The 72,089-nt window shown below is 35.3% G+C and overlaps 1 protein-coding gene across 2 annotated transcripts; it reads right to left on the reverse strand.

The window, feature by feature from the left end:
* Positions 1-23,199: 23,199 nt before the first annotated feature.
* On the reverse strand, positions 23,200-51,023 carry LOC103501732 (sister chromatid cohesion protein PDS5 homolog A). 2 transcript variants are annotated; one of them, XM_017047563.2, is made up of 33 exons: positions 50,632-51,023; positions 49,330-49,533; positions 49,053-49,234; positions 46,371-46,497; positions 46,065-46,283; positions 43,746-43,962; positions 42,452-42,597; positions 42,200-42,345; positions 40,944-41,093; positions 39,771-39,819; positions 39,498-39,689; positions 38,516-38,698; positions 37,090-37,244; positions 36,888-37,014; positions 36,632-36,781; positions 36,486-36,545; positions 36,179-36,315; positions 35,950-36,067; positions 35,637-35,771; positions 35,319-35,515; positions 34,010-34,166; positions 33,753-33,899; positions 32,126-32,221; positions 31,397-32,035; positions 31,126-31,233; positions 28,648-28,727; positions 26,129-26,180; positions 25,911-25,997; positions 25,765-25,802; positions 24,923-24,985; positions 24,690-24,844; positions 23,786-24,249; positions 23,200-23,699 (listed from the first exon to the last, which is right to left on the reverse strand). In XM_017047563.2, exons 1-33 carry the CDS (start codon positions 50,722-50,724, stop codon positions 23,658-23,660), a joined length of 5,115 nt encoding a protein of 1,704 aa, XP_016903052.2. In that variant the 5' UTR covers positions 50,725-51,023; the 3' UTR covers positions 23,200-23,657. The 2 variants fall into 2 exon arrangements, with proteins under 2 accessions (XP_016903052.2, XP_050936290.1); XM_051080333.1 differs by having other exon boundaries at positions 32,132-32,221; positions 50,632-51,022.
* Positions 51,024-72,089: the final 21,066 nt, after the last annotated feature.

Here is a 72,089-nt window from a genome sequence, read left to right on the forward strand (position 1 = left end):
TATGAAAAAAAAAATACAATACTGTTTAAATTGAATGAAAGGTGACTAAGAAAGGACACAACATTTTATCTATATTCTTTAAATTCAGTCCCAACCTTTGAAGTTCATACATGAACCTTCGATAAATGCAAATACAGAAATTAAATCGGTAGCAAGGGCAATAAATATGTAGATGAATTTGGATTTGCAATTCTTCCTCATAGGTTGGAAATTAATTACTTGGGTTGGAAGCAAGAATTTAATCCGTGTTTAATTCTCTTAGCTCTAGCTAGTCATTTACCCTTAGCTTGTGGCAAATTAATTGCCTCATGATTGGGATGATTACGAGTGACCTCTAATTTATGTGACCTAGATGTTGGTATACTTTTAACTTAATGTAGTTCGTTTACATATTTTACTCAACCATCCATGATAGCTAGTCGGACAATGATTTGGCTATTAACTAAGACCTTACGAGCAGCTTCTTGTTTGATCTAGTTTTCATTATGCCACTTAAGTCGAGTATATATATTTGGGAGTTAAGGACTATACCATTGCCATTTAGGTTGCACTTGAAGCTTATACTACAGAGATGTGTTCACACAACACAATAAGATGACTTTGAAATAACCTATAATAGTGTTCATTGAATGACGACTTTAAACTTATATGATTGAAGGACGTTGAGACATCATGTTGTTTTGTAGATTTCTAAAGTTGTGTAGTTGTTGGTTTGTATTGTTACTACAAACTTTATATTTATATAAGTGATTTGGTATTTTGTTTTTGGTGTATAAAATACAGGTTGGGTATCGTGAATGTAAATTTTAGCTTCAAATCTTAGGGTCAATTATTACTAGCTGCATATATATGAGAGATCATTGTGACCTATATATAAATATATACATATTATTTCTATCAAGTTGGTATAATTGATGGGTAAAAATCATCAACACAAGTGTATAACTGACCAAAAACCGTAACAACATATGTTCTTATTGACATGACTTTCTTAAAAATTTCTTAAAAATGGTTGATGGACAAAATAGATAAATATCACTTTACTTTGATATTTGAAATGGTTTTTGGGGACATTTTTTAATCTTGTTTTCCTGGTGACCAATTTGTTTTTTATATTGACTTACTTGACGTTTTTGGCCAACAATCTAGACTTTATTATTATTTTTTTTTTACATTTTCTGTCCATCATCAAAAGCTAAACTTTTTAGTAGTGATAGTTCGAGCTTGTCGAGCTTCATTCTATCCTCATTTGTCTCATTAGTTAGTTAGCTAGAAGCTTTTATCTTTCTCATTTACTTTCCTTAGTATTCTATCCTTCCTCGACAAGATTCATCATCAACTCTTAAGATCTCTTTGTAAAGCAACTCTAGAATCAATTTTGGAGCTCTAAAATTACTCACTTCAAATATTGAAACAAAAACATTTGACATTAAAGAAAACTGAATTTGAAGATCTAGAGGCGTTAGAACGGGAAATTAGTAATTAGTCCTAGGTTATTATAATTAACTAGATTACAATAGTTTGTTAGAACGGGAGTAATTAGTCTTATGTTATTATAATTAATTAGATTGCAATAGTTTATGTATGAGGTGTAGATTATTTTAGTTTATATTATAATATTATATGTTTGAGGTGTAAACTATTTTTGTTTGAGAAGAAATAGAAAACACTAACAAAGAATAAAAAAATAGTAAAAATAGTAGTAAATAGTAAATAGTAAATAGTAAATATTATAACAAATTGGAGTTTTGAATAGTATTGATCGTAGCTAATTAGAAAATTTTAAATTGTATTTAGTATAGCAAGAAACGATTATTATAGTCATGTTATAAACACTCTTTTCAAGATTTGAAAGATTGTGATCCATGGTTGGAAGATCACCAAACCAATTTAAAGTGTGAAAATCACCCGCAAGTCAAAAACTTGATAACACTTAATAACTTTGAACAATTATTACTTTTGATGCCCTGTAAAGAGAAGTTTCCGCTATCTCAAACATCATGACAAAGGAAATTAAAATTAAAAGAAAGAACACAACATCAAAGGAAGCAAAAGCAATATAAACTCATATTACAATACAATTTAGAGAAAAGTACTTATGACCCGTAGATTGTAAGTTTAGTTTATATTCGAATCTTTTGGTACAAAATCTAACCTGTTGACATAATGGTCCCACCTAATTTATTTCAATTTATTCATTTATTTAAGAATTTGTTAAGGGATTGGTTAAGATCCTCCCATAAAAGATGCACTCACAAGTGGTTAAGATTTTGATAACTTCCTAAGGAAGGATGGTGTGTGGGTGAGAACAAAGGATATAAAGACCGGTTACAATAAGTTCTTTTAGTGCACCGCTTCAAAGTTAAAGGGAGTAAAATTAATAGAAGAAATTTCCAATTAAAGTTGAAGTTGAATACATCATTGAGTAGTGCAACAGTTAAGGGGGAGATTCGTTCTACCCTTGAAACAGTTATGATTATTATGATATTTCATGATTAAGTTCTGTTGATACAATTCTAGGACAGTACAGTAACAATAGTATAGAAGTGCTAGTTCTCCAGTCATAACTATGTATTCAACATTTATTGTATTCCTGATTAATATAATTTTCTATTCCAGGCTGACAGCACCCTAGATGTAGATGCACATTCATCGAACTGGGTTAACAGATTTTGATGTGTTGTTTGTCTCTCTTCATGTAACTATAGCATTGCATGCACTTCGTACACAACTGTGGTTACAATTGTTATATATCACTAAACCATTTGTATTTCAATTGGTATCAAAACGAGTTAACAATCAATCATCATGGACGGAATTCATGAAGGAAACTCAACCACTAGGCCACCCCTTATAGATGGAGGAAACTATGGTTACTGGAAGTCTCGCATGGAGGTGTTTCTTATGTCGCTGGACATAAGGAGTTGGAGAGCCATTATCTCAGGATGGGAGAACCCCACTGAAAAGGATGAAACTGGTAAAGTTACATGAAAGTCTGAATTAAAATGGACAAGCGAAGAAGATGATGTAGCAGTGGGCAACTCACGAGCACTGAATGCATTGTTTAATGCTGTTGATCAAAACATATTCAAATTAATCAACACCTGCAAGTTGGCCAAGGTCGCATGGGAGATCCTGAAGGTGGCTTTTGAAGGAACATCGAAGGTGAAAATCTCACGCTTGCAGATCCTGACATCACGTTTCGAAGCGCTTCAAATGACTGAAGAAGAGATTATAGCTGAGTTCAATGTTTGAGTACTTCACATTGCCAACGAATCAAATGCTCTAGGAGAGAAGATGTCTGACTTAAAACTTATTTGAAAAGTTCTTAGGTCTCTTCCATCCAAGTTCAATATGAAAGTCATTGCAATTGAGGAGGCTAATGATCTATAAAAAATGACGCTGGTTGAACTATTCGGGTCACTACGAACCTTTGAATTGCATTTAGGAGATGTCACAAGCAGAAGGAAAACAGGTATGGCTCTAACCTTGGTAAAGGTAAAACTGGCAGAAGAGCACAAAGTATCTCAAAATAAAGACTCTCTAGCAGAATCCATGGTGTTACTGAAAAAGCAAGTTGCAAAACTCAAAAGTCAGTTTCACAAACATATTAGTAGTCAACGCAATAGCTGTGAAGCCAGCTCAGCAGTTCAGCCTAGAACATCTAGTTCTTTCTGATCAGAACTGTATAGAAGGAAAGATTACGAACGAGGAGAAAATGACTATAGTACGTCAAAATTTAAGAAGAATGGTAAAGGAATAAGATATCATGAGTGTGAAGGGATTGGGCACATTTAAACCGAATGTGCGACCTATCTCAAATGTAAAAAGAAGAGTCTTATAGCTACGCTCTCAGATGAAGAAGACTATTCAGAAAGTGATGATGAAGAAGTTGGAATGGCATTAATCAGTATCACCACAATAAACAAAGAAAGAGTGGAAAATGTGATCTCTCAAGAATCTAACCAGCAAGCAACAATGTCAAATGAATCTCTCAACGAAAGCACATTGAAAAGAGAGTGGTAAGAAGATCAAGCTACAATCGTACATTAACAGGAAAGGATACAATACCTGATGGAAGAAAATCAAAGTTTTTTATCCTCAATAGTCACTTTGAAAGCTGATTTAAAGGAAGCCAGAAATCAGTTCGAGGAACTAACCAAATCTGTGAAAATCTGACTAATGGGACACAGAAATTAGATGATCTGATTAGCCAAGCGAAAAGAGGTGATGACAAAAGAGGCCTTGGATTTTTTGGTAGAAAGTCTTCCGACAATGAGATCAAAATTGTGTTTGTACGAGAGTCTGATGAGTAGAACAGTAAGACAGAAACGGAAAAAAAAAGGTATACAGAGGATGCAGCTTCACCAGTAAATATCGATCACCTATTTGAATAGACGAAAATAGTGGGTTTGCTATTTCAGTGGAAAAAATGGCCACATTCGACCATATTGTTATCAACTGCTAAGTTTTCTTCATCATCAACATGCCATTGATCATAGCAAGCGCTCAAACAGACGCAGGACATAATGGACACCTAAAACTAATCTAGAAGATTGCAAGGTCGCTCTTACTTCGGTTGATAATCCTAAATCCACTGACTGGTATTTTAATAATGGTTGCTCTAGGCATATGACAGGAAATGCAGCTTTTTTTCTCAGAACTTAGCGAATACAATACATGATCCGTGGTGTTTGGTGATTGAGGTAAAGGAGAATTGTTGGTACATGAACTATCGATCACCTAAGTTTACCTTATCTGCGTGATGTCCAATTAGTACAAGGGTTGTCAGCAAACTTAATCAACATCAGTCAATTATGCGATCAAGGATATCATGTCAGCTTTAGTAAAGATAGATGAAATGTGGTAGATAGTCAAAACAAAGTCTCTCTTAATGGAACAAGGCTGTCAGACAACTGCTATCACTGGGACTCAGAGGTAAATACATGAAACTTGTCAAAATCAGAGGAAGCAAGTCTGTGGCACAAACGATTGGGACACATCAGTGGAACGTCCATTGCCAAAGATGCTAGAGTTAAAGCCATAGTAGGATTGCCATCCTCTCCTTTAATTCTCAAGAATGCTGCCCGAACTATCCTGCTGGGAAGCACATCAAATCTTCACATAAGTCCACAAATCGGCCCTCTACTACATGCATTTTGGAACTTCTTCACATAGATCTCATGAGACCAATGTAGATAGAAAGCCTGGTGGGAAAAAGGTATGCAATGGTATGTGTAGATGACTTCTCTTGATATACTTGGGTAATATTTATTCATGATAAAACTAAAACCTTCAGAGTATGTCGAACCCTGTGGTTACAACTTCAAAGAGAAAAAATACAGGTATCATTTACATCTGAAGTGATCATGGCCGGGAGTTTGGAAATAAAAGCGTTACCAAATTCTGTGAGCATGAAGGAATCTTTCATGAGTTTTCAGCTCCATTGACCCCACAACAGAATGGCGTTGTTGAACGAAAGAATCAGACTCTATAGAAAATGGCTCGTGATATGATTCACGCTAAAGATTTACCTATTCACTTCTGGGCAGAAGCTCTAAACACCGCCTATCATATACATAACAGGGTAACTCTTCGACCAGGGACAACCTTCATGCCATATGAATTATGGAAAGGGAGGAAGCCAAATGTAAATTACTTCTACATTTTTTGCAGCACCTTCTTTATCTTAAGTAACAGGGACCATCACTAAAAGTGGGACTCAAAGTCAGATAGAGGAATATTTCTTGGCTACTCAACTAACAGTCGAGCCTAAAAAGTCTACAATCAGCGCACCAAGACAGTTATGGAATCTATCAATGTTATTTTAGATGATCATGGAAAAACAACTAAAAGAAGTTGTAATGAAGAAGATGGACTTCTCTGGCTTTCTAATTCTCAGAAAATCCATACTGTAGGATCTGATCAGTCGTCCCTAACTTAAGACAACTCGTGCTCTTACTCAAATGCAGATAGTGTGACCGCTCTTATAGAAATCACAACAGTTGATAATTTTGAAGTTAGTGGATTCTCAGTTCTTGACTGTTAGCAGACGAACGAGCCATCTACTAAACTGTCTGATACTACTAACACTGCTAGATCTTCATTACAGAAGTTGATGTCTCCCATACATATAGCCAAAAACCATCCCACAAGCTCTATAATTGGAGATGTCCACAGTGGTATTACCCCAAAATGGTTTCAAATGTGTGCTACAAATCTACCATGGGACCCATAACAGTTACTACTACTCTTACTGTTGAACACTCAAAGTTTGGAATGGAAAAGGCCAAACCCTTCTTTCTGGGATTTCAAATCCATCAAGAAGCCACAGGTATCTTCTTTTCTCAAGAGAAGTATGCAAAAAATCTCATCTCAAAGTTTGGAATGGAAAAGGCCAAACCCAAACGAACACCAACAACTACTCATCTGAAAATGACCACGGATATCTCTAGAGAAAAGGTTGATTCAAGCCTGTATCGTAGTATCACTGGGAGTTTACTGTATCTCACAGCCAGCAGACCAAACATTGCCTTTGCAATGGGCGTTTGTGTCCGCTACCAGGCTGATCCTCGCACGTCTCATCTTCACAGAGCTAAATGCATACTGAAATACATAACAGGTACATTTAATTATTGCATCTGGTATACGTTTGAGACTACTGGAGTTGTTGTAAGGTATTGTGATGCAGATTGGGTTCGATGTTCCGATAGTCGAAAGAGCACATCTGAAGGTTGTTTTTTCTGCGAAACAACATAGCTGCCTGGTTCAGCAAGAAACAGAACAGTGTGTCCCTATCAATTGCTTAAGCAAAATACATTATAGTTGGAAGTAGTTGCTCGTAACTCCTTTGGATGACACAAATGTTGGAAGAATATGGTATCGCACAATCGACCATGGCCTTCTACTGTGATAACATGAGTGCGATAAGCATCTCCATAAATCCAGTTCAACATAGTCGCAGTAAGCACATTGACATCCACCATCACTTTATCAGAGAACTAGTTAAAGACAAGATTATTTGTTTAGAACATATTCAGAGCTCCCTGTAACTTGTTGATATCTTTACCAAATCGTTAGATGTGTCTACATTTAAAGGGTTATGGGCCGATGTTGGAGTCTGTCAACGTCCAGCATGGCAATCCATAAGGGACAAACCTGTTGGATCTCAAGGCTCAAAGTATAGGGTTTAGGCCATTAGTTTTAGTCCAAGCCCGTTTTAGGTTACCTATCCCTTACGTCTTCAATTTAAATTCTTCAATTTAAATTTACTCTAGGGGGTTGGATTCCACACTGATAGTTATATACCTTTTCATATTCCAGGATCTTCTCTGGTTCGTTGGGATTTACCACTGAAGTATTCGTTCTTGTTCAGCTATATTTATGTCAAATTACGCATGATGGTCACCATGAGGTTTAAGTCATATCAATCAAGCACTTTGACTTCCACTCGTTATACCTCAACTAAGGGTATTCCAACGAGACATCCGTTCAAGAAGATCGTCGGTCAGTGGCAGTCACTGATGCCGGTCAACACAGTCCACATGTAGGTCGTTCCTTTGACCCCGTGTCTTTTGTTACTGTAAAAAGAGAGGTCCCTGAGGTCTCTCCACCACGCACCTCTCATCGGTCTGTGTCTTCCTCTATGTCGGTATCTAGGGTGTTTGTTGAGACAGTGATTTTAGATTCTGATTCCTCCAATGGTACTGATAATGTTGTTCAGTCAACACTCTTTCATCGAAAAATTGGGCTTCAAATTGATCCGCCATCTACTTCTCCTCACTCGACTCAGGTTCGACACTCTCCCTCTCGATCGGCATCACCTCCTAAGGATGTTTCCTCTTAACCTACAGACCATGGTAAGTCTCCTGCTGCTTCAACGCTTCCAGCTTCTCCACAAACTTCTCTTCCAACTGATGAGGAGGATGCGAGTGATGACACTGACGAAGATTACGTTCTTGTACCTAAGGACCCTCTTGCACTAGAGGAAACCACGACTTCTACGGAGGATCCTGTGTCCTTCCCTAAAATTCAAACATCCGAACCTCAATCGACTGAAGGACCTGGTGATTCCTCCATTTCAATGTTGCTGTCCGGGCATGTTGGTTCCTTTAACCCCATCGTCCACCTGTCAAGGGTCAACGCATAATCTTCACCAAGGTTGGTCATCGGAAGATACCTCTCAATGTACCCTCTATAGCGATAAATTGTGTGTCGTTTCATTCTGAGGAAGGAGCACACAAATGGAAATATGTTTAACGACGCATTGCAAATGAAGTAAACCTGTCTGATCAGTTTAATTCTTGTCTTGCCATTCTTGATTTAATTCGCAATGTTGGTCTCCTTCGTACTGTATCTGAGGTTGGTCCCTTCTATCCTCGACTTGTGCATGAACTGATTGTTAATCTGTCCTCTGAGTTTAATGATCCGAGTTTTGAGGAATTTCACAAGGTGCATATTCGAGGTGTCTGTTTTAATGTCTCACTTGAATTACTTAATCAATTCCTGGGCATTATACTGCCAACTGCCTATGCTATCTCGTGCCCAACACCCAAGCGTCTAGCTGAAGAACTTACTAGAAGAACAATGTCTGAATGGCCGGTTGATGGACAAATTCCTCTTGCGTCTTTAACAGTCAAATAAGTGATTCTCCATCGGATTGGCATCTCCAACTGGATTCCCTCTACTCATGCATCGACCATCTCTACTGCTTTGGGTCACTTTGTTTATCTTATGGACACTAAGGTCAAGGTGAATGTTGGCGAATTTATCTTTAATCACTTATTGCGTCATGTTGATACGTTTGCGATCCATATTTCCATCTACTTTCCAAGGATTTTGAGTGGCCTTATTGTGTCTCAACATCCGACTATTTTGACTCCACTTGATACTGTTGGCACTACTCCATGAATTATTCCACTAAGTATGCATTTGTTTCAAGGCTCCCATATTCCAAATGTTGCTGCTGAATTTGAATGTGCTTGGAGGGACCAAGGCTACTGCTACTAGGCACCCTGACCTTTGTCAGCCTCGATCCTTTCTGTCCCGTTAGCCAATCGATTGTTGCAAGCATTGATGGCAGAATCTCACTCCTCACTCGCCAAATCAATGAAGTTTCTGATTGGGGAACTGTGTTGGATGCTGTTCTACGTGACTTTCGGCGTGTGGCTTTAGGGTCTACTGCTTCTCCGCTAGATCATCAGGGCTGATTTTATTTTTGCATCCAAGTAGGGGGAGTTAGGTGTTTATTTTGTTTTTAAGAATTTTCTTGATCTAAATTTGTTCTGCTAGGGTAGTTCTACTAGGATTCTGGTTTTCTCTCATCGTTTCTAGGTTCAGTGGGGATAAGTAGTTGTTTTGTTTTGTCTTCTCAGCTTAATGAAATGAAGTTTCGTTTTTCTACATATTCTGTGTACAGTATGTTGCTTCTGCCTCTATTCAGAAATTATGTTGCTTGGTAATATGGCTGTGTGAGAATATGTGTTTGTCTGCAGAAATAAAAGTAGGTGGGCTCAAGGGGGAGCTTGTTAACAGAATGGTCCCACCTAATTTATTTTAACTTATTCATTTATATAAGAATTTGTTAAGGGATTAGTTAAGATCCTCTCTTAAAAGATGCACTCACAAGTGGTTAAGATTTTGATAACTTCCTAAGGAAGATGGTGTGTAGGTGAGAACAAAGGATATAAAGACCGGTTACGGTAAGTTTTTTTGTGAACCGCTTCAGAGTTAAAGGGAGTAAAATTGATAGAAGAAAATTTCCAATCGAAGTTGAAATTGAATACATCATTGATTAGTGTAGCAGTTAAAGGGGAGATTCGTTCGACCCTCGAAACAATTATGATTATTATGATATTTCATGATTAAGTTTTGTTGATATAGTTCTAGGATAGTACAATAACAGTAATGTAGAAGTGTTGGTCCTTCAGTCATAACTATGTATTTGATATTTATTGTATTCCTAATTAATACAATCTTCTATTCCGGGCTGACAGCCCCCGAGATGTATATGCACATTCATCGAACTAGGTTAACAAATTTTGATGTGTTGTTTGTCTCTCTTCATGTAACTATAGCATTGCACTCCATACATAACTGTGGTTACAATTGTTATATATCATTAAACCATTCATATTTCATAACCCTTTTATCTTTGAAATTTTAATAATTTATGATTTTAATTTTTGAAATTGAAAAACAGTTAGAATACAATAAACACAAACTATAATAGAATTTAGAAGAAATTAGAAATTAATAACTTAACAAAACAAATAATTAGAACAGAATAACAACGTGAAAGATAATTAAAACTGAAAAGAAATTAGAACAGTAAACATGAAAGAACTGAGGTAAGGAAAACAAAATAAACTCAAACTCAAACTATAATAGAATTTAGAAGAAAAAAAAGGAAAGAAATGTAAATTTGCATGAAATTGAAGAATTGGATATAGAAAGAAGATTAGGAAATAATAATGTTTGTAGTGAATGAAGAGAGACACATACAACAGATAAACCTGACAAACTGGGGAGTGTGTTATCGACGTAAAACCTGTTTTCTATTAATTTTATTGATATGAGGAATAGAATCATCCTCAATTAATGGCATCCTTTTCTTTTTCTTACTTTATTATGACACATGGGATCCACTCCATTCTTTCTTCCTTCCAATCTAATTTAACACCTATTTCTAATTTTTTAAACACAACACATAATTAAAAACATAAAAACCTTCAAGATTCAATTGCGTTTATTATTAATTAAAGTTAGTGCTAAAAAAACTATTGAATTATCCTTTTCCTAATAATTAATTATAGATTTTGTAGATATTACTAGTTGAACAAGAAATATTGGCCAATTAAATCGTGTCACGTCATCACAGCAAAATTGTGATAATTATAATTTGATTGGATTTAGGTAGTCGAGTTTTCTCATATCCAATCAAATTCAAGCTCCTAATGAAAAACCAGACCAAAGAAATGATGGGCTTGAGTCTGCCAAACAAGTGGGCCCGAGCCCACCAAGTAAATGGGTCCAAGTCAAAGTCGTCAAACAAATGGGCTCAAGCCCAAGCCCAACAAGCAAATGAGCCCAAACTCAAGCCCAACAAGCAAATGGGTCCAAGCCTACCTAAAGCCCATGGAAATTCTCTATAAATAGAGACATTCCAATTCATTTTGGAGATTTTTGGTTGAAGGAAGAATCGAAGCTTTGAAGAATTGAAGACAAAACTTCAAAAAGCTTTCAAGACGTGCAAGTTTTTATCAACCTCGAGAACATCATCTTTTGAAAGAATGAAGACTTGGAAGATCAAACGTTTCTAGAATTCTAGAAGATTGAAGCTCAACTTGACTTGTAACTACAACCTTCTGAAGATCGAAAATCAAGAAGTTCTAAGTTTAATTTGTATGTGAGAGAAAGAATCAAATGAGTAAATATTAAAGATTGTATCCACAGCACTATATAAATCAATATACAAAGTTCAATTCCACGAATTACATATCTCTTGAAATCTCATGTGAAAAGTTTGGCACGGCCAGTGGGATAATCTCCACCTTTCATCTCTTTCTCTTTCTGAAGAACATCTAAATAAATCATGGCATCTCAAGGCAACACTTCCAAAGATCTGAGCGACATCAGCAAGTGGCCAAATACTCGCAGTCGCTTAAGGGAGACTCAAATTATATGAGGATATGCCACCCTTTGAGGTCGCAAACAATATTTGGGAACAATTTTCAAAGCCACCAAAAGGTAGAATTGTAATCAAAGAAAATCCTAAAGAGTGATGAACACAATTCGCAATCTAAACACTCAAGTGAGGAGACGCGTCACCCAAATATAATGTCAGTTATAGTGACTGACGTGGATTCAAGTGAAGATAGAATGGAAAAGCTTGAAAAGAAGGTTAACATGCTCATGAAGGTCGTTGAAGAAAGGGACTATGAAATTGCATCTCTTAAGAATCACATCGAGAGTCGTGATGCTGCTGAATCAAGTCACACACATACTGTTAAAATGCTAACAAAGGGAAGAAAATTATGCAAGAAAGTCAACCATAAAATTCGACCTCAATTGCATCGTTGTCTATTCAGCAGTTGCAGGAAATGATAGCAAACTCCATTAAAACTCAATAAGGTGGACCTGCTCAAACTTTCTCTTTGAACTCTAAGCCATATACGAAAAGGATCGACAATCTCAGAATGCCAATGGATACCAGCCTCCCAAGTTCCAACAGTTTGATGGAAAAGCAACCCAAAACAACATGTTGCTCACTTCATCGAAACTTGTGAAACTGTTGATACGCGAGAAGATTTATTGGTCAAACAGTTCGTTCAAACCCTCAAAGAAAACGTCTTCGACTGGTACACCAATCTCAAACCTGAATCCATTGATAGTTGGGAGCAGCTTGAGAGGGACTTTCTCAATCGCTTTTATAGCACCAGATGTATTGTCAGCATGATAGAGTTGACAAACACAAGACAACAAAAGGGAGAGCCAGTCATTGACTACATTAACCGATGGAGAGCTCTGAGTCTTAACTGTAAGGATCGACTCACTGAACTATCTAAAGTGAAAATGTGCACACAAGGCATGCATTGGGAACTTCTCTATATTTTGTAGAGAATAAAACCCCGCACGTTTGAAGAGTTGGTGACTCATGCCCATGCTGTGGAACTGAGTATTGCCAACATGGGAGAAAAAGATTTTTTGGTTCAAAAATAAGGAGTCACAACAATGAAATAGATGACACTAAAAAGATCATGAATAGTGTCATAAACGAATCTATAGTTGTTCATGTAACTCCTTTGAAATCTTTCTCTAAAAGAAAAGAAATAAAAATCGAAAGAAATCATGGTGGCGATGAAAAACGACCCCCAACTCTTAAAGAAAGGCAGGAAAAAGTTTATCCTTTTCCTAATTCTGATGTTGCAGACATGTTAGAGCAGTTGCTAGCGAACCAACTTATTCAGCTGTCAAAATGCAAGATCGGAACAAGCAGGAAAAGTAGATGATCCTAACTACTATTAGTATCATCGGGTCATTAGTCACCTCGTTCAAAAGTGTTTCGTGTTAAAGAAGTCGATTCTAAAATTGGCTCGTGAAAAGAAGATTGAACTGGATATTGATGAAATAACTCAGACGAATCATGTTGCGGTCGAGATGACTTCAAGCATTCCACCATCAGCGCAATTTTATGTGAAGGGAAAACATCAAGAGACATGTTGCAACAAAATAAAAAGGATCATGCTTTACTTTATATGCATCTAAACGACTTAGAAGTAGACATGCATATGCTATGCAATGGACCTAAACGAAGAGCATAAAAGGTAAACGATGAACTTACCTTTTATAGTTCTGAATTTCTTCTTCGATCCAAAGCTTCTTCTTTGCCTGAAAATCACGAGCAAGGATAACCACTAAGTTGACCTACTAATTTCAGGACAAAAAACAGAGTTGTGAGACTCGGTTTTGTGAAGTAAAACTTAGATAGAAAGGAAGGAGGTGTATTGTTTAGGTGATTTGTTCAAAAAAAACATCATCCTTTCTCATTCTATAATGAGAAGTTTATATATGAAATTTACATGCAAATTGCATGCAAATTATTTCATATAATCTCAACACCTAATTAATCCATTAACTCTTAATGGAATTAGTGGCTTTTATTTCACAATAGGCTACCACATTGTCCATTAACTTTTAATTAATTAAGTAATTAGTCAAAGGGGCAATTTGGTCATTTAACCAATTAAGTCAAAGTCAAACTTTGACTTTTCTTAGTCAAAAGTCAACTTTTTGACTTTTTGCTATTTTACCCGTCTTGACTAATTCTAACCTTCCGAGTATGAATCCGCATTCATTTTTCTAAAATTTAAATCATATTTGAATATAAATCCGGTCAAAGTTCAAAGTTAAAAGTCTACATGTTGACTTTTACAACTTTGACCGTTTCAAAACTTTCCAAGCTTTTAAATATGAATCAATATTCATATTTATTTAAATCATATTTAAACACAAAGTTTAAAGTTTATTTCTACTGACTTATATCTTATATATTTGTCGGTTTGTCTCTCTTTTCTTAATTCGAACAATTCGAGTTACTTCAACATACTTGTTCTTAGTTGAATTCATATGAGCTAGTAGGGGAACCTAATGGAACTATAGATAATGGGCTCCAATGATTCGAGATTAACTGGCTAAACTCTTTTAGACCAAGCTTAATCAACATTCCTTAACTAATGAGTCATTCCACTAAAGACTCATAGTTGCACTTCCCTCACTATAGATATATTTATGTCCACTTGATATAACCATGATGAGTAAGTTGATCCTTCACAAGTTGTTCATAATCTTGGTTGGGTCAAAATACCATTTTACCCCCGAGATTACATCTTGCTCCTTAAGACCCACTGATCCACTATTGAACAATTGGTTTAAGGTCCAACCTATAAACCTGAATCCTTCTTGAGCCAATAAGAAGGTGGAGCCCCTTGTTCAAGACTTGGATTCAGTCCTTAAGGGAACAACCTATCTATTATCCCAGAAGTGGGTAGGAGTGAATTTCGTCTTGCACCCTATGTCCCTAACTATCCACTCGGTCTTCTCCCTAAAATTGGAGGCTTATTGAGCCAGCGATGATGAGTTGCCCTCACCTATACATATCTAAAGATACTACCGAATGAATGAAAGTTCATAGTTAGCTTAGGATTAAGATCAAGTTTCCTAGGTCATCATAAATGAAATAGTCAGTTTATAGTTTACGGTGTTATAACTAAAAGTGACTATTTCGTGGTTTCAGTCTAATGCAAACCATTTACATAGGATGTCCCCACTCCCATGTCTCTACATGAACGATTCAGGATTATATCGTTTGTACTAACTACGGAGCGGGCCACATCCATAGTGTTTTTCCATAATAAGGCGTCCAACCTCATTCATACACTATAGACTATTTGGACTATTAACTCGAACTTAATCCATGTTTATGTCTCTACATAAAGTTTAAATGTATTGACAAACTTAGTAAAATAGCCTTGGGACCTTAACTTATTGGTTTTAATATTATAACATTCAATAATAAATTTTATTGAATCAAATAACAAAATACGAGTTTTAGGACACAAATTCGGACTTTGTGATCAAAGGAAAAGCTTAATTTAGTTTGGGACTTTCGAGCCTATTGTTGTCTAATTCCAACAAAGGATCGTGGCGATAACTCCCAAAACAAATAAGAGCATGTTAAGGATGATCACGAAGGATGGATAGTTGTGACTCGTCGAAAAAGGAGACAACCAAATTCCATTCAAAAGGAGTCACCATTCCATAAAAAACATGCAAAAGGAAGCATCTCCTATAAAAAGAAAGGAAAAAGGAACAAGAAGATGTGGAAGTCTAAGCCTATCAAAGAAAAAGACGAGAACTTCTTCCAACCTCGACAGTCAATAACTTTAATAGAATTTCTCCCTAAAAGCTTCCTTGATCATCATCTAGAAGAAGTATCAGAAGTCATTGCATGTCATGTTGTCAGCATAGTAGAAGTTGACAACAATTATGCATCTTCTAAAGAAGCTGGCAACTCAAATGAGATTAAGCAAAGAACTTCCGTTTTTAATCATATCAAGCCTTCAACTACTTGATCTTCAGTCTTTCAAAGATTGAGTATGGCCACGAAAGAAAAAAAAACTAATAATGTCCAACGTCTACTTCCACTCGAACTTCAGCTTTCAAAAGGCTAAGTATCTCCACATCGAAGAAGATCGACCTTCAACATCTACTTTTGATCATCTAAAGATGACAAACGATCAACATCAAAGAGAGATGAAAATTTTGAAGGCAAAATGATTTCATGAAGAAAACAATGACGATAAGATTTATAGTCGTGTCTCATCAAGCATGAAGAGGAAGTTGTATGTTGACATAAATCAAAAGGTTCCTTAACCGTGAAGCCAAGAATTATTAGATTCACCAATCTTACAAATGAAGGTGAATAAATCCTTGATGAGAATATGAGCTACTAAATATGCAAAGCTCCTTATCGCAAGAGCCTAAATTGCATGGTGCTCCTAACCCACAAGAGATTAAAAGGTGAATGACAAAAAAAAAAAGTTGAACTACGTTATGACTTGATCCCTATGTTATAAAAAGGGTGGTAGGCAATTTAAATTTTACTTTAAGTTCAGTCACACGCCAAAAAATAAAATTTGCTTCATTGAGATCTCGTAGTAAAGAATATGTAAGCAATACAAAATGAGATTCATGAGCAATCACACAAAAATAAAATAAAAATTCATTATTGTTCATCAAAAAAATCTTGCATTTATAAGAATTGCAATTAAAAAAAAAAAGAATGGGGGGCAAAGGGGGCAAAGTCAAAGCTTGCACTTGATGTTCTTAAATTCTTCACATGTGTCCTCCATACTCTTATGAATCGTAGTTAAAGCCTCGATGGCTTCTTTGGTGATAGTAGAGATGTTTAATTGTCTACCCTCTTAAGGTAGCTAGCTTCGTCTTCCTCAAGAAACTTCATTGTTGCTTCTTCAAGTTCAAGTTCAAAGGCTTTGAACTTCACTCGTGCAAGTGCGGCTTCGCCTCCTCTCTAAAATGTTGATTAGCAAATTCTACTCCTCTTCGATATGTTGCACGTGAGGATCTTCATCATCTTCCATTTGTTGCAGTCGAGAGGATCATCATCTTCGTCTTCAATACGGCCACAGCAGGGAGGTTCATCTTCATCTTCAATGCAACCATAGCTAAGAGGATCATATTCATCTTCGTCTTCAATGCAACCACAATCGAGAGGATAATCTTCATCTTCGTCTTCAATAAAATCGTTTTCGAAAGGATTATCTTCATCTTCATCTTCAATGTGGTCGTAGCTGAGAGGATCATCTTCGTCTTCGTCTTGAATCTGGCCCCAACCAAAAGGATCTTCATCTTCATCTTTTCATATGTATTACAATCAAGAGGATCTTCATCTTCATCTTCTCCCTTGTGTTGTAGCAGAGAGGTTCTTCATCTTCATCTTCAATGTGTTGCAGCCGAGAGGATCATCATCTTCATCATCAATATGTTGCAGCCAAGATGATAATCATCTTTATCTTCATCTTCTCTCATGTGTTGCAACTGAGAGGATCTTCATCTTCTCCCATGTGTTGTAGCCGAGAGGACCACCATCTTCATCTTCAAAGTGTTGCTGCCAAAAGGATCTTCATCTTCTGTCATATGTTGCAGCCAAGAGGATCATCATCATCATCATCTTTATCTTCAATGTGTTACAACCAAGACGATCATCATTTTCATCTTCAATGTGGCGCAGCAGAGGCGGTTTTCATCTTCATATTCAATGCGACGCAGCTGAGACAATTGTCATCTTCATCTTCAATGCAGTGCAGCTAATAGGGTCATCATCTTCATCTTCAATGTAGCGCAGTAGAGACAATCATCATCTTCATCTTCAATGCAGCGCAGTAGAGACGATCATTATCTTCATCTTCAATGCGAGATAGCCTAGACGATCATCATCTTCACCTTCAATGCAGCGCAGCCTAGACGATCATCATCTTCATCTTCAATGCGATATAGCCTAGACGATCATCATCTTCATCTTCAATGCGGCGCAGCCTAGACGATCATCATCTTCATCTTCAATGCAGCGTAGCTTAGATAATCATTATCTTCATGGATCATCATCTCCAACAATCATCATCTCCATCTTCAATGTGGCACAGTCGAGACGATCATCTCCATCTTCAATGCAGTTGTAGTCGATAGAATCATCATCTTCATCTTTAATACAGTTCAAGTCGATAGGATCATCATTGATAAGAGTATCATTTTCCATGTGTTGAAGCTGATACATTGGTGTAGTCTCGCTTCTCCATCTTCAATCAAGATTGGTGTGCTCCATCATCAAATTTGTTCAAGCGCTCCATCTTCACACTCTTATAGCTTTACAACTGAAAAAATGGGATAAGTTATTAGAAAAAAAAAAAGAAATAAAAAATTTGATGAGTTAGAAAAATTATTAAAAGAAAATAAATTCCAACAAAAAAAGGGGGTCTTTTCAAAAATATAAAAAAAGCGGCAAAATATTTACACTGTATAAAACAATACTGAAAATGAAAAAAGCCCACAGGTTCACTGTGTAAAATACCAAAAATGCCCAGTCAACAACGCGCGCGTAATACGTTTGGTACAACAACGCGCGTGTAATACATTTGGTACACGATCGTTTAGATTTGGTTACAATTTATTTTTTTAATTCTATCGCTTAATTTTGTTACACGATCGTTTAATTTGGTTACATTTAAATTTGGTTACACGATCATTTAGATTTAGCTAAACGATTTTTTTAAATTCTTTTGCTACACGATTGTTTATTGTTTTATACGATCGTTTAGATATATCTATACAATCGTTTAGATTTGTCTACACGATCGTTTAGATTTGGCTAAACGATTATTTTAATTTTGTTGGTACATGATCGTTTAGATTTGTCTACCGTTGATTTATTTGTTTTACACGATCGTTTACATTTGGCTACTCCAATCTATATGATATTTTCAAGATTTTTTATACATGATTTTCTAGATTTTGCTTTTTTTTTTTTTTTTGTATACGATCGTTTAAATTTGGTTATCCAAATTTAAACAACGTAAAAAAAAGAAAGAGGAAAAGAAGAAAGACAATGGAAAGAAATCACAAGAAAAAAAAAAGAAAAAGAAGAAAGACGATAGAAAGATTAAACGACGTAAAAAAGAATAAAAGAAGAAGAAAGACAGTTGAAAGAAATTGAAAAAAATCAAAAAAGAAGGAATACGATGGAAAGAAATCGCAATGAAAAAAGAGAAAAGAAGAAAATACGATGGAAAGATTTAACGATGTAAAACAATTGAAAAATAAGAAAGATGATGAAAATAAATCACAGAAAAAAGAAGAGGAAAAGAAGAAAGACGATGAAAGAAATCGCAGAAGGAAGACGATGAAAGAAATCGCAGAAGGAAGACGATCTCATTTCGAGGAAGAGAACAAAGATGGAAGGACAAACTTGAAATATTTAAAAAATTGTTAACTTTATGGGCTTTGTTACACGGGCCATAAATAGTTTGATTGTTTGTTACATTTATGTAAGTTTTTTAAAAAAAAGGTTAGACAAAATAGTAAAGAGAAAAGAAAACTTTTTTCTTTCTTTGGAAAAATAAAGAAACTAAAAAAGTTGTGTAAATAAAAAAATTATTGGAAAAAAAGGAAAAAAGAAAAAAAGTAATTTAAAAGAACAAAAAAAAGAATAAATGAAAAGGAAAAGAAAAACAAAAAGAAAAAAAAAAGAAAAAGAAAACAAAAAAGCGAAAGGTGTCTTTTCAAATATATAAAAAATCGACAAAATATTTACACTCTAAAGAACAAATCCAAAAACAAAAAAAGTCCAGAGGCCCACCGTGTAAAATTTCAAAAATGTCTCGTCAACCACACCGTCAATAACACGCGCATAATATATTTTCGATCATTTAAATATGGCTACAATTTATACGCGATCGTTTAGATATGGCTACAATTTATCTTTTCAATTCCATCGTTTAATTTTGTTACAAGATCATTTAGATTTGATCGTTTAGATTTGGGAACCCAAATCTAAATGATTTTTTTACACAATTTTTTTAATTCTCTTGGTACATAATCGTTTAAATTTATTTACACGATCGTTTACTTTTTTTTTCTACATGATCGTTTACTTTTTTTAAACAATCGTTTACATTTGGCAAAACAATCTAAATGGGTTTTTTTTCAAGATTCTTTATAAACAATCTTTTATTTTTTTACACCATCGTTTATGGTTACTTCATTTTTTTTTCAAGATTCTTTATACAAAATCGTTTACATTTGGTTACTCCAATTTAAATGATTTTTTTTTCAAGATTCTTTATACAAAATCGTTTACATTTGGTTACTCCAATTTAAATGATTTTTTTTCAAGATTCTTTATACAAAATCGTTTACATTTGGTTACTCCAATTTAAATGATTTTTTTTTTCAAGATTCTTTATACAAAATCATTTACATTTGGTTTTATTTTTTTACACGATTGTTTATTTTTTTATAAGATTGTTTATTTTTTTACACGATTGTTTATTTTTTTACACGATTGTTTATTTTTTTACACGATTGTTTATTTTTTTTACAAAAAAATTCATAAAAAAATATAGGACGATTGTTTATTTTTTTACACGATTGTTTATTTTTTTTACAAAAAAATTCATAAAAAAATATAGGACGATTGTTTATTTTTTTACACGATTGTTTATTTTTTTTACACGATTGTTTATTTTTTTACACGATTGTTTATTTTTTTACACGATTGTTTATTTTTTTACACGATTGTTTATTTTTTTACACGATTGTTTATTTTTTTACACGATTGTTTATTTTTTTACACGATTGTTTATTTTTTTACACGATTGTTTATTTTTTTACACGATTGTTTATTTTTTTACACGATTGTTTATTTTTTTTACAAAAAAATTCATACAAAAATTACAAAAAAATTCATAAAAAAATATAGGAAAGAAGACAGACGAAATCATAGGAAGAAGACGAAATAACAAAAGGAAGATGAATCGCAGAAGAAAGATGGAAAGACAAATATGAAATATTTAAAAAATGATCAACTTTATGCGCTTTGTTATACGGCCATAAATAGTTTGGTTTTTTGTTACTTAGTTATCCAAAACCAGAAGAGACACAAAAGAAAAAAAGAAAAAAAAAAAAGAAAAGAAAAGGAACTGATACAAAAAAATAGAAGAAAACAAAAAACAAAACTGAGAAAAAAAATGTAAAAATAAGAGGAAAGTAAGGAAAAAGCTTTCCTTAAAAAAAAAGAATCTCATTTTTCTTTCTCCTACCATCCTGCTGACACTCAAAATCTTTCTCAATCTTTCTATTCCTCTATTCTTTCTTTTTCTGTTTTCTCCCTTTTTTTTTTCTTTCTCTGTTTCTTCCATTTTTCTTTCTCTCTCCTTTATATTTTCTTCCCCTCCAAAAAAAAATGAAGTAAAAAAATGTTGGACCGTAGTTTATCTCTGACGACTATTTAAACAATAAAAAAAAAAATCACAGTCGAGCTGGCTTCGACTCTAAATGGATTGAGCAAATCAGATTTTCTTCTCTCCCAAATATGAAGCAAAAAGAAAAAAGTTGGAAGACCAAAACATAATGGTGAAAAAACAAATAGGGTAGATGAGAATTCTGAGTTATTTTGTTTCCAAATTTCTTTTCTATTTATAAAGGATAGAAGATTGCAAATCAAATCTACAACCTTCTCAACAAACACATGTAGTTTAGATGGAGTAGTATCATGTGTAACCTCCACTATTCTGTTTCTTTATTTTTAAAAAATCTTCTTACTTTATTAAAATAAAATCTCCTTTATTCTGTTTTTTTATTCAAAAAAATAAATTGAAGGAAAAAATAATGACATTCTTTTTTCTTTTTTATAAAGCATTAAATTTTTTTTTAAAGTCATATCCTCCTCGTAATTAAACCAAAAATAGGAAGGAAAAAAACAGAGAGAGAAGAAGAAGAAAGCACCACAAATCTTGAAAAAATATTACCGATAAACTTTTCAAATTTTAAGTTTGAGGTCAATTCAAGTAACACAAGTTTTGCTAAAAATTCAAATTAAAAGATTATGCACAAAAAAAATCAATCAAAGCTTTGACTTAAATTCATACTTTGATGAGTTTGCCATATTTCAATTTTATCAATTTTAAGTTTCAATTCTCCCAATAAATTTATTAATAAAAAAATTGAATTTCATTCGAATTTATTTCTTTGCCATATTACAAGTGATTTAAATTAAAAGAAATTTTGAATTAAATTCAAAAATCTTTGTAAAGTTGACATTGGGTCATATTGCAAACTTCTTCTTATAGCATTTTTAATCACACTTGTGTCCAAATGCATAGTGTAGTTAATTTGACATATTGGCATTGAAGCAAAAGTTAAGAACAAACCAATTGAATTTTTTGTTTCAGTTTATCGTTTTTGAGATTCCCCCACCAATACATGTGCACGAATCTCGAAAATGGGACATTTGTTGAACAAAAAAGTTTGGCCAATTAAATAGCGATATCATCACAACAAAATTGTAATTATTATAATTTAATTGGATTTAGGTAATTAAATCTTCCCATACCCAACCCAATTCAAACTTCTAATGAAAAATTGGACCAAAGGAATGATAGACTTAAGTCTGCCAAACAAGTGGGCTCAAGCTCGTCCCCACCAAACAAATGAGCCAAGCATTTCTTTGGTCTTAAGCCTGCCAAACAAGTGGACTCGAGCTCATGCCCACCAAGCAAATGGGCCCAAGCCAAAGTTGTCAAGCAAATAGGCCCAAACCCACCTAAAACCCATAAATTTTATGAGCTGTCATTTATTTTAGGATCTTTGGATTGAAACAAGAACTCTTACTTCTAAAAGCTCTCAAAATGTGAAATCAAATATTTGAAAGATTAAACTTTCCTAGAATTCTAAAAGATTGGAATTCAAATTGATACTTGCAACAACTTTATGAAGATCGAGAATCACAAAGTTCTAAATTCCTAAAATTCTAAAAGATTGAAGCTCGAATCGACTTACAACAATTCCCTAAATATTGAGAATCACAAAGTTCTAAGTTTAAATTATACGCGAGTAAATAATCAAAGGAATAAATACTAAAAATTGTATTCATGATCTATAAATCAATACAAAGTTCAATTAAATATTTACGTTTCTTTTTTTTTTTTAATTTCACAATCTCTAATTAAAAGGTACCTTTTAAAACTTTTAATTTAGTATACGATAGACCTTAAAAGATTGAAATTATTTGAGCTACTAAAATTAGACAAACTTTTGATAACAAATAGGTACATCAAATTTTACTCAAAAATGTCAAAAAAAATTAATAATTTATTAGACAATTAAAAATTAAATTTAAGAACAGATCAATACAAAACCGGAAGTATGAAGACTTGTTAAGACACTTTGTAAATTGAGAGCAAATTAAACAATGATGGAAGAAAACGCATTAGACACTTGGAAACTAGAATAGATATGAATGTACAGGCGATTCACCAAAAGAAAAAGAACTACAAAAATCCAAGCAATTGTAATCTGTTTTCCCCTTTGACAATGAAGGAACTAAAAACAACAAAGCATGAGAAAGGAGAGCAAAAGCAAATGAATCATTCTTGCACTGACAATTCAACCATGAATACATTATCTATAGTAACATGTATATTCATACTATACATGTGGCACTTTTTAACATATAAATCAGAAAGGGTCACAAGGCACAGAAGAAGAAAAGAAAAAAAAGAAAAAAAAAGCATCATACGAATATATGCAAAAGACCTAATCATCTATCCCCTAAAGCAAAAACTAGTAATCCTTAATATTATGATTCCCTAAAACATAAGATACTGTGACTGCTATGTTACATTCTACATGTAGCTGCTATGAAGCAACTGGGTCAGTATATTCTATTTGTCACATTTTTTCGCTTACCGAAACTGGCACCTATGATCCTGTTCAGCAGCTTACTTGGAATCCTGTTCATAGCCATAGGCCATTTAAAATTATTCAACAACTATACTAGGTGACCAAGCAACTCTGAACATGGTTCACCTCAAGCCTCGTTTTCCTGCTCGATGCTTCCACTTGCTCTACAATTGATGGAAAAATTGTGATATAAGCTTAACAAATTTCATTTGATAATTGTAAGGCTGGTTACTGATTAGATATGACTTACGAGAGGCTCGTCGTCAGAAAGTTCATCAACCTCGCCTTTCTCCTCCTCTCCAGGACTACTTTGTTGTTTGAATCTTGTCTCTTCATTCTTTCCAGAATCAGAGTCATCATCCCCAATATTCTCTCTTGAACTCGACTCATCAGCTTCCCCATCTTCATCAGTTTTTTCTCTTGGATTATCAGCATGTTGGTCAAAACTCTCAACATCTTCAACGTGTGCATCAACATCACGCTTCTCTTCTTCATCGTCAACTTCAGGCTTCTCTTTGTCATCATCGTCAGCATCAGCGTTTTCTTCTTCATCATAGATATCAGGCTTCCCTTCATCGTCATCGGCATCAGATTCCTTGATATGGTGATCTCCTGCACCTGGTCCTCTTGAGTTTGACTTGATTTCCCTGTCAGAGTCCTCTTGGTCTGTGAACTCTTTGTCCACATTCTGTGTGTGCTCCCCTCCAGAATCACCTGGGAGGTGAAATTTAGGTCTCAGAAAAACTGAAAAAGTAATATTTGCAAAACCAGAGACTACAATGCTTTTTACTAAAATGTTTCGTTGAAAAAATGTATGGACATTGGAAAAAATGATGTCATAAAATTTTACTGGATGTTGGAAAAAATGATGCAATTGCTTACAATAGAACAAACACGTAGATGCTAAACTAACATCAATTGTGTGGTCGACCTCAAACCCCGTACAATACTACAATTCCAGACTGGAAAAAATTTTATGCTTTAAGACAATCCAGGGCAGATACATAAATCTGACTCGATATATTCTCGAAAACTGGAAGAAGGATGTACCCTAGAGAAATGACGATGCTAATAACTTACTACTTTCATCATAAGAACTACATGGTACAAGGGTAATATGGAAAAGTTTCAACATGGAAAAGAAAATGTTTTACCTGAGTCCACTTCGTCATAAACATTAGACCTTTTGGAAGTTCCAGGGTTTGTAATGTCTGAACTCCCTTTCTCGCCAGCATCCGAAAATTTTAATTTTGAAGCACCATTTTGACTATGCTTTAAATTTTTCTTTGGCGTCCTTTTTCCTTTCGTTCTGGAACACAAAAAAACTTCATCCAAGTGCCTTATAACAAATAGAAAAGAAGCAATACCACTACCATCGGTCACTTACATTTTAAATGGTTTTTTAGTTGAACATGAACCACCGGAATCTTTATTCTTCAGTCCAAGCGTACTGCAAAAGAATTTCAAACACATGGAAAGAAGGGCATTATATAGTGTGATAGAGGCAGAATAAAATCTAGATGTGCACCCACAAAGTAAACACTCATTCACAGTAGTGTAAATTCCCATGGGTTACACTCAAAGAGAAACATTAGATAGAAAACTGAAAAAAGTTGTAAATGGCAACAATATCAAATTTTGGAGATTCCTAGGTAAATACAGTTCCTTTAGCCCTGATTCCCTAAATTTTATGACTTGTGAATTAGCTAATGAACGAGCTTTTTTCAGATTCAGAATTTGACAAGGCCCTTAATTGATGACAAAGTTCCCAAGTATATTGGTTAGATGAAGCGTGTGAAACGCTCAGAGGTCTTGGTCTCTAGATTTCAGAAGAATTTTGATTTGATGCACTCCTCAACCTTTGACATCAAAACCAGCTTTCAGAGATTACAATACCTAAAAAAAAAATCTAATATCCCAGAGAGTTTAGTTTTCTCGTGTCATCATATCTCCAAAGAATCAATACTTTATTTTGAAATAATTGAGCATCGGAGCTTTGCTCTGGATGCCCGGAAGCAGCCTTGCCCACATCAAGGTCCGCACCCAAAAGACATCAAGAGTTTTTCTTTTTGGTCCTACGACTTGCTTGCTTCAAGGCCCACCCCTGAGGGCCTCCAAAGAATCAATACTTGAGAGAAGGATTCAAACAATGTTCTTGGAAACCAAATCATAGCATCTAAATGTGGTCTGATGAAAAAATTAAACGGATTTCCAAGAGGTAGAACTTACACTTCGAGGGAAGGAAGACTCCTGGACAGTTTTAGTTTCTGTAAATGACAAAATGTAAAGATCATGAGAATCTAATTATCATCTGATAAAAAAAATGGTCAAACAATCTGAGGCAATATGAAAGAGATGGGCAAAAAGACCCATACCTTTGAAGTCTTGTGATCACTGTCAATGACCTCCCACCGCTCCTTCTCAAGTCTGAGAACTTCTACATCTCCATCATCATATAGTATCTTGTATATTAAAGTCGTTGAATGAAAATTATAAGGAACTTTACCAGGAGTTAAGCACAAACAATTGGCTTTGTCAAGCACCAAGAACCAAAAGAAATCAGTGAACGAAAGGGTAAGATGGGGCAGCTTACCACATGTTTTCTTTTTATTGGGTCATAAGATTTCACGGTGCCTTTATAGAATCTGAAATTTTTAAATAATGATATACATTAGAAACATGGTGATAGTAATATAACTTTACAAAATAAATCCAATAAAACCAGAATCAGTCTTAAAAAGATAGTGTAGGGGACTTCAGTGATTATAATAATTCCCAAAGCAAACAAGAACATTTCAATAAATACATAATAACAATAATAATAATAATAATAATAATAATAATAATAATAATAATAATAATAAATAAATAAATAAATAAATAAATAGAAAAAAACAGACTTGAAGATAATTTGTGTTGCCATTTCCTTTCTATTCAAAGTATATTAAACAAGAGAAGTGACAAGTGCAAATCACCAGTGTCGCATTCACATAAAGCCCCTTCAACTAAGCAGAACTATTGGTGTGTGTTTGTGGACTGTTCTGGGGGTCAAAAAACTTTATATAACACTACCACAGAACTCTAAAATAATTGCCTCCAGCCCTCAATCTTCCAAAAATTCAACGAAAAAAGAAATAACAGTATGCAGTGAAACTGGAGAATGATGTCATAATCGCACTTTCACAGAGCTCACAAAGCAACAGTGGCACTAGCTCTAACCCCCGGCAATATCCGTTGACCCTTTACAGCAACTCTTTTTCTTATGTTAACGGACTGACCAACTCCATAACAGATTGGGGTTGAAGCGAGGAGTCTTCGGCACATTCCAAACCAACCGAGTTGTTGATGTATTCCAAGAACCCGGTAACTTTGTTCCCTAATTTGCCTTCGAATTATATAACTGACTCTTTGAGATCGTCTACAGGGACTTCTCCAGGACTGAAATTAAATGGGAAAAATTATTTTTCATGGCCCAATCAATAAAGATGTTCCTCAAAGGTGGCGACCAGTTCAGGTTCTTGATAGGAGAGACTGTTCGTCCTCCTCGTTTAACGTGATAGAACTAAACATGTTGAGATTGATCGGCATTTCATAAAAGAAAGACTTGACAATGGGAGCATTTGCATTTGGTACAACCCTTTGAGCCAACTAGTTGCGAATGTTCTCACTAAGGGACTTCTCAGACCAAACTTCGTCGTTTGTGTTAGTAAGTTGGGTTCATTGATATTTACGTCCCAACTCGAGAGGGAGTGTTAAAATTAGTGGGCTTCACCCAGAGGATGTTTATGAAAAAAATTTACCCAAAATCCTTTTTCTTTCCTTTTTCATATCATTATGTATTTTATTTATTCTCCCTCATCGTACCTATTGTAAATCATCAGAAAATAATAAAAACAAAAATATCGTGGTTTTTTTCCCTATATTAGGATTTCCACGTAAAATTATGTTTATTGTTCGTCTCTACTTTCAATAGAAAGCATGAGTAGGAGACAGTTATGGGCATACGACCATGGCAACAAGTCCTGGACGAGTCTGATCATGACATTGATTATCTCTTTATACCCAGGTGATGACTGCTCAAACATAGGATTGGAGATGTTTCAATTTAACTTCCCATCTTCATCTCTTCAATAGATTCTGTTGTGCAAGGGATTAGTGGTCACAACTTCAATGATATGGCCGACCTTGATGGTTATTGTGTTATCTCATTGGTAATTTGATTTGAGCGAAGTAGAAATATCTCCATCTTTCAAAGCGGAAGAGAGAAGTTTAGACCAAATCTGAGATGTTTTTTCGTTTTTTATCTTCTCACTACTTTTTAAGTCCAAACCAACCCATTTGTAACAACTCATACGCTATTGTTTTAGCCAACTGAGGATCCTTTTTGTGATTCCTTCTGTCCTCTTTGTATATTTCATAAATCAAGATAGTTCTATACCAAATTAATATCATTTAAAGCACACTTTGTATATTTCACAAAAGAGCACATCAGTAAGTGTTCAAGGGATGAACATGTTTTCCCATTATTTTTTCATTTATTTTAGCATTTTGAGAGACAGTCATCAGAACCAAAAAGAAAAAGGAATTTCGGAAGGAAAAATGCAATGAAGGTATTCAAAAATTCTTGGTAGAAACTAGAAAGCCTGAAAGGGGTTTAGCTTTGAGAAAAGATAAACGTACAATCAATCGGAGATTTAGTTGAGCCTAATGCTTTGAAGAACAAGCCTGATCTATCCAAATCAATCGAAGTGGAGGCTTGACCACACAGTCCAGACCTACCACTAATGATCCATGTTGGCCATGTGGATTGCATAACAGAGACTTCTAAAAACAAAAAGGTGGCTTCAAATGCTCAAAAGGACGCTTTCAATTTAGAGATGCATGAACACTGCTGTTTCATCAACATTCAAAAACGAAAGAGCAACTAAAACCTAGACAATGATAAATAGAGAATTTTTTTCGAACTTTGATTTTCCTCCTAAAAAAATATATTTTTCAATAAAATAAAATAACAATAATATTAATGATTACTATTATTATTATATAAAATACACACATACATACAAGATAACAGGAAAAGAGAAATATATGAGACAGATAAGGTATACTCACTGTTTATCCATGGGCCACCAAACTTTAATTCTGCATCCCATTAAGTCTTCAATATCATTTTCACCATACTTGAACATGCACTACATTTATTAACTGAATCAGGTCGAGCACCATATAAATTTAAGCATGAAAAATAACATATAGACTTGGTTGGGCCAATAATTTGAGAAGGATAATAACATATAAACGTAACCTTTCAGCATGGAACATCAATGTTCAAGAAGAACAAGCTGGGTGACAGAAATAGAAACATTTTTCAACCTCTTCCAACTTGGTAGGAATAAGATGTCAGGTGTATGCTGTTAGAATTAGTGGGATTGTTGTGTGTTGAAAGCCCAAGGGTTCTTTCATATTTTATGTAATCCTAATTATTCTTTCCTTTTTTATCTTAGGCTCTTGTTGTCTATTAAACTTCCCTTCTTGTATTATTTGTTAAATAAGAAAATAAGAACAAACTCTACCGTGGTTTTTCTACCAGTACTAGGGTTTCCACAAATGTGTGTTTTTTGTCGTTATTTTCAATATATGCAAGTTCTTAAATGGGAACCTTCCTTTCTAAAAAATCAATTCCCCCTTTTCTCCCGGCATAATTAACTCCACAAATGATAGTTCCATTCAAAAACCTTGGAGAAGGGTGCTGATGAGTTTTAGGAGGATGTGATTCTGAAACTCAATTCTTTTTTTTTTATGAATCAGACAACTTTCATTGAGAAAGAACGAAAGAATACAAGGGCATACAAAAAAACCCAACCTGCCAAAACACCCCAACTAGCAGAAGGGGGAGTACTTACAAAAAAGCTTCGAAATCGAAGCCCGAAAGGAAAACATGAAATCTAGCCGAAGACCAAATCTCACTATGCTCCCTCTCCCTACCCCAAAAGACTTGATCATTCCTCTCGCCCCAATGTCCCATATAATAGCACACACGCAAGCCAGCCATAAGAAACTTCCTTTGCTTTCAAGGGGTAGAAGGGGGAACTCCTCAACCGTCACTCTGATACTCTGAGAGCCAACAAAACTATCACCGAACTCCTAAAGGAAAGAACTCCATGCTCCCTCTCCCTACCCCAAAAGACTTGATCGTTCCTCTCGCCCCATGTCCCATATAATAGCACACACGCAAGCCAGCCATAAGAAACTTCCTTTGCTTTCAAGGGGTAGAAGGAGGAACTCCTCAACCGTCACTCTGATACTCTGAGAGCCAACAAAACTATCACCGAACTCCTAAAGGAAAGAACTCCACACAGCCCTCACATAATGGCAGTCCCCTAAAGATGATCAAGATCTTCCTCCGCATTCCAACAAAGCTGCAACAAAAAGGCCCGACAAGCAGAGTCCTCTTCCTAATAGGCGTTAACCAATTCTGACACTCATTTATATGATGACAATTCAAGCTTGAAAATTAATAAAGAGTTTTTTGGTTTATGTCTTCTTTTAACAGTAAACAATCCAGTTTGGTAGACATTGAGCTTGAGTTATCTAAGATTCATCCTAAAGATGGTGGATTTATTTGCCCTATCTATACTGCCTCAGATTAAAAATCTTTTGCATTATTTAAAAGAATTCAGAACTACTCTCTGTAAGCGTTTGCATTAGTTGTTTTTCTTTTTGTAGATAGGATACAAAATTCATTAATAGGATGAAGTCACACAAAATGACGGACTCAATCAGTGGGATTCTAAAAGAAAACTCCAATTGTGTAAGAGAGAATTACAGCTATAATAGATGAGTGGTTCCTCGTTTTTGCACCAAATAAGAGCATAGAACTACCTCTAGCCCACTTTCTTTGCGGATTCTCATGTTCTACTTTTGCGTTGATGGTGTTTGGAGGCAGGCTTCTCATTTGGATGGATCCTGTTTTAGGCTGATCTTTGGGGAGCTTTGCAAGCCGGGGTTGTTGCTTGGTTTTTTTTTTTTTTTTTTTTTCCTTTTGTTTTTTGCTGGTTTTGTTCAGGACTCGGTGGTTGGTGCCTTAGGTTTGGTTGGTTTTTTTCGTTAGTTTGGAGAGCTTGTTTTGCTCTATTTGGTGGTTTTTTAAGCTAAGAAACATTTAATTGATTAATGAAATAGGGGAATCCCAAAACCTAATAGTCTCTGGTTTGATCTCTTCAGTTTGGCCTATTTAGTCTCCAACTGGAAATGTTTCAAGTTTTGCTCTATTTGGTTGGTAGCATTTTTTCTTTTCTTCTTTTTCACTTCCTATGGGAGTTTGAATCCTTGAACTTTTATATTATTTTCATTTATTAAAAAAAGTTCGCCTCTTGTTTAAAAAAATTTGGAGGTGTCCACCATACGTCAAAAGAAAGCTTTGTGCTTGCGTTTGGTACAAAGAAGACTAACTGTTGGCACACATACTTAAGATTCAGATATTAATCCCATGACATGTGGAAGCTGCATTTTTTATATCAACAGAAGAACCTTAAAATTAGTTCTACGTGTTACGTGCTTAGAGTAACATAAATATCACTATCAGCATACCTTTGCTAGCCCTGCAATGCTTCTTCGTTTCCTCTTCTTAACAGCCCCACTAGAGGGTTTTAAGTTACTTGTGTTGTTCTTATCAACCTTTTTCAGCACGCTAGAATGCTGCAAGATAAACAAAAGAAATGTTGGGTGTAAGCTGTCCTGACTCCCGATACTCATGATGTTAAAAAAAATAAAAAATAAAAATAAAGGAACTAAATAAGTGCAACATATATTATTCATATATAAAGGGGGAAGAAAGCAGAAGACATAGCTAAGATGCCACCTTAACATCAAGGTCACTGGAATCTTCAATGTCATTTTCCACATCATTGAGACCCCTGCCTGAGCCTTTGGCTTTAGATTTGGAAGAACCCATAGGCTTTTTCAAACATGAGACCAACAATTCTGACTCACTGCTTCTACCAATCTTCTTCGCCTCATATACATCATCATCTGAATCATGGTTATTCCCCACGTCAATTTCACTTGACTCTAGTGGAGAAACTCCTCCTTGAAGAGAGCCAGGTGAATGTGCCTTTTTACTTTTGGGTCTAGAACGACTATGGTCAGATGATGACCTTTGATGTTTTGGAACTGGAACGGATGTTGCATCACTATTTTTTCTTTTTTTGCTCTTTGCAGGCATTGCATCCACACTCGTTCTCTTAACAGGAAAATCTTCATGACCATTGGTTGATTCAGGTTGGCTAGTAGTACTCAGATTTATTTCCCTCACCATTGTCAAGATATCAACATCATTTTCTGCATGTTTATTTTCAACTAGTTTCTTTTTTACCTTTTTGTTCTTTTTTTCCCCTGATCCATGTGACTTCAAAACTTTAATCATTTTTCCAAGAGGCACATCATTTCCATCTTTTTCATCTTTATTCTGAACCTCATCTACACCAGCTTCTGTAGAAATCTGGTGATCAAATATCATGTTAGAAACTAGAATTTAGGAAGTTAATGAATACAGCCACACGTAAAATTACTCATAGTAAAAAAAACATACAACAACCTCAGTTGATTCTAACTTGAGTGACTCGAAGTGAGCCAAAACACTTCCATCTACCAACCACGTTTTTGATTCACCTTCAGTTTGATCAGCCTGTCAAATACATATGATCACATCAGTAAACATTCACCAAACCGCAATGCAGGAACCAAGTTTAAAGCCCCCAGTTATTTTTAGGAGCAAGGAGGTTACATTAGGGCCCAATTTGGATTCATAGTATCATTAACATCAGTCTATCAGCATTAGCCATGACTAATTCTACAATTAACTGATCCATAAGACTCAATATCATGACAATACTAAAGGATGATATTGAAGAAACGTCTTTTAACATTTTTTCCCAACAGTAAGTCATAATTTAGCATGTGCATGAATGTTCATTTATAAAAGACATTAGTAAATGATCTCATAAACAAATAACAAAAGGGTAAACCAGCTTGAATGAAGATAAAAGGATGTGCCTCTTAAAACAAACGGCTTAAACAACCGAGCAAACAAACAAAACAAAAGTCAACTATAAAGGATTGCTCCAACTATTGAGATTTTAACGAACGGAGATATATTATACCAATAAAAAGGAGAAAACAATCCACATTCAGAGGGTGAGATAACCCTAAAAAGAAAAGCTTCACCACATCCCAATCCCAGAGAATTAAAGCTAGGCTAAATTCCTTGTGTCTTAGACACCATAAAGAAGAAATAATTTATACAGTGTTAGAAAAGAATAAGGACACAACTTATCTTGAAACCGTCCGATTTATTACCTTCCAAAATTTCTAAACCAAAGGCTCACCTGAGCCACACATCACAAAAAATTTACTTCCCTCCAATCTACAACGATCTACATCTACAAAAACCACTCCAAGAACAACTCCAGAAAACAGAATGGCAAAAGTCCTTAAAATCTGATCCCAACCTCTTGAGGCAAAAGGGCAAGGGAAGTATAAGTGCTCTCTATTTTCGTCCCAAAAGACTTCTGAAACTCTTTTGACAAGCAAGCCCATGAGAGACTTTAAAATGTGTCGCATTCTAAACTGAGTTCTCACAGTATCTCAACTCTCTAAATTCTTTTAACGGACATATTATGCAATTAGAGAGGGAAAGAAATGCTTGCCAAAGGATTTGACCTTTTTCTACGGAGGGGGATCTTTACAAGCACCACTAGTCCAAGAAACTCTTATTTGACAGACCACCTAGGCCAAGGCCACCCGCACAAAATCTGTTGGTAATAACTTTCCATCGCACTAGATAAAAAAACTACCTCCAAAACAAATTTTAACTAATTGTCAAATTTCAGAAAAGAATATATGATATTGATATCAATGAGAAATATTAAAATTTTCAATACGGTAAATTGTGACTCAAGGTGATTGCACAAGAATGAAATTCTGAAACCCATAATATACCCATTCCTATTTACCACGCTTCCAAAATTTCCTTTCTTGGCTACAACATAACTTTCAAGTGATTCACCTGCCTACTTTTGTTCATACATCAAACAAAATGGACAAAATCCTTTTCTTCTAAATTGATGAAAAAGAACAAGTCTTTCCGAACTTGATAAGTAAAATATGCACTAAACCAAATCAGGAAGTACATATTTCAGGCAGAAGCTTTAACTTACAACAGAATCATCAACTCCTTTCTTTTCCTTTGTTTTGTACAGCATAGAAGGCAGAGAAACTGGTGCAGTCAATCCTTGTAAATCATCCTCTTTCAGGGCCAATCTCTTGATGATTGACAATCCAAGATCACAAATTGCATATGAAATCTATGAAACCAAGAATTAGAAGTATTCAATGTGGTAGTTTGTCTTCTTTTATGAAAGTAAATAATTTAGAATGGAGATTATAGAACCCAGGAAGATATTTGTATCCCAACCTTCGTCTTTGTTGCATCAACTACATCTTCACTATTTCTAATACTATGAAAGATGGAGAATATGGTCGATACATTTTCCTTTTCCTTGGTGCTATTAGCCTCTGACTTTAAATCTTCATCTTTATGAACTAGTAGAGAAAGAATTAGGTGCAATCGCCTGAAACACACAAAATGAGTCCAAGGTTAGACTTTTAAAAATCTTATGGAATGGCTGAAGATAATTTAAAGAACTAATGAACTTAAGTGTCTTGATAACCTAAATGAACATATATCCAATAAAATGATTCCGTTTTTTCTTTTAGGGAAAAAAGTAGGCTACACCTTCACTTAAAATTCAATGGCCATACGTGCAACAGCACGCCCAGCCCCTTTACTGAAAAATTTACGTTTGTCTTTGCTAAGCTTTGAACTTACATTAAAGTACCTATTCGAGGATTTTCTGGTTCAAGGTATTATAAGGCATAAGATTCTGATTGTGACAGTGTATGCTGTTTAATATGAGTCATTTGACTTGAAACGAATTATAGAATATTATAGAATCTTCAAATATAGGACTCTTCTCAAGAGTTGCTGACCATTTTTTTAGCAATAGATGGTACACCCCTAAGAAACACCGACACTCCAGAAATGGCCAAGTGTCAGCGACACCGACACGGGTTTGACATGAGTCTGACACCAGCTGGCATGTCGATTATTATATTATTAAATATTTTATTTCAGACACAACAGGACACAGCCCAACATGGCTGGAAGTGGAGACACCTTTAGGACATGGCAACCTGCAAATTTAAAAAATATAAACTAAAATATGAGGCGCTCAAGCCCAGCCCATCGGTTTTAAAACCTATTTTAGGGTTTTTTTAGGTTGGGACCCATTATTTTTCTTGGGGCTGCGGAGCACACACACCTGACAGTGGAGTTTCTCCACCTTCCTCAAACAGTCACTTGAAGACCCATTAACCCTGCGATCTGATTTCTTTTTTCCCTTTTTTCCGTTTTTTCTTCTTTTATTTCCAATTTTTTCTTTTATCATCGATTTTTGTTTTTATTTATTTTCTCTCTTCTGTTTTATTCCTTTTATTAAATCTATTTTTGTTTTTATTTTTTACACTCTTCTATTATTTTTCATTTTTAAAATCTTTCTTTTTTTTCTTTACCACTATTTTTATTTAAAATTTGGATAAAGTATTAGTCAGACAGAAATTAATTTTATGGTTGTTTTATTGTTGTTATTTTGAAGTTTTCAAAAGTATTATTCCGCAATATAGGCATCATATACTTTTATTGTGATATTGTGATATAAACTTACCTATATACTAGTTCATATGCCTTGACATCCTTGCATTCATCAACATCTGGACATGAATGATGAGCAAGAGCATGAACCAAGTATGGTAATATGTATTCCGGATAAGCTGTAGTTGGATTGGTTTCCGATTGCATTGACAGTTGCCGTGCTTTAGCTTGGTGATGCATTTGAATAATATCAGCCAGATTTTGTTTCTCCTGTTAATCCAAATAGCACATGAAATTAACAAAAATTAAATCCTAGCCAACCAAGGCAATGAGATGTGTACTTTCTCAGATGAATGAAAAGACAGTTCCAATCATGTCTAGTGCAACTTACCTCACCAAACTCAGATGGATTGGAACCATTTATATTAAATAAGAATGCACATGAATATTTTGCATCCAACATTCTGTCTTTTATGTATTGATGAACTTTGCTCAAGAAGACTTTCCCAGCTTGAGGAAACGTGATCTACAATACACCAGAATATACAAAAGCACCAGTTAAACTAACATTCACAAATAAACCCCTTCTTTCATGATAATGACAAGAATAAGTTTCCATACTACCTTATAAGAAATCAGACCACATCAAGAAATTAAAAAGATAAAATATGGCAGTTTGAAAGACAAACTTTCTGTGGACTTGCCTCTGGTGTTTTTATGGTTAAGTGAAAGGTATTAATGGGTATCTTATCATCCCATTGCTTAGATAGTCGAAGAATAGCCTTAGCAGATGCAAGCTTTAAATGGGCTCTGTCAACTGAACTGTAAAACAGGAAAGACTTTAGTACCTTTCAAGCCTCATATAACAAAGGCTTGTTATACAAGACACTCCTGTAACGTTAATCAAAATTATTCCGGTATTGACGTGACTACCTTGATTTGATATCTTTCGATATTTCTCCATGGGCAAGTATGTTACCAAGGATCTCTAGAAGATTATTGATTCCAAGACGGAGGTGAGCATCCTTGACAGGTAAATAGCTCTTGACCAATGTCTTAATGGCAAATATCTGTTTCTCAGGGAAAGTGAAAGGCCCAGAGAGGGAAAAAACCAAATTTCAAAAGTTCATGTTAACTAGTAATTGTTAGTTATCTTCAATCGCAAATGTTTGCAAATATGTATGTGTGTGCGCATGTGGATGCAAGTGAGGGATAAAGAAGCAACCCAAAAGTGACTAACCTTTAACAAGCAAGGCTCACTTCTATTCTCCCAATAGATTTTTGCATTATCTCCAACTTCCTGAAATAGAAGCGTTAGTAATCATGAATCTACTTATCAACTAATACTCAAGAAATACCAGACAGAACCCAATGATGGAAACTTACAGAATCACAATTGAGAATCTGGTTTTTAATAAACTCTTCAATTTCCTTCTCCCTGGTTTCAAAAACAGGCATTGCTGTCTGAGCTATACACCCCAGAGATTGAAGTACAGCAGGCAAATGACTCTTCTCTTCAAGCATATCCACAAGCCTCTACAATTTTTTAAGAAATTTTAAATTATGCAAGGACCCTCGTTGCCATGAGAACAATCCTTCTGAAAATGATTATTAGTTGGTACATGAGAATGTTTAAACAAACCTTGTATAAAACAGAAAGTGATTTTAGCCCATCGTCTTTTGTTATAGCAGCCAATGCATGTACAGCATACTTGGCCTGACGTCTAGTGCCTTCTAAGCACGGCTGCTCTAGAATAAGGTCTATGGAGCTGGAGATAAATAACAGGAAGATGAGTAATATAATATTTAATAACCAAGTTCTAACATCGTAAGCTCTTCTATACCTAGATGAGACAGCCAGTTGTTCACGAATTGTACCACCAGCTTTTGCTAAAACGTGCAGAATTCCTTCTTTTATTGTCTCATTGTCATCTTTAAGAAAAGTGATTAGCTCCTCTTCAGACCCACTGAATAAAACAGGACTGAAACGTGCAAGAATCTGGAAAAGAATATCCAGGAAAATTTAAACATGACCTTTTTATGAGAGAAACAAATAACATGTCATGGAGTTAAATAAAAGAGACCAACAGGGTGAGACATCCCTTTGACACTTGACACAACTTAAGAAGAAAAAAGAACAAAACGACAGATTATAAAAAGGTTTTAACATCTACATCACAAAAGAAAATAATAGCAATAATAATAAAAGTAAATAAAAAATCAAAAGGCTAAAAAACTCAAGAAAACAATTCTATCTCAAACTCCTCAATTAAATAATTTGTCTTAGTAAGTTTAATTCAACGCATGGGACTACACGTTTTCAGAGGCCTCCTCCGTGCAGTCAATCCTCCAAATAGACATCCACAAAATAAACAATCAAGTACACCTTAGAAATATCCCAAAAACATTGAATTGCGACAAGGAGCTTGCCTGCAAAATTACACTTCATCTGCAAGGAACTAAACAAAAAAATTCAATAGAAGGTAAATGGAGTACTTGAAGCAATATTCTTTTTCTTTCCATTACTTCCAACACTTCTCACTTTGGCAAGGAAACCAAGCTTTTGGTTTTTAGTGATAAGATTACCAAAAGAAGTACAAAAGGGAAGGAGATAGTACCACCAAAAACAAGAAGTTATAATTACAAAATTTTATAGAAAGGGAATACCATGTGGAGGGATAGATTTTAAAACACATAATATGGATTAAAGCCCCGCTTCCCCTATATCTTCTTTCTTATAAGATATAAAGATCCATTGGAAGCGTTTTAAAATCTGAAGTTGACCTTTTGTGCCTCTTAGTTTTAAGTGCTAGCAATCCATGGAGAGGAACACGGGAACATACTAAGTGATACCACCACAACCGTAATAAAAAAAAGGACAGTTCAATTGTAATAACTGATCTTCCTAATAACCTTCTAAAAGTCACGATCAATAGAATAATTTGAATGAAATCATGTTCAACATTAAACTCATGACATCCTTTCGAATAAACCCAGAAAAGCCAGCTGGGAGAGCTTGAGCATAATACATGTTTGAGTAGATAACTAAGCACAATAATTTTAACACATTGAAAGTATAAGTTCATCAGAATACAAGTTTGAGCAGATAACTAAGCACAACCAATTCTTACATGGATTCATTACTTGTAAACAAAGTCACCCAAAAGAAAATACAATTACACAGACTATTGTACAATAGAGTACACAAAAATATCACCGAGATCATACTTCAGTCAAAAGATGAAAGATTAAGCTATGACGGATTTTTACCACTAACATAGTCATAGAAGATTTAATGTCTCGCATGCTACCAGCAGATTTTTGAATCTCCAATTCCCGAAGGATTTCTTTCACATGTTCCTTATTGAAAAGTAAATAGGAACACTTCACGGATAATGAGTCCAGAAAATCATACAAGCGGTGTTTCTCACCCAGTATTTTCAGCAACTCATCCTGGATAAAAAAGAAAGAAAGAAAGAAAGAAAGAAAAACTCAATTAAATTTTATTATTATTATTTTTTTTAAAGCAAATGCAGATTCCTCAAAATGACAAAAAAAAAAAAAAAAAAAAAAACCAAGGGAATTCTCAGTTTCAAAATAAACAAGTAAAACCAACCATAAAAGCAATCTTTTCCGATTAATTTGTAGAAAAGAAAAGGGGTGGAGATTAGTTGGCCATTGTGTTTATCACTTCCATTTGGACTTACATGAACTATCTAATAAAACCTTTTGATTTGTGCCAGTTGGAAAGGTTTTCTGTAGGCTTTTTCCACGCATTTTTTATTCAGAACTTTTGCTTACTTAAAAATCAATAAATAATTCAGGACTTCAAAGAGACTACAGCCACGAGCACTCTGAAGTTATTTAGAGAAAAAAGGTTAACTTGTATTAGAAAAGAGAAAAGGGGGAGTGGACGGGAATAAAGAAACAAATTGCACATTGGAAGAAAAACTTAGTTTACTGAAGCCTGACCACGGGAGAAGGGAGAGTACAATAAAACTACGTCAAAATCAGAAACAGAGAGCAACTTCTGCATTCTTTTGCAATTGAAGTTCCAGGGACACAGAACCTCTTTTGAGAAAACCAAATTGTTTTGCCTTTAATCTGGATCACAGGAGCAGTTGATCTTCACAAGATCATAAATAATAAATACAAAATGGAGACCTAATGTCTGTTCAATTCACAGACCAAATACCTCCCAGGCTTAGCAAGTAATAGATGTTAAAAATTTTATTGGTAAATCGTTTCTCACCCGCAAGTTGCAAGCTTGATGGAAGTTGGTATTTGGATCAATAAGATTGCTCAAAATCCTCCAGACATTGGCATCTTTCAATTGATCAAGAATCTGAAAATTTTCCTCAGATTTTGCAGGATCAGCAAATGACCGAGACATGACTCGGAAGCTGAACAGTATTTTTTTCTGAGTCTCAGGAGCATCACCTTCCTGCATTATCTTAACCAATCAACATCCACAACTCTTCCCATCATTAGTAAATAAATTTTCATATATGAAATTTTCACAAACCTTGTTCAACTGCCTAAGAGACAGGTACCTCTGCATCTCTAGCTGCAACCTGCAAAATTTGGGAGGTGCATAAAAATTCCACTTACGACCCATTTGGATCACTAATATTAAATTAAGCGTATGGACATTAAATATATGGTAGTTAACATAGAGTATAAATGCCCTACCACTGTTCTTTGGAATCTATAGTTATTGTGATTATATCTTGGTGTAAATGCTCCTTTACCTTCCACTACTATAGCTTTTCCTCCCTTTTGGATGTTGTGTTCAAATATGCAAGATAATCAATATCTGGGAGTTGAATGTATGCATTTGTTTTACAGGTTTTACTTATGGAAAAAATTTTAAATTATTAGATTCAATTAAAATATCCACATGAGATCATCAGTAAATAAATTGAAGGAATTAAAATTAAATTAACAAATTAATTAGAAAGTAATTGATGATTAATTTCTCTCCCCTCTCTCCTATTCATTTCCCAAGGATAAATGACCTCTTAGAAGAAATCAGCACATTTTCCACAACAAGACTTCACTTAGGTTTGATAGATATGAGTTCACCCGTTTAAACGCCTCTTCCTGCTGCTCTTTGTCTAAAGCATTTCAAGACTACTCTTTGCAAGAGATCATTCTAAACAGGCAGGTCTTCATCTTCTCAACTTTTTGAAGCTATATCTCACAGACTTGATTGCTCAGCCTTATTTTAGTAGTCACATTGTATACTGTCAGGGGCTTGATTTTTTTAAATCTATTTTTAAGGCTCTCATATTAGCTCTTGATATCCTGACTTTGAAAGTTCATGTATTTCCTATACTTGATGCTATATTTTGGATGTGATGAGGGTGCAAAGGGGGTGCCAACCTAGTTGCTATGCCTAAGTGCACCTGCTAATCCTACCTTGTACTTTGAGACTTTGTCTCTTTTCATTATTTCACTGAAAAGTGTGTTTCCTTTTCAAAAAAAAAAAGTCTCGTTCCATCTCCAAGAAAAATAGTGAAAATAAAATTTCACAGTTCATGGGAGATGTTTATCCTTTTATAAAAATTATGTACATCTTAAAAAGTACATGAATGAAACAAACAAAGGTTTCTTATAACTATCGGAAAAAAAAATCGTTTTTATACTTCCTGAAACCAAACAGGGCTCTAAGATTCTTGGTTTAAAAAATGCATACCTTTGTTTTTGCTCCAGAATCTTCTCCAGAGCCTTGAGTTCAACTTTGTCAAATGTTGAGAAGACTCTGAGCAAATGTTTAACTCTATCCTTCACTGGAAACTCAGATGGGAAAAGTGACCCGCAAAGAATAGATTCAATTACATCAGATCTGCAAATCATAATCTAAAAATCAATAACTGGAGATCAAACTCATCCATTCACTCATGCAACACAAAATCAAGAAAAGAATGGATATCCAATAAACGAAGGAATGGTAGAAATGCAATGCTTCTGGCAAGTTGCATAGAAAGAAGCCCGTCCACCCATAATTGATTTAATTTGGAACCAAAGAAAATCCAACAAGAAGTTAACATCCTCTTGGTGCTCTCAGACAACATTTTTTATAAACTACTCTATCCAGGATATTTGTCTTAACTGGAATGCTTTTAAACCTTAGTATAAATATGGCATTTCTTTTCTAGTTTGAATGCTGGATTTTGTAATTGGATATGAAGAGAGTGCTATGGAGTATCAACCTAGTTGAGATGTTCAAGTGCACCTACTGACCTATGATCCCTAGTCTTTAGATTTCCTATGCTTATTATGTTTTATTCCTTTTTTATCCTTGTATCTTGAGACATAGGGTCCGTTTAGGTTGACTTAAGAAAAAATGATTTTCAAGAAATTCATTTTTGTTTAAACTCATTTTTGTGAAAATTATTTAAAATACACCTAAATAGTTTTGGGTATCTTTCGAACACTCTAATGTTTTTCAAAATAACTTATTTTTTAAATTAAACACTTGAAAATGTAATCCCATTAGTCTCGTTTCATTATATCATTTTGTTTCTGTTTCAAAAAATAAGAAGTTAACAATAATTATAACAGCTTGAAACTTCTGTTTCTCAATTTATTTTGATTCTGTAGTTCACAAACTTTTGGTTTCCTTAGCATCACAAGACTGGCTACACCTTTTAGCTACTGGCACTTGTAAAAAAACATGTCATCATGAGATTCTCGAGAATGTAATTCAAAGTAGTGGTCAAAACAATATATAAGCCTTTTAATATAGACCCCCAAGGGAAGAAAATAAAAAACAAAGAAAACAAAATGAAACAGTAACAAACTGAATTGGGAATATGAAGGCATCCCAATTTTGACAAATTGGAATATGGATGATAGTGCTAGGTTAAACTACCACACCTTACTGAAAATTTTTAAAATAGATCGTAAATTATTTGCATCTTATGTTGTTAGACAATACACTTCACTGACCTGAAATCCTTGTCATAAAAGCATCTCAAAATCCTCCCAGGAATCCAGTTGAAATCGTCAGGATTGGTTGATTCAACAGAAGATTTCACAGAATAGACCATGTAAATCTCAGCTAGCCTCTCCATAGTATATTTTTTAACAAGTAGCTGCATATGCAGAGAACAAGAACCATCGGAATTCATCATGAATAATCATGATAGTCACCACATAAGTTTAAATAGCAATAATAGATTATAGAAGACGGATGGGTACAGATTTGTCTCGAAGACGTTCAGCAACAAGCTTTATAGTATCGAGTGGAATTGCATTCAAGGAAAGGCATGCCACGTCACAAATTACAGCAACAACTTGTTTTCGGACATTTTCATCAAAGTCCAACAGCCTGTCAGCAAGGGCAGCTACGGAAGGGCAAACAAAAAAAAGAGGAAATCAGCCAGCTTAAACAACTGATAAATCACCAGTCTACCCACAAGCTTAAGCAAATGGGTTATGGTAAATTTACATATATCAATGCGTGAACACTCGCTCATTCGTGGACTTAATTTGAGGGTGACTCAACAAGTGGAAATTGATATTAATGGAAAAGGAATGACACAACAAATTTTTGTCTTGTTCATTTCTATAAGTAACCTGGAGAAGTATTTGTATCCGGAAAATAAAAAGAAAACAACCTCAGGGCAAGGAAAGAAGAATTAGAATCCTCCTCCCAAAAAGGCTATTTATTTATGGGATTTCGAAGAGAGGGCCTCCTACTTTGGTATATGTTAAACCACCAATCAACTCAAAAGCTAGTTAATTAGTACAGAAAAATTAATAATATAAATTATCACCAACATTAAGAGGCCTTTTGGGGCAAGGATTATGTACAATTATTATAACTACCTCTAGCTACAGTACATACTATTTAAAATCTCCAATTAGCCACCGTAAACACTATTTCAAAACTCCCCGTTTGCTACAATATTTAATATTTGCTACAGTTTTTACTATTCAACATTTATCATTTTTTATTCATTGCTACGGTGTTTACTATTTTCTTTTCAAACTAAAATAACATACACCACAAACACATACTATTATAGCCCAAATTAAAATAATCTACAACCCAAACAAAAACTATTATAACTCAACTATAATAACTCACTCCTTTCCCCAAACACCCACTAAATTAGCAAAATAGTATAATTTCTTTTCTTAAACCAAAATGAGAGGTGGGGATTTGAGGCCTTGGACATATTTTACGTTAGTTGAGTTATACTCATGTTGAACAAAATAGTATAATGTTTATATTTTCCTTTTGGGCTTCAAACACTAATAAGTTCCGTAATCATCCATCTTTTCTATCCATCGTGATTAACAGAAAGCTCCCTCATGAAATTTGTCCGTTTGTAGAGTAAGGAAACTTTTCCATCTAGGTTACAACTTTCCACATATATAAAGCTTTTATTGACCACCCCCCCCCCCCCCCCCCACACCACATAAAACAAGGGAAGAAAAAGTAAAATGGATAAAGATAGAGCAGAAAGGAAGAAAATGTAATACTTACAAATGATTTCAGATGCTTCATCTCTAAGAGGATTCGATAGTAGACAGCTCTTCACATGCACTAGGACAGACATACGAACCTCAACAATTCTATCTGTCAGTCTTTTTAGAAACTCAGAGAAAACTGGCTGAAAAACTTCAGACATAGAAGAGCCAGGAAGAGAAAACAGATCTCCAATCAATCCAACGGCCTTTAGACGAGTATCCAGTTGATCAGTCTGCAGATATTTTTCAATATGGATAAAGAATAGAAAGTAATTAACGATCTCCTTAAAATTCAAGGACACAAACGTACAACCTATAGAACGTTAGAAAGTAATTAACAATCTAGAATACATATTTAATATTCTCCCTTTCCAATTGAAACAAGTATATATATTTTAGTGCGCATGTACAGAAACATAAGGCATTCACAACACCTTCCTCTCTCTCTCTTTCTTTCTATTCTATCTTTTTCCCCTATTCTTAACATGAAACACAAACTACTACAACTCAACAGTAACTTACTTGTTGAAGAATCAAACATAAAAGTTATTTGCAAATATGGAAAGTCCTTATTTCATATTTCTGGTGAGGGTGTTACTATTTTTCTTGCTTTTTCAGATCTCTCTAACCATAAAAGTGATTATAGCACTGAAAGCACATTGACAAGCGATAATCTTGTTCCCTTCAGCTGATGTTAATTGATAAGGAATCTTGAAAACTGAAAGAAAATTGGTAGGGTTGTATGCCCTGGGAAGGGGTAAGAATTCTGCCTTTTATCATAAAACTCCTTCCACTTTGCCTGAAAACATTTTTAGGCAAAACTTATTGTACTTTGGTGTTCCTCTTTGCTCTAGGGTGGTTTGAGATTTGGTTATCCACTTGTTAGTAAGTAAACAACCAGTGATCTTCAAGTGAGTGGCCCTTTCTCACATTTTGGATGAGGCAATACCATTACCAAATGGAATTTCAACAGAGGAAGGTATTCAATTAATTTATTAGGGTCTCTCAGACATCTCATATGATTAAAAGCTCCAACATCTTACAGAGGATTAATGCTTGATGCTGAAGTCCCCATCTATGATGCAATTGCCCAAATGAGCACCATGGTCCTACAAGAGGCGTCTTTTATAGGATAGCAACCGTGCCTAAAAGAGGTACTCTTTAGCTAGAAAAACTAAACCTGCCACCACCTCAACAACAGAGGCAAAATAATCATTTCAAGAGAAGAACCAACCATATCTAAAGAAGTGTAGACTTTCACTGCAATACAAGCCTCCATAATCCATAACTCCCTAAAAGTTTCCAAGGCACACAAAAGAACATTCACACGTATTCCATATGAAATCAAAAGTCTCATCAATACAGTGATTCAATGAATTATTCCCACATTTGGTCAACAGTCGACCCCTAGTAAGAAAGGGTGGAAGAAATGTTTCTGGCCACATCCTACTGTCCTATTGTATGATAAAAACCTTCACAGAAACCCACCAATTTTTACTCTAAATCATTCTAGCTCAATCTTTACTTGTACAATGATGTAAGGCTCAATTTAAGAAAACAAATTTGAAATGGCAAGGATCTAAATCATGGAAAATCAAAGTTTAGAACTAAATTGCTACTCCAAGGACCAAAAGTGTTTTATAACCTATCATTTACAGTTATGTTCAAGCAAGCAAACATACTCGACAAAGCCTTTAAGGCATGATATTACAATAGTTAATATACCATTCCACATGAAATCACCGACACACTTGCTACAAAATTAATGGTGATCTCGTTTGAATTGTCACTTAGGAGGTGTCTAGGCCCCAACTTCAAGTGGGTGGAGTGGACTACCATGTTTAGGGCTCCAATTATGATAATTGGTGTTTCCGACCATTATAATCTACAATTAACTATAATATTAATACTTCAAATTCATGGAATTACCATGTTTACTATTTGTAACAGTGTTTACTATTTCCTAATCATTCTTTTTTCCTTCTTTGTTACAATGTTTACTATTTCCTACCCATACTAAGATATTGCATACCCCAAACATAGACTATTATAACTTAGACTAAACTATACCTCAAACACAAACTATTTTGATATAGAAACTATTATAACCCACATACTATAACATATGATTATAATAACCAACTCGACACCCCGAAACTCCCTAACAGTATAGGCATGTGAAGCACAGAACTAAATTCACTAGTTCACCAAGTAGTCGACAGTGAGGTTCAAAGCAAAGCATCATGTTCAGCCAAGTCCCCAACCCTACCCCCCCCCCCCCCCCCAACTACAAACCACTGAGACAAACAGATAAGTAAGTCACCAACAGACTTACCAGTAACTCTCCTATGAGGTATGCAGCAATTCCGGAAAGGATCTGCGGGGCACAACGATATATGTCATAAATAACTTCATGGTAGTCAACCAGATTATATGGCGGTTTGTTTTCCCCTGACATTGAAGTTACAAGAAACTGTTTTACAGCAGCTTCAAGTTTTCCAGCAGAATTCTGTATGACATTCATAGCAAGCTTCCTTGCAGCCGAAGAAACATTCTGGAATTCAGATCATGAAGCATCATTTCTGTAACAGTATAAGTGCATATCAAAAAAGTTGCATGTCCTGGTAAGAAGGATACTTACACTTTTATTGCGACCTAAAGTGGATAATAGAGTAAATAAGAGCTCCTCTCTAATGTCCTCACTCTCCTCCAACAGAACAACCATTATAGTTTGCATCGACGAAAGAACACTTTCAGGATGATCCTCCCTGTGTCGGCCAGTTATAATTAGGTGCATTGAAGATGTCTTGAAATGAAGAAAACAGAAAATTCTTATGCACAAAAAAGCAAAGGAAGAAGAAAGATATTAAAAAAAAATTGTAGCACATATGTTAGAACTCTAACAAATTATAACTGCAAATAATATAGACAATTGAGGCTAATTATCTACCTGTGTAACATAAACAGACAAATGTCATTTGGAACCAACCAGACAACCAACAGATAAAAATCTTTTCCATTTTTTGCAATTCTATAACCAGCAAAACAAAATGATAGGATTCAAAGGCAACGTCTCATAAAATTTGTTAACTCAGAGAAAGCACACGCTAAAGGAAGGTTTCAAGAGGTTCACAACTTCCTATATCATCATGTAATAGAAATGAATATTAACCTTTCCTTTACAAAGGAACAAAAAATTGTGGTTTCCATGGTAGAAATAAGTCATCAGTCCCAAAGCAGAAGGGTGTCGGTTAGACCCCTAAGTCTTTCTTAAATGAGACAGGATTTGACTCACAGACCACCTGCCCATAGATGCCTTTATCTTAAACTGACCAATTAACAAAGCAAGCAGCAAATTTGATTACATCTTTTAGCCCCAGAAACTGTATGGTTGAAATTTTAGGTTAACTCAGTTCCATAAAATTGTAAATCATACCACGTAGAATGTCACATTTCCCATTGTAGCTTTCTTACTAGATCCAAAGCTTTCCTAATGTTGCATCTTTCTCAAGTAATTATTGGTTTACAACTTTTTGAAACAGAAACATACCTCTTATTTAATTAATGATGATAATAAAGAGCCAAAGCTCAAAATACATGAAGGATATACATGAGCAAAACCTAAGGATCAGAAGGTGCATCAGAAGATCTCAACAAGGTTGACACCCCCTAAGCACCCCCTCATGCCCAAACGCTAATTATAAAGAATCGATTACAGCCAAACACAAAGCCAAAGCAAGCTTTTCCCAGTAGGCTAACAAGATACATTCTAATAATAAGAATAGAAAAAATACACTTCCTAGCACTTGAACAGGAAATCATAGATGGCATCAAAATGACTCTTTGTGTCGTTTAGAAGATGAGGGCCTGCCAGTTCAATTGTATCTCTTGACAGGAATACTCTTGGACAGCTTTGGGTAAAGAAACCCATGACGAGGCATTTAAGGGGCAAAACTTAAGGCTATCGTTCCAGCTTGCAGATTTATCATGGAAGACTCCTTGATTTCTTCGAGCCATAACTCTACTAGTAATGTCATGACCACATTGCATCTAAAATGAGTGATGTCGTGTGGGCCTCACAAGGAATTGTGGGAGAGGATTGTGGCTATAAACACTAATTAAGGAGAAATCAACTTAGAGCCACAATGACAGCTGGTGGTACTAAACCTGCAAGGGAGATGTTGAAACTACTATAAAAGCGTGTTTGTTTTTACAGAAATCAAGCTTTAATGAAGGAGTTACATTGGTGTCCCTGCACTTAATGAAGCTTTTTTTGTAGGTCGAAAACTTAAATAAAAGCTGCTAAAGGGAGTTAAAACTGCACAATTGACTGCCTCATTTGCCCATGCTGCTACAGTTCAAGTATGGACCTTCTATTTTGAATAAGTCCCTATAGAAAAAAATAATAAAAAAATCCAAGTAAGAGTTTGCACGTCATAATGCTTCTACACATCCCATAGAATCTCGTAACCTTTTCCTCACCAGAAACATTGAGTACTGAATCAGATATTTAATAAGATAACTCACAGACAAGTTTGTCTACTTCAACCCAATAATCCTCTTGTGGGGTTTAAGCTTGAAGTTTGAATACAAAGAAAGATATCTTTGGAGGTACTTTTAATATTCAATGTCCACATTGTACATCATTATCGTCAAAAGTTGGATCATACGCAATATGATAGCAAGTATAAATAAGGATCACAATTGACAGTGTGCTCATGTTGAAGCCGCTGATAATATCTCTGAGAAGACCATCTCAATTTCCAGATAATAATAATTAAATCCCACCAACTTCTTCTCTTCCACTGCGTCCAAGCATATTTCCATATTTACCATGCCAGAAGATCGACTTCTCTTATATCATTTTTATAGGATTCAAAGAGAGATGCTCATTATCTGATATGTGATTTATATAAACTACCAAGTATCACTATCATCCTCTTTATTGGGTATTTGCCTTCTCTCTGCTATAACTTATTGTTGACTAAACACACTCTTTATCCACTAATGACGAACTACCCACCCATGCTCCAGACAAACACTTGTATCTTCTAGAGAAGGTGAACGGTTTTGGGAACTATCAATAAACCTTAAGCTATCAGACAGAGTTTAGCCATTCGGTGGATAACTATATAGAACCAATCAAGCAATAAAAGAATATATTAATGAAAATGTGATGCTTAACCCTGTTAGACACAACTTACATAGAGCACACATGTCAAATATCATTATTGGACCAATTGAATCGTGTGCTCTGGATGCATATTATGATTATTGTCACTTTTGGTACAAGAGTCCGTCAAAACTATTCAATTAAACTAACCTCGCAACGGCAAGAAAGGTGCCAAACATTTCATTGACCAGATCATCACAATCAAGGTCCAACATTACAACACACGACCTATATTTAGCAAGTGTCTCCAAAATGACAACTCTCCTACCAAATGAAGGACCAGTAGTATCATTTAATCCACTAAAAGTGCCCACTATCAAGTGAAAGATATCCTGCAGGAAGATGGGCTAAAGTCAAACCACCGCATAGTATACCTAACAAATCAGATTTAATAATTACACAATCCAGTTCCATTGACAAGTATTACCTTTAAAACATCATCCGTATAAGGAGCTTCAGGGGCTGTTATTCGTGTTATTTCACAAATACACGTTGCAACTAGAAGTTTCACATCTCTATCTTGGTGTTGAAGTAATTCCGGTTTGATAATTGCATCGATAAAAGGTTGCATTGACTCCAAAATTGAAGCTGACGGCGACTGATCCAACTCAGAAAGGTATCCTACAGCTTGCTGCAAATTGAAATACAGCAAAGTATGAGACACATAAATCATATAGCAGGCTTAGAAATAGTCAATGTAAGTAATAACTATGTTTCATATTCTTCAATCCCTAGGTTGCCGAGTAAGGACACAATAAACTGCTGGTCTTGGCAACTAACGGTAGAGAGTAGAAGTAAACTACTAATATATGGACAGTTGAAAATCTGGAGCGAAAGAGGGTAAATGCTTGAATGAGACATAATTATGAACATAACGTGCATACTTCTTCCGGAAACTGACCTAACAGCCCCATCTTCCTCAACAACAAAATTTAGTATGGTGGGTTCATCAAAAGAATGGGTTGTTATTGCCTCAAAATATGACAAAGTGAGATAAATTAATTCGAGATAATAGAGGAGAGAATAGTCAAACCCAATGCGAATTAGCATAAAATTTCCGTCAAGTGTCAATTGAGTTGAGTAGTTTTGACTTAAGAGTATACAATAGTTGGACGATTCATAAGAATTTTGAAGACGAGCGACTCACCGGAAACATGCATGCATTACATCCCCATACAATCGGACACATTTTCAGTTGAAAAACCTAGATCCTACTGAATCGAAACTTCAAGAGCTCAATGAGAAACTAATTGGTCGATAGTCGCTAATTGTAGAAAGAGATAGCGAAGAAAAAAAAAATCTTTGAGAAAAATCAATCAAGAGCACTTATCTAGCATAATCTAGCCCAATTCCCAGAAATGAAGACACGACAGTGAAGAATTTTGACTACAGAGCAGACTTCTCAAGAATTCCCCATTACAATCCAGTACAAAAATTAAAACCCAGAAGTCGAAAATGCTCACTCTTAAAACAAACAAAACAAACGCCTCATGAGGAGAAACAAGATTTAAGGCTTCAATTACTGGAAGCAACACATCCAAATTCCACAAAACAAAACCCAAAACCCCAAATTGAAAAAACAAATTCCACCTCAGCTCTTTATCCTCGTCGAAACAGAGGAAGAAAAAACGTGAATTTGGCTCAAAAGCTAAGAAGAAAAGAAAAGTCGAGTAAGAAGAGGAGGTGAAAGAGAAACAGAAAGAGAAGCAGAATTAGAGGAAATGGGTACCTTCAAGAGTTTAATGAGAGCATCTTTAGTGGCAGGTGGAGTCTGGAGCTTGGATCCCACCTCCTTGAGCTGTTGCTGAAGCTTATGAGCCATGGGAAAGGAAAGAAACGGAATCGTTTCTAAATCTCAAAGGAACAGGGAGTGAGTCATGGAAAGTCAAAAGGGGAATAGAGATTGAAGAAGAAGAAGAAGAAGAAAGGAAGAGGGTTATTAGTTTGAAGAAGAAGAAGAAGAAGAAGAAGAAGAAGAAGAAGAAGAGTGGAACTATGAAACTCTCTCTGTCTCTCTCAATTTTCTCTCTCTCTCTTCGTCCCGCTCTCTTCGGTTCTGTCTCTCAGTGGGCATCGGGGCAAAGACAGGATGCGAAATAAGCTTTTTGAGTTTTTTTTTTTTTTTTTTTTTTTTTTTTTTTTTTGACGAACTACAAATATCCTCGCTCTCACTCTCTCAACTATAACGCCCCCGCTACTTTTTTTAGTTTAAACTTTAAAACTTCCGAATTCTAATTACCAATTTCTCTCACTTCCTCCTGCTTACTTCTTTTACTTCTCTCTCTTTACTTTTCACCCTAATTTTTACCTATCTCAATTTTTCTTTTAACTAAGGAAGATCTCTTCGGTTTATATACTCGAGAGTTCATATGTCTACGTTTTGGGTGAAGAGCTGTTTTATCTAACTCCATATGTTCATTTTTGAAAGGTTGAGTTGAATTTATATGTTTAGGGTATTTGTTACTTTTTTTTAATTCTTCCTAATTTGTGTTTATGATTACTATTTTTGTTTTGCAATTTTTTTTAATAATTTTACAAACTTTTGTTAGAATAAAATATGAATTACAATCTTTTAAAGTTTTTCATTTTTCTTTTTGTTTTATTTTTTTTAGTAATAACAAGAACAACGACTATATTTTTCTAAGAAATATTATTAAATAAAATGGTAAATCAAAACTTTTGATTTATAAATTTTTTCCATGAATTTCCTATCATATTCCTCGTCTTTTTCTTCTTCTTCTTGTCCTGCTGTGTATTTTTTTTCTCTATCATAAATTTTTTGAATGGAGTCTCTTGTATCCTAGCAACTAATGAAGTATCTTTTTTTCAATAACTTTCAATTCCTCTAATTTTAGAGAGTTATCAAAGAACAAATCTCCATATTTCATCATTTGGTGCTAGAAAATGCCCTATAAAAGAAGTCTCTATTTTATGATTTTTTTTTTGTTTGTTATTTTTGTCTTGAGTTTTTTTTTTCTTTGAAAAGGTAATTTATCATACAACCATAAGGAGGACCTCACAGTCCGAGGCCAAGGCACTAGAGCAACAAATGCTAAAAAACACATAAAGAACAACAAAAGCACCAAAAGAACACAACAACAAAAGCATGGAAAACAACAGCACAATAAAACAACAAGCCAAAAACCAACTCCACAAACCAAGGGAAAGAAACTACACAAAGAAAACAATCCCATAGCTCGGGGACAAGCAGACAACATCGAAAAGAAAAAAAACAAACTAAATAAGATCTTGAGCATCCTCATGCCAAGAGAAAGCATGAGCACAAACACAAGTCCGAATAATTTGAAATAGGAAAAGGCTCACGAGCCTAACCACTATAGAGACGATAATTCCACTCGTTCTAGATAAAATAGATCATAGCACACCAGAGCACACCCCACAGCTTCCTCCTCACACCCTTCCTAATTGATGGCAAACCCAAGACAACTCAACATCCCACCTCCCAATCTTATGAGAGGAAGTCATAACCTGAAGGACATGAGTCAAAATATCACACCTAAAAGACACGAAAAAAAACAAATGGTTACGAGACTCGAAACCCCCTCATAGAGAATGCACAACGGCAGAACAACAATATCCCACCTACGGAATGTTGAAACCTATCTTTAATGGCCAACCAAGCACAAAATGAATGTTTGGGAATATTCCTCCCATCCCACAACAAACTCGCCCAACAAACTCAAACACTACGATGATGAATGATATCCCACACACTCTCAATCAAAAAACCACTATGACGACCCGAGACCCAGACCCACTGATGCCCAATACTCAAACATGAACAAACGACCCGACTCATATTGCACAAAATCAATTAGCTCAATAGACACCCGCATCCACCTCCACTCCCCATCCGAACTAATAAACTCTAAAAGTCTAGCCTTATACCGACTCACCGCATTAAAGAGCACCCACTCTCCAACTCGCTTAAGGATTGGACCACCCTGCAACCATAGGTCAAGCCACATTCTACACTGCTTACCATCACCAACCTCTATCCAAACATGCTTTTTCAGCCTATCACGCTGGCGCAAGATAACCTGAAGACACCAAGACCTATCAACTCCATAATCAACTGACCACAATAACCTCTCTTAAGAATGTAGGCCTCCACCCAAGCCATCCACAGAGAACCCAAGCTAGTCAGCAACAACCAAAGAATCTTTAAAATACCTACAATGTTCCAAGAAGGCTTTTCATAGATAGCAAAACCACCCTCATCAAAAGGAAGACACACCTCCCCCCAAGCAACCTTAACACCCTATTTACCCTCCTCTTTTTTGTTTTTGTTTGTTTTTCTTAACTTTTTGTTCCTCCATTTTACTGCATACATACTTTTCTAAATTATTAACACCCATTTGATATGTGAATTCATTTTAAATATAATTATTGCACTTAATGTAGACAAAATACAATGATTTGTATAATCAACTACCTTACAACACAATTAACATCATAGAATGTATGAATTGAGTGTGCATAAAAAATAGAGACTAAAAGTGATCTTTGGAGTTGGTCACACGAAGGTGGTTTTATTGAAACCTGAAATTGGTTAGTTGAAGTTGTCATGAAAGATGGATGTCGACGTTAGTAATTGATCGTTGAAGGTTACTACGCAAGATGGTCATCGAAGTTATCATTAAAGTGATTGTTGGAGCCTGAAATTGGTCATCGACATTGGTCATTGGAGTTTGTAATCAGAATGATTGTCTCGCCTAGGATAGGTCATTAGAGTTGTAATCAAAGTGATTATTGAAGCCCATAACTGGTTGTTGGAGTCGTCATTAGAGTGAGGAGCCTTAAATTGGTCCTAGAGTTGTCATTGGAGTGATTGTTGAATCCCAAAATTGGTCCTCATAGTTGGTCACCAAAGTTTTATAATTGGGGTGATTGTGAGAGCTTGAAATTGATTGTCGATGTTGTCATCGAAGTGATTGTTAGAGCTAGGAATTGGTCGTTGAAGTTATGCTTCAGAGTGATTGTCAAAGCTGAAAATTGGTCACCAACATTTTAATTGGAGTGATTGTCGAAGCCCAAAATTGATCATCAAAGTTTATATTTGGAGTGATTGTCGAAGTTAGGAATTGGGCATCTAAGTTGATCACCAAAGTTGTTGTTGGAGTCGGAGTTGGTCGTTGGAGTTGGACGCGTGAAAGTGGTCATCAAAGTTGGTTTCTAGAGTATAGCATTGATCTTATTGACGGCGATGAATGATTTTATCATTGAAAACATTGGAAGAAAGGAGAGTTGGAGTGAGTTAGGGTGAGTTGGTAAAATACACCAACCCAACCGACCAACATTTAAAGTTGGTGAGCTGAACAATGGGTTGGTATATTATACTAACTCAACTCATGTTGTTGAGCCAAACACCCCTAAAGGTTAAAATACCGCTCAATTTTAGGATGCGTTTGAATTGGCCAAGTGCTTAATTTTAAAAAACAAGTTATTTTTGTATAAAATTTGAGTGCTCGACAACCATTCAAAATTACTTTTGAAGTATATTTTAAATAGTTTTTATTAGAAGTGTTTAAATAAAAGTAAGTTTTTTAAGAGGTCTTTTCAAAAATATAAAAAAGCAGCAAAATATTTACACTCTGTAGAACAATTCCAAAAAAGGAGAAAGTCTAAAGGCCCACCGTGTAAAATACCAAAAATGCGTCGTCAACCACGCTGTCAATAACGCGTGCGTAATATATTCGCGATTACAATTTATATGCGATCGTTTAGATATGGTTCAATATATACGCGATCGTTACGCAATCGTTTAGATATGGTTCAATATATACACGATCGTTTAGATATGACTATAATTTATACGTGATCGTTTAGATATGGCTACAACGCGATCGTTTAGATATGACTATAATTTATACGTAATCGTTTAGATATGGCTACAATTTATACGCGATCGTTTAGATATGGCTACAATTTATCTTTTCAATTCCATCCTTTAATTTTGTTACACGATCGTTTAGATTTGGGAACCCAAATCTAAATGATTTTTTTTAAAAAAATTGATACACGATTTTTCTAATTCTTTTGGTACACGGTCATTAAGATTTATTTACTCGATCGTTTATTTCTTTTACACGATCATTTACATTTGGTTACTCCATTCCAAATGATTTTTTTTCAAAAAATTTTATACACGATCGTTTGCATTTAGCTACTCCAATCTAAATGATTTTTTTCCAAGATTCTTTATACATAATCTTTTATTTTTTTTTTACACGATCATTTACATTTGGCTACTCCAATCTAAATGATTTTTTTTTCAAGACTCTTTATACACGATCTTTTAAATTTTGCTATTTTGTTGTACACAGTGTTATACGCAGTCGTTTAGGTTTGGTTACCCAAATGTAAACGCGTAAAAAAACAAAAAAGAAGAAAGACGATGGAAAGAAATCGCATCAAAAAAAAAGAAGAGGAAAAGTAGAAAGATGACGAAAAGAAATCGAAGCGAAAAAAAAACAAAGAGGAAAAGAAGAAAAACAATGGAAAGATTAAACGACATAAATAAAGAATTGAAAAATTAGAAAGATGATGGAAAGAAATCGCAGAAAAGAAAAAGATAAAAGAAGAAAGACGAAATCACAGGGGAACATTGGGAAGACGAAATAACAAGAAGAAGACGAATCGCGAGGAAGAAAAAAAAGATGGAAGGGCAAACCTGGAATATTTGAAAAAATGGCTAACTTTTTGGGCTTTGTTACACGGGTCGTAAATAGTTTACAGTTTTGTTACATTTATGTAAGTTTTCCTTTTTTTTAATAATTTTTTTCTCTAGCCAATCTAAACATACCTTTATTCTATTAACTTTCAATCAATCTTGAATTTTGGATCATAAATTAATTTTTATCGAAATGGTTAAATAATGACAATATTTTTATGCAAGGAAAAACAAGATGCGAATATGTTTTCCAAATGTATACTAATTAAAAATCAACAATAAACTAGTGTTGAGTACTAAATTTAAGATGTATTGAAGGTGCACTGACTAAAATTCAACTATGACTAAAATTTTACAAACATATACATGGACCAAACTAGTATTTTAACAAAAAAAAACTATACTTTTATTCATGTACTTTAAGGTTGATTATATTTTATGTTCAAATTCTTTCTAGTTTCTTTTTTTTTTTAAGTAATTTATTATATAAGCACAAGGAGGACCTCACAGCCTGAGGTCAAGGCACCAGAGCAACAAAGGGCTTAACAAAATAGAAAGAACAATAAAGACACAAAAAAGAACATAATAAAAAAAAACAACACGCTAAAAAACAACCCTACAAACCAGGGAAAAGAAACGACACAAAGAAAACAACCCCATAGCTCAGGGATAAGCAAACAGAAGCGAAAAGGAAAAAACAAACTAAATGGAGTGTACTCATGCTTTACAGACTCCTACTGGGCATGAGGAGGTTAGGACGGTGTTATTTTCCATGGAAAGTGGAAAGACTCCTGATCTTGATGATTTTTTTTGTGGGTCTACTTGGAATGTAGTTGGAGAGCATTTCTTGATGTTGTTTTTCATTTCATTGACTCTTGTTATTTTCCCTCATGGTATTAATGCTAATACAATTACTCTCATCCCCAAGCATTGTGGGGCTGAGTGGATGAAGGATTTTCGACCTATTTTATGTCTAAGATTTTGGCAAATAGGCATCGCGTATGGCTTTCAAATTTTATCAATGGTAATCAGTTTGTCTTTATTCCTGAGAGGAGTATTATGAATAATATTATGCTTTGTCAGGAGTTAGTTAGGGGTTATCATATTAATTACGGTATGCCTCGGTGTGCTATGAAGGTTGACCTTTAGGAGGTTTATGATTTTGTAAACTACGATTTTCTATTTGGCTTGTTAACTGCTATTGGCATCTCCTTGAGGTTTGTAAGTTGGAATAGGGCTTCTATTACCTCCCTGATCTCTATTATGATTAATGGAACTCTAGAGGAGTTCTTTCTTGGTAAGAAAAGGTTGCGACAAGGTGACACTTTATCCCTGTTTCTTATTGTTATGGTGATGAATAGGCCTCACAAGAGTTTTCAGTTTCATCAATGTTGTGGGAAGGTTCGTTTGACCCATGACCTTTTGCTGACTTATGATAATTTGTGCTACGGATGATTCCTCTCTAAATTTTGTGCATGAGTCTTTTTTGCAGTTTGTGGAGCTTTTGGGTTTAGGGTTTAGGGTTTTTGGGTTTGGTTTCTAATCTTGGGAAGAGCTCTATGTTTGTTGCGAGGATTGATAGTGAGGCTGCTACTTTGTTGGTTGATAGTATGAGTTTTGCGCTTGGTCATCTCCTTGTTTGTTATCTTGGGCTTCCTTTGCTTTCTGGTAAGTTATGGCTTACTGATTGTGCTCATCTTATCTAGAGTAATACTAGTCGGATCCGTTCTTGGGCATCTATAATTTTGTATTTTACTGGTAGATTGCAACTTGTTTGTTTAGTGCTACGTAATTTTCAAGTTTGTTAGGCTAATGTGTTTGTGCTGTCGGCTAGTATGCATCATAAAGTTGATAAAATTTTGAGGTCATATCTTTAGAGGGTGAAGAAGGAGGGTCCGGTAAAGGTTGCTTGAGAAGAGATTTGTGTCGCTTTTGATGAGGGTGGTCTTGTGATTCGTGATGGGATGTCTTGGAACATTTTGAGTAATTTAAATATTCTTTGGTTGTTGTTGACTAGTTCGGTTTCTCTATAGGCAGCTTGGGTGAAGGTCTACGTTCTTAAGGAAGGTCATTGTGGACTGTTGATTGTGGGGTGGGTAGATCTTGGTGACTTTGGGCTAACTTACCCTAGCATGATAGACGAAAGAGCACATTTGATTGAAGGTTAGTGATGGTAGTCTGTGTAGAGTGTGGCTTGAACTGTTGGTGCATGGAGGTCGAATCCTTGATCAGGTTGGGGAGCGAATGCTCTATCATACAACTAATAGGCGAAAGGCTAGATTTTCAAAGTTTATATGTCCAAATGGGGAATGGAGGTGGCCGCAAGTATTTATTCAGCTTATTGATTCATGGGATAGGATTCAGGTTGTGATAAGGCAATCCTAATCCTTAATCTAAACATCCAAGCTATTAACGTAGCAAGTACCTTTCAAATAAGAAACTAACACCTTTTATACTAATTTAGATCAACCGAAAGAAAATTAGGATTAGATTACCTCTTAAATCAAAGATCTAGAAGCAAGATTTGGAAATCTTGTTTTAAATTGAGTCACTCCACAATCAAACTTGATCAAGATTAAATTGAATGGCTCGCATGCATTCTATCACAAGAATTGTAAAGTAAGTAAAATGAGATTTCAAATTGCATTCTTCAAGTCTTGTTCTTACAAATGAAGGATAAAGACATTATATAGCATTGTAGAGATTCTATCCTAATTAATGAAAATACATAAAAGTCAAAATAAAACATTAACTAAGCTTTCTAACTTTCAACAACTAATTTCCAACCACCATCTTTAATACTAAGCTATTAATGATCCTTCGTCTCCTGTATTAACATGTGGCACATGAAATTAAGGATGAACGATCCTATCCATTCTTGTACTTGAAGAACGAATAATTAGTTAATCTTTTGATGCCTTCATCTTGTAATTAGTTCGTATGGAACTTCATGATTATTATTAATGGGAAGGTGAGGACATGAAAAGATCTGATTGAGAAATATATGAGGATGCCTTCGTATGTAAAATTCTTAAAAAATATTCTCGTGAAGAAATAAATGATGATTGAATATGAGACAGTAGTTTTAATGCAGGCAACAAACGAAGTTTTCAAGAATGGTGTACATATAAGATGATTGATCCTAGAAGCTTCATGGCCGCTTATAGGCGGCGTAGATCTTGGTTGCGCATTATGCGACCTTGGAACATGGATCAATTTGATGCCTCTGTCTATCTTCAAGAAGTTGGGAATAGGGAAGGCTCAATGGACCAAAATGGCGCTCAAGTTCGCAGATAGATCCATAGCGTGCGTCCCAAGAGCAAGATTGAAGATGTATTGGTCAAGGTTGACAAATTTATATTCCCTGCAGACTTTGTTATTATGTATTATGAAGCTGATCGAGAGGTTCCAATCATTTTGGGGCGTCAATTTGTCTCAACAGGTCACACGCTCATAGATGTCCACTAAGGGGAATTAACTATGTGGCTTAATGACCAAGAAGTCACCTTCAATGTGTGTTAACGTGATAAAATTCCCCTCTGATGCTAAAAATTGCAATGCAATCGAATCCCTTAGGTGGGATTATTGGAAGGAAGAAGTGTTTGTTGAGCTATTTAGCTCGAAAGAATTCATTGAAGAAGAATACCCTGAGTTATTTTGGAAGAAATCCATCATCGGGTCTGACACATGGAAGTTTGAGTCTTTGGATATGCAAACCAAAGGCAATAGAAAGAATAAGTCATTAGTTGAAGAGTCACTAGAACTAGAGCTCAAGCCATTGCCAACCCACTTGAAATATGAATATTTAAGAGAGAATGATACTCTATCTGTCATCATCTCCGCTCAACTGAATGTCGTAACAGAGAAGACATTATTGAAAATACTGAAATGCCAGAAGAAGGCAATAGGATGGATCTTGCGGAAATTTAATGTATAAGTCCGTCCTATTGCATGCATAAAATCAAGCTAGAAGAAGGGCATACAGGCACCATTCAGTATCATAGGTCAAGCTTCTTTTATTATCTATTGAAATAGCACTTTAGGACAAGAATTGCTAATAAAACTTCTCCAACAACTTCTAAGACGATGGATTTCGATCCATAAAGATGCCTATCTTATTCAATTTAGATTAGACCGACTCATGGAGTGACTCTAGATTCCTACTCAAAGGAAAGAGAGAGCAACTTCTCCCTACTTCTTCTTCTGCCAAAAGCGATAAGGAAGATTCTTTTTCAAGACAACAAACTCTTATGAAAGATCGAAATTTTAGGGGTCTGTGAAAGAAATAAAACATGCACAACGAAAAAAGAATTGAGATTTTACTCTAATTGCATTTAAAAACCAAGATACCCCAAATCGTAAATTATATTAAAATTAGGATTTTTTACGAAAACTTACATTCGAAGTTTCGATTGATGGTTGAACCACCACTAGGGTTAACCTACAATTCTCCAAAGGCAAAACCAGGTTGTGGGACCCATTAGATGAAAGAAACTAGGAGAAAGAAAGAAGATGGAAAAGATTTATGAAATAGGGTTGGGTTTTTTATTTTGGTTTTACAAAATAAAATGAAAAAAACAGTAGCCCAATTTTTTCTGTTAACATTACTAACCCTTTCCAAAGGGCCTAAAAAGCCCAATTTATAGAGAATTCACATACAAGGTTGCATGTGCACACAAACTCATGGCCCAATAACACATAACCCACTAACCATTAGTGGGCTTAGTATCTTCATAGTGTGATAACACCTAGCCTACAATAGTTACTGGGATTATCCAACAAAATGTTGGATTTTCCCACTAACTTTGGCCAAAGTCAAGCTTTGACTTTTTAAACCAAAAAATCAACATTGACTTTTTACAATTTTGTTTGTCTTAACTAATTTTGATCTTTCGAGCATGAATCCACATTCATTTTCTCAAGATTCAAATTACATTTTAATATATTGTTGGTTAAAGTTCGACTTTTCAAAGTCAAAAGTCAACATTGTAAATTTTTTACAACTTTCACTCTTTACATCATTTTTGAGCTTCCAAGTATGAACCCACATTCATATCTTTTATATTTAAATCACATTTAAATATAAAGCTCTATCTGTAATCTGAAATTCGATGACAATATCCTATATACTTGTCGGTTTCTCTCTTCTTGCCTAATTCGAACAATTTGACTCATTCAATCATACTGTTCTATGTTTATTCCATATGAGCTAATAGGGATACTTAATGGACCTATAGATCATGGGCTCTAATGACTCGAGATTAACTGGCTAAACTCTTTTAGACCGAGCTAATTAACATTCATTAACTAACGGGTCATTCCACTAAAGTCCAATAGTTGCACTCCCTTCACTATAGATATATTTATGTCCATTTGATATAACCATGATCAGTAAGTTAATCCTTTACAAGTTGTTCATAACCTCAGCTGGGTCAAAATATGTTGTTCATAACTTAAGGTCGAACCTACAAACTGAATCCCTTTCTAGTAAATGAGAAGTTCGGGCCCTTTGTTCAAGACTTGGATTCAACCCTTAAGGGAATAACCTATCTACTAATCATAAAGCAGGTAGGAGTGAATTCCGTGTTACACTCTATGTCCCAAGCTATTCACCCGGTCTTACCCCTGAAATGGGAGACTTATTGGGCCAACGCTAATGAGCTGCCCTCACCTACGCAGATCTAAGGATAATCTCGTGAGAATATAATTTCATAGTTAGCTTAGGATTAAGGATTAAGTTACCTAAGTCATCAATAAACAAGATAGTCAATTTTAAACAGTAAACGACGTTATTATGTACAAGTGACTATTTCATGGTTCAGTCTTAACCTTACATAGGATGCCCCTACTTTCATGTCACTACATCAACGATTCAGGATCACTTCGTTTGTACTAACTACAAAGCAGACAATATCCATAGTTTCTCTAAATAAAACGCCCAACCTTTACTCATGTACTATAAACTATTTAGGCTATATACTCAAACTTGATCCATGTTTATGTCTCAACATAAAGTTTAGGTTTACTTAAAATAGCCTCGGGACCTTAGTTTATTGGATTTAAGATTATAGTATTCAATTTCTCAATAACGACTTTATTGAATAGAATAAGATTACAAACTATGAGTTTTAGGACAAAAATTCCAATAGTCTGACCCTTCTTCTTTCCTCTTTCCTCTCTCTAAGAAACTGTTTTACGATAGGAGAGAATAGTCTAACATGCCTGGCTCCTCTCTTGTCGAGTGGCTTCTAACCAATTCTCCTTCTTCTCAAAGCCTTTCATTTTAGGAAAAAGAGATCATTCTTCTGCCTTTTTTAGGCCTATCTCACTCCCGTATTAATCCCTATAATGAAGGATGCCGTGAAAAAAGAAATTATCAAATGGATTGACGTAGGGGTAATGTATAGCCAATTACCAACAGTGAATGGGTTAGTCCAGTCCAAAGCGTGCCAGAGGAAGGCGGGATGACTGTTGTTAATAAAGATAATAAGTTGATCCGAACACGAACAATCATGTGGGGGAGGATTTGTATGGATTATCGCAAGCTGAATGCAGTCAGTAAGAAAGACCACATCTTTCTGCCTTTCATTAATTAAATGTTGGATAGGCTTGTTGAAAAGAAGCACCACTTCTTTCTCGATGTCTATTCTGATTACAACCAGATTACAATTACACCCGAAAACCAACACAAGACCACATTTACATGTCCATATGGCATGTTTGCGTTTCGTCACATGCCATTTGGATTATGGAACGCCTTAGGGACATTTCAAAGGTGCATGATGGCTATATTCTCAAATTTCCTAGAGAGATTAGTTGAAATTTTCATGGATGATTTCTCAGTTTTCGGGGATTCTTTCAATGAATGTTTGTGTAGCTTAGAAGATTTGTTGAAATGATGCAAAGAGACACAATTGTGCTGAATTGGGAGAAGTGTCACTTCATGGTAACAGAGGGAATTGTGTTTGTGCCTAAGATCTCCAATGCAAGCTTAAAAGTAGATGTGAAGATTGACGATGTGAGCAAGTTGCCACCGCCTTAAGACATAAAACCATTGATGAGAATCATGGTGTTCCACTCATTCTAGAAAGACCAATTACAAGATCTAGCATTAAAGATTTAACAATCATTCATTCTTCATCATAGATTCTAGGTTTGATTTAAGTAGCTTTCTTTGTAAGTGTTTACAAGGATCCTAAAAGGACCTTTAGCTTTGCATCTAACAAATATAGTGGACACTTATCATTTGGTACCAGAGCATTTGGTTATCATCCTTGGCCGACTCTTAAGGTGAATTTATCTTTACTTGTTTCAATTTATTTTTGTTTCTATTTTTTTTTTTGCATGTAATACAAGACATACTACAACTTGTCTTCAAATATTCTTCAAATCATTTTTGGATCATTAAAAAAAAGAAAAAGAAAAAAGTAGCAAAAAACATAACAAAAAAAAGTAGAAAAAAAAAAGGGAGATCCAAAGCACTTTTTTTTTTCCTTTTTGTTCACATTTTCTTTATGTAGGGATACTAATGCTTGAGTTATATTCTAGTTTTAGTTTGTGAGATTTATTCATTTGAATTGATTTACATTAAACTTTTTGTGAGATTGCATAAAAAAAAAGAGTCAACCCTTACATCTTTGACCTTGTACCAAAAGCTTACTTTGAGTGATAAACACGAGTGTCCTTGAGTGAAATTGGTGAGAAGTGTGGTGAGGTCCTTTTATTAACTTGAAAATGTCACAGGGTGAAGAAGTAAAATAAGTAGAAGATCCTACTATGGCCATTCTTCAAGCTACTCAATGAAAATGATGAGGGAAGATAGGCAAGAAAGGAAGGCACAACAACAAAGAGAAGAACGAGTCTTACAAGAAGACGAGGAAGTGATTGATTTAGTTGAACAAGAAAGACAAGTTGGAGGAATATGAGGGGAAGAGGAAGAAATAATCTTATGCAACCTCATAGAGTCGAAAGAGTTCATGAAGATAGAGCCAACAAAATTAAGCTTAACATTCCACCCTTTCGTGGAACAGAAAATGCGAAGGCATACTTGGAATGGGAAAGGAAGATTGAATATATCTTTGATTGTAGCACATTTAGTGACAATAAGGAGATGAAACTTGCCATTGCCGAATTCACTAGTCATGCTGGAAATTGGTATCAACATCTCAAATCCAAAAGAAGAATAAAAGAGGAAGATCCCATCGAAACATGGGAAGAACTTAAAGATGTTATGAGAAAAAGGTATGTTCCAAAACATTATGAATGAGATTTGAAAACTAAATTGCAACCTTTGAAGCAGGGAACAAAAATTATTTCAGAATATTATCAAGAGATGGAAACTTTGATGGAAAGAGTGAAAATTTAAGAAGAACAAGAAGACACCATGTCTGGATTCTTGGAGGTTTGAATCGAGAAATTGCTCACCTTGTTGATAAAAGTTCACATACTTACTTGGAAGATATGTATCATTATGCAATCTAAATATAAAAACAATTGAGAGAAGAAAAGGAGCATTCTAAGAGGTATACTTCTAAGTCTAATACCTTTTCAAATTCTAATGTTTGGAACAAGGATGGTTTTGTAAGTAGGAGTGAAGCAAAAGGGAAGTTTGTGGTTGCCAAGAGAATGGAAGCTGAGAGTCCCAACACTAAAAAGAATGAAGCTTCAAAAGAGGTAAAGAAGAAGTCTAGTTACACTCAATGTTGGAAGTGCAAAGGGTTTGGACACATGAGTAAAGATTGTGTCAATAAAAAAGTCATGGTAATAAAGAAATGGGATAACTGATTCAAAAGACGAATGTGATCAGCATGATGAACAACTTGACGAAGAATCTGATGCATATGATGATGAGTACATTGAATAAGGTAGCTCCATATTCTTAGTTGCAAGACAAGTACTTAACGTACAAATCAAGGAAAAAACGGTCGAAGGTCAAAGAGAGAACTTGATTCACACAAGATGCTTGATTGAAGGAACTCCATGTAGCTTGGTAATTGATAGTGGAAGTTGCACCAATGTGGTAAGTACTTTTCTCGTAAAAGGACTCCAACTTACTACTCGTCCACATCCGAAACCATACAGACAGTAAGGGTATCGAGAACAAAGTGGTGGATCACTTATCACGTTTGAGTAACGTGTCTTTTCAGTGCTTGAGGGACATTGAAGACTGCTTTGTTGATGAGCAGCTATTCTACACTAAAGGGGAGGATCCCTAGTACACACACATAGTTAATTGTTTGGTTCGTTATGGTTACAAGACTTCTTCTTCTTGTTTTTTTGGAAAGGATATTGTAATATAACTTAGGGTAGGGGATTTGAACCCGGGACCTCTTGTCCTTATGTACATACAGGTGCCAATTGAGCTAAGCTCAAGTTAGCATGGTCACAAGACTTCAACAGCCCGTAACGCAAGAAAATATTTCATTAATGCATATTCTATGGATTGGATGAGTCATTTTTGTATAAGTTAGGGACAGAACACATCTTAAGAAGATGCGTTCTAGAATATGAAACAAAATAGATCCTCGCCAATTGTCGTGACTCACCATATGGAAGATCCTTTGGCAAACGGAAAACAGATGCGAAGGGGATATTTTTGGCCCACTCTTTTTCAAGATGCAAGGAGCTTTATGGTCAATTGTGATCGGTGCCTTAACAACCAATCTTGGAGATTAAACTCTTTGATGTATGGAAAATTGACTTTATGAGACCATTTTCACAATCTGACAGTCATATTTACATCTTATTGGTCGTAGACTAATTCTCAAAATGGGTTGAAGCGATCTTCTGTGCGAGAATGATGTGATGAGAGTCGGTAAATTTTTGAAAAAGAACATCTTTCGCATTCTCGGACGTCGTGAGCTCTCATAAGCGATGAGGGTTCTGACTTATCTATCGCATCAGGAAGATTGCTGTCAAAATACAACATAACCCACAAAGTTGCTATTGTATATCACCCTGCTGCTTCGGCTGCACGATTCTAAAGAATGGTGCTCTCAAGCCTTTGTGAATTCCAAGATTTATAAAGAAAAGATGACATGGCACAACCTCCACATCCGTAAAGCGACTTTTACCCAGGACAAAAAGTACTACTCTTTAATTCGTGTTTACATCTGTTTCTAAAGAAACTTCGTTTGCGATGGTCTGGGTCGTTTATGTTCAAAGAGGTCTTCCATATAGTGTTGTGGAGAACGCATCGCTGGACGAATGTAGCATGTTTAAGGTCAACGGGCAAAGACTCAAGGCGTACTATGAAGATGAAGATTGCATCAAAGTCTATGTGGATTTAAAGTAAAACGCCTTTATTAGAATTTCCTTGACGCGTTGATAAGTTCGTACATTTATCATGAACACACTTTAATACAAGCGTATCAATTTTTGTGCATCACTTTTAATGCTTTATTTTTCTTTCTTTATTTTCATTTTATTTATTTATTTATTTTCATTCATTCATTCATTTTTTATTTTCTTTCACGCATCATTTAATCTTTTGTTTATCGCTTTCCTTTATCGCCTTTCAGTTTATAATATTTTGTGTCTTGCTGAGGTTGATTTAAGAGAAGCAAAAACCTAAGTTTTAGAACACAACCTTAAAATGAGCATGCGATATACCCTCTAGGCACTAAGACCAAAATAGTTTTTAGCCAAAAATTAGTAACGCCTAGAAACTTGTGACTCATGAAGTGGGAAACGAAGCAGTGCATTTAATGTAGCCATCATTTTTGCTTTCGAGGGGATGCATTGCCAGGATTGTCAGACCATATCAATTGGCTCTAACGCTAATGATGACCTGCCCCAACACATTTGGGTTGTAAATAGCAATGAGAAACCTTCAATTTGTCTCATTTGTAATCATGAACTTCAGGCTTTCTAAAGACCCTCTCTGTGCATTCATATGCTCACAAGAAAGTTTAAGCTTCCTCGCTAGAAAACCCATCCAACTATCCTCAACCCAACTTTAAATCATGGTAGAGCAAAAGAAATCAACACCCAGAATTCACCAAAACGCCCAAATTTATGAAGAGGAACAAGGTAGATGCTTCCTCATCTAACTCTTCCCAAAAGTGACAATTCACCAACGTTGTTGCCTCATCCAATAAGCCCTGGAGCCTTTATCATAGAGCACCAAACCTGAGAGTTCTGCAAGGGAAGGGACCGCCAAACCAAACTCTACTGAAAACCCTTCAACGGTGCGTTCTTATAGGCTTGAGTAAAAAAAAAGCACAATGCGAAGGGAAAATGTTAAAGCATGGAAGCATGGAAAAGGGAAAATGTTGGTGGGCGATGTGTTAGGAGTTCGAGCACCTACAAATGGCTTTGAATTAGAAGTTGATTATGAGGATAGGGATGTTGTGGTAGCATTCTTAAAAGAGATAGGCAAAGAAAGAAGAAGAAAGAAAAGAAGAAGGTGATGGACGATGCGAAGAAGGAAGAAGGCGAGGGAACATGGGAATAGAAAAGAAGTGGAAGAGAAAAAGAAGGCGATGGAGGATCGCAAAATGAAGGAGGAAAAGAAATCAGTGAGGGAAGGCCTCACAGATGAGGTTTCACGTCTCCGCAAAAAGTTCTTGGACAAATTGAAGAACGTATCATCTTTTACAGAGACCATGAAAAAGATGGTAGAGATCCAAAATGCCATAAAGGAAAAAGAGAAAAAGAAGGAGGTGCTCTCATAGAGATAGGCGAGCAAATAGAGCAGTTACCAGCTAAGCAAAAGGCCATAAGGGAGAAGAGGCTGAACGCCTCGATGAACTCGCAGAGAAGCTAGATGAAGAATTAGCTATAATGATCTCATTTGATAGGAGGGCATCGCTTGAGAAAAGAAAAAACAACAAAGTGTTGCTTGGCCATGTAAGACTAAGAAAACCAAGGCAGGATCATCCAGACCTGAGGAAACCTAGCTCGATAGTGAGAAGTGAAAGGCCCAAGGAAACAATATTGACAAGGAGGTGAAGGTGAAAAAGGGCCTCTTTCCTTTTGACTGACCGCATCTAGACTTTCTCTACTTGCCTATCAAAGCGTTTGGGTGGAGGAAATTTTTCATGGGGGCGAAAAAGATTTAGATGGAAGTGGTTAGCAAGTTCTATGATGCAAGTTACCATCCATCCGAGTTTTATGTGACAATAGAAGGCAAAAAGGTTTTCTTCGACACCGAGGCCATCAATGAACTTTACGACCTACCCAATGATGCAAAGTACCCGAGACAGACGATGATCACTAAGCCTACAAAGGGGTAAGATAGGGAAGCGTTGTAAGTAACTGCGTGGCTTGAGGTGGAATGAAAAATTACACCTACTAGAAGGTATAAATTACACCCATCCCAACTCATAACGGAGGCAAGCGTGTTGTTGTTCTTTATCAAGAAAAAAAAAATCCTTCCAACATGACATGACAACACAATATCACTTGAATACATGATGTGGTTATATTGCATAATGACGAAGAAGGCGTTTAATCTGGGTGCAATAATGTAATCTGCCATCATCTCTTGGATGGAGATTCCAAAAGGTGCCATGCCATTCTCCTCAATAGTTGAGGCGTTATGTTTACGCTTCATTCCTTCACTGGTAACTTTCTAAGAAGAAATTATTCTGGGTGGCGTTTGCAAGCATGTGACATTAAAAAGAATAATAATGTTACATCAAAACAAAGAAGAAGACTGTTGCCTGAGACATTGGGTCAACCTAAAGACCTTGAAGAAGATAAAGAAGATGAATTGCCCCCAACTCAGCCACAGAAAAGAAAGGGCGCATCAACCTCTAGACCGCTTACGAAGAAGACAAAGGTTGATGGGACCCTTCACCATAAGCCTCTCAAAGTCATTCACCCCCTCGATAAAATGTTCGTCCTCACACCAAGAAAATCCTCCAACATCTTCCCCATGAAGAAAGTGTCTATCCTCTCGCGTCTATAAAACCACCAAAGACAAAACTCCTTGACATCCTCAAAAAGATCAAAGTCCTCCTCCTCCTCCTTCTAAAAAAGATCCACGTCCTCCTCCTTCTCCCATCCACATTCCTTGCCCCACATCCTCAGTGTTAAAGCCCTTTATTAACCATCGAACCCTACTATCTCTCCAAGACGATGAACCTTTCTATTGCCTATTTATATTTTGCTATCCCACCACTCACCCATCCATAACCACTATAATAAGCCTTTACCTGATCAGAAGGCTATTGGAAATAAAGTGATTACCCTATCTGTGGAGGGTGTATCGCAGAAGTCCCCATTCGTCCAATTTCTATAATCTCATAAGGGGACGATACACGTAACAATACAGCCATTGTGAGCAAGCCACAACAATAAGAAGAGACATGAGCTAAGGTTGACGACCTACTCTTTAAGAGAAAATAGCCTGTTCTTGATGTAGCTAGCAAGATGAGCTCCCTTGCATCGCATAATGAAGAGCCTAAAAAATCTATCGTGTAGACTGATTGTGAAGACATCTTTGATTACATTGGCAATGTTGTTTTCAAACCAAATTTTAAGTATCTGGAAGTGCTCCCAAGCACTACTTGAAGAAAGAGTAGTCCAACAACAAGGGAAGTTAGACAATATCTTTGTAAGCCAAAATCAGTTATCTTCGGGAGTCAGCCTCAATTCATTGGTCATTTCACAATAAAAAACGACGCGACAGATGGCTACACAACATGATAGGCAATTTAGAGCTTCCATGGAGTATACCCACGCAATATTTTTCCAATGTGTGCCAGCCCCTATCATCCCACCTGATTTGGAAGCACCGTTCCCACATATCCAACCAGCGTAACCTTGGCGATCCTAAAGCTCGCCAAGAAGACTAAATTTGGGGTATTTCCACCTTTTATATTTTTATTTTATTTCACCTTATTTTATTATATACTCTTTTGTCATGATGTACTCACACATTAATCAGATTTTCTTTCTTGATTACATTATATTTTTTCTTGTCGCTTGCTTTCTTTCTTGCATTCTTTGTGTTCCTTTGTGTTATTTCTTTTTTCTGTTCTCAAGGATAACTTCCATGATAATACCTATGCGAAGTATGATTCAACTTGTATGACATGAGTCTTTACTTAATGAAACTTACTTTATAAATATTTTTAGGATCCTTTAAGCGAGCAAGCTTTACGTCAAACCTTTTTTGTAAGATTTTTCTAAGTTCATCTTATCATTAATTTTTGTAAGATCTTGGCAACTAAGATTTTGCTGCACTAAAAAGTTTGGGGGTGTGCAAGGTCTGAGCTAAAGCATCTGAAAAAATCAAAGAACCTTTCCAGGCGTTTTAATAAGAGTGTTTTAACAAAGTTAAAACGATTAAAAAAAACTAACTTATTCTTTTATTTAAATTCAATTGAAATAAGAACTATAATGTTGTCGTCTCTCATCCAAAAATAAAAAGTAAAGCTTCAAAAATCTGAGGGTAAGTAAATAAGTGGTCATAAGAGTTATAGTTGAGGAGAGAAACAAATTCATGTAACACCAATGATTTCCCATTAAACACCAAACGTAAATAAGTAATAAAAGTTTCTTCACCAAAAGGGAACCAACAATTTTCTGAACAACATCCAAAATTGAAAATAAGAGTTTTTGGAAATGAACAAAGGTGTTTCGTAACTTAAGCTTATCATGTTTAGGAACTAGAAATATTTTCACAAGTGAGGAGTGGGCGAGAAAAATGTAAGGTGCCCATAATGCGAGATGAATTAGGATTGCATTTTAAGAACAAAGACAAAATATTTTTAAAAACTGTAATTAATTATACAACACAAGCAGGACCTCACAGCCCGGGGCCAAGGCATAAGAGCAACAAAGTCTAAAAATTATAGAGAGAACAACAAAGCATAAAAAGAAAGAGCATAAAAAATAACAAACCAAAATACAACCCCACAAACTGGGTAAAAGAAACAGCACATAGAAAATTACCCCACAATGTGAGTGTGAGCTCAACTCAACTGGCACCTATATGTATCTGTGGATAAGAGGTCCTAGGTTCAAATCTCTCAATCTGTGCATTTATTGCAATCCATTTCAAAAAAAAAAAAAAGAAAAAAAAAGAAAATGCACCACATCTTGGGGACAAGCAGACAAAAACGATAAGAAAAAGACTAAATAAGATCATAAGTATCCTTATGCTAAGACACAGCACGAGTACGAACACATGTTCGAATAATCTGAAACATAAAAATGGGTTCACAAGCCTAATCATTATGAAGGCAAAGATTACGCTCATGCAAGATAAAATAGATCATAGCACACTATAGCACACGCCACAACTTTATCCACTTACCCTTCCCAATACCTTGACGACAAACCCAAGACATCTCAACATCCCACCCTTCAACCCTGTGAGAGGAAGCCATAACCTGAATAAATCGAGACCAAATATCACTTCCAAAAAGACACGAAAAAAATAAATGGTCACGAGACTTAAAACCCCCCACACACAAAATATGCATGATGGAACTAGACTATCCCATCTACGTAACCTATCCCTAGTACCTAACTTATTTTTTACGGCCAACCAAGCACAAAAGGAATGCTTGGGAATATTCCCCCTCCAGACAACAAACCCGCCTAATGAACATGGACACTATGCACTCTTAATAAAAAAAAACCACCCTGATGACCCAAAACCCACACCCATCGATCCCTAACACTAACACACAGACTGACGACTTGAACTATAAACCCGAGATTCTCTTTTGATTAATTTTTTTGTAAAAGAAAGAAAAAGAGAAAGAAAAGAAAAGAAAGCAAAAAGAAAATGGAAATTAACTATATATTATTTTTATATATTTAAGTGTTGTTTGAAAAAAAAAGGGATAAAGGAAAGAAAGAGGAAAAGAGGGAAGGGGATCTTTTTTTTCTCTCTCTCTTTCGGTGCATGTTTTCTCTCCACCACCAAACTACACTCTCATCTATTTCCATCAAAACTGTAGAGGTATCTTGAGTATAATATGAGGAATTAGTGATGGAACAAAAACATTAGAGAAACATGTAGCAGCGGAAGATAAGGATCATCCTTTACTCTATATGCATCTAAACGATTTAGAAATTAACATGTTGCAGCTGAACGATAGACCAAAATGAAGAATAGAGAAGGTAAACGATGAGCTTACCTTTGTAGTTCTTAACTTCTTCTTTGTTTCTAAACTTCTTTTACCCCTTGAAGATCACGAGCAAAGGACAACCACTATGTTGACCTACTAATCTCAAGACTTAGAACTGAGTTGTGGGACTTGATTTTATGAAGGAAAACTTAGAGAGGTAGATGGAGGAAGGTGTATCGTTTAGAGTTTTTTTTATGAAAAAGTTATCATCTTCTTCTCATTCTGTAAATGGAAGTTTATAAAGAAAATTACATGCAAAATGCATGCAATTTACTTTATGAAATCTCAATACCTAATTAATCCATTAACCATTAATGGAATTAGTGGCTTTATAAATTCATTACAAGGGGTAATTTGAAGGGTTGCACAGTGCACGATTTTAGAGTGGTTCTATTTCAAGGT

Source organism: Cucumis melo, chromosome 12 (assembly GCF_025177605.1).
Source record: "Cucumis melo cultivar AY chromosome 12, USDA_Cmelo_AY_1.0, whole genome shotgun sequence".
NCBI classification, from domain to species: domain Eukaryota; kingdom Viridiplantae; phylum Streptophyta; class Magnoliopsida; order Cucurbitales; family Cucurbitaceae; genus Cucumis; species Cucumis melo.

What these genes read in the sequence shown, in the direction of transcription:
- LOC103501732 (XM_017047563.2), bottom strand. Translation starts at nt 50,724, where the DNA reads ATGGCTCATAAGCTTCAGCAACAGCTCAAGGAGGTGGGATCCAAGCTC. An exon ending in GCATATGAACTAGTATATAG is followed by an intron (nt 34,167 to 35,318) that starts GTAAGTTTATAT and finishes TGTGTGTTTCAG; the next exon opens with GCGATTGCACCTAATTCTTT. An exon ending in ACTAAAAAACCATTTAAAAT is followed by an intron (nt 24,845 to 24,922) that starts GTAAGTGACCGA and finishes TTTGTGTTCCAG; the next exon opens with AACGAAAGGAAAAAGGACGC.